At 44.9% G+C, this 69931-nt stretch overlaps 17 protein-coding genes and 1 pseudogene across 18 annotated transcripts; 8 read left to right on the top strand and 10 right to left on the bottom strand.

The window, feature by feature from the left end:
- Positions 1-5833: 5833 nt before the first annotated feature.
- F5J12DRAFT_707689 (uncharacterized protein) lies at positions 5834-6211 on the bottom strand (the record flags this gene model as incomplete). The annotated part of the gene is made up of 1 exon (XM_051740586.1): positions 5834-6211. A coding segment is annotated over one exon (378 nt), but the record flags the coding sequence as incomplete, so codon positions are not given.
- Positions 6212-8854: 2643 nt separating this feature from the next.
- On the bottom strand, positions 8855-9112 carry F5J12DRAFT_707014 (uncharacterized protein; the record flags this gene model as incomplete). The annotated part of the gene is made up of 1 exon (XM_051740580.1): positions 8855-9112. A coding segment is annotated over one exon (258 nt), but the record flags the coding sequence as incomplete, so codon positions are not given.
- Positions 9113-9244: 132 nt separating this feature from the next.
- Positions 9245-10192, bottom strand: F5J12DRAFT_898198 (uncharacterized protein; the record flags this gene model as incomplete). Its single annotated transcript, XM_051748099.1, has 1 exon — positions 9245-10192. The coding sequence occupies one exon, from the start codon at positions 10190-10192 to the stop codon at positions 9245-9247; it is 948 nt and encodes a 315-aa protein (XP_051594822.1).
- Positions 10193-17572: 7380 nt separating this feature from the next.
- On the top strand, positions 17573-18774 carry F5J12DRAFT_786865 (uncharacterized protein; the record flags this gene model as incomplete). Its single annotated transcript, XM_051743540.1, has 6 exons — positions 17573-17624; positions 17658-18066; positions 18094-18323; positions 18432-18511; positions 18569-18715; positions 18769-18774. The coding sequence occupies 6 exons, from the start codon at positions 17573-17575 to the stop codon at positions 18772-18774; spliced, it is 924 nt and encodes a 307-aa protein (XP_051594821.1).
- A 3938-nt stretch (positions 18775-22712) lies between these two features.
- F5J12DRAFT_898196 (uncharacterized protein) lies at positions 22713-23823 on the bottom strand (the record flags this gene model as incomplete). Its single annotated transcript, XM_051748098.1, has 7 exons — positions 22713-22835; positions 22882-23067; positions 23121-23161; positions 23217-23246; positions 23305-23481; positions 23555-23629; positions 23685-23823. 7 exons carry the CDS (start codon positions 23821-23823, stop codon positions 22713-22715), a joined length of 771 nt encoding a protein of 256 aa, XP_051594820.1.
- Positions 23824-33356: 9533 nt separating this feature from the next.
- F5J12DRAFT_702651 (uncharacterized protein) lies at positions 33357-33659 on the bottom strand (the record flags this gene model as incomplete). Its single annotated transcript, XM_051740524.1, has 1 exon — positions 33357-33659. A coding segment is annotated over one exon (303 nt), but the record flags the coding sequence as incomplete, so codon positions are not given.
- A 1255-nt stretch (positions 33660-34914) lies between these two features.
- F5J12DRAFT_706673 (uncharacterized protein) lies at positions 34915-35160 on the bottom strand (the record flags this gene model as incomplete). Its single annotated transcript, XM_051740573.1, has 1 exon — positions 34915-35160. A coding segment is annotated over one exon (246 nt), but the record flags the coding sequence as incomplete, so codon positions are not given.
- Positions 35161-37058: 1898 nt separating this feature from the next.
- Positions 37059-37385, top strand: F5J12DRAFT_786861 (uncharacterized protein; the record flags this gene model as incomplete). The annotated part of the gene is made up of 1 exon (XM_051743539.1): positions 37059-37385. The coding sequence occupies one exon, from the start codon at positions 37059-37061 to the stop codon at positions 37383-37385; it is 327 nt and encodes a 108-aa protein (XP_051594817.1).
- A 138-nt stretch (positions 37386-37523) lies between these two features.
- F5J12DRAFT_786860 (uncharacterized protein) lies at positions 37524-39176 on the bottom strand (the record flags this gene model as incomplete). The annotated part of the gene is made up of 7 exons (XM_051743538.1): positions 37524-37625; positions 37674-37706; positions 37815-37961; positions 38374-38490; positions 38575-38664; positions 39023-39040; positions 39084-39176. 7 exons carry the CDS (start codon positions 39174-39176, stop codon positions 37524-37526), a joined length of 600 nt encoding a protein of 199 aa, XP_051594816.1.
- Positions 39177-40100: 924 nt separating this feature from the next.
- F5J12DRAFT_t198 lies at positions 40101-40173 on the top strand (annotated as a pseudogene). Its single transcript has one exon. The product of its transcript is annotated as a tRNA-OTHER (tRNA).
- A 3928-nt stretch (positions 40174-44101) lies between these two features.
- F5J12DRAFT_786859 (uncharacterized protein) lies at positions 44102-46375 on the bottom strand (the record flags this gene model as incomplete). Its single annotated transcript, XM_051743537.1, has 7 exons — positions 44102-44259; positions 44307-44591; positions 44641-44819; positions 44869-45050; positions 45097-45245; positions 45351-45818; positions 46087-46375. The coding sequence occupies 7 exons, from the start codon at positions 46373-46375 to the stop codon at positions 44102-44104; spliced, it is 1710 nt and encodes a 569-aa protein (XP_051594815.1).
- Positions 46376-51444: 5069 nt separating this feature from the next.
- F5J12DRAFT_898193 (uncharacterized protein) lies at positions 51445-52348 on the top strand (the record flags this gene model as incomplete). The annotated part of the gene is made up of 2 exons (XM_051748097.1): positions 51445-51978; positions 52031-52348. 2 exons carry the CDS (start codon positions 51445-51447, stop codon positions 52346-52348), a joined length of 852 nt encoding a protein of 283 aa, XP_051594814.1.
- An 838-nt stretch (positions 52349-53186) lies between these two features.
- On the top strand, positions 53187-53525 carry F5J12DRAFT_703033 (uncharacterized protein; the record flags this gene model as incomplete). The annotated part of the gene is made up of 2 exons (XM_051740529.1): positions 53187-53244; positions 53299-53525. Coding segments are annotated over 2 exons (285 nt in total), but the record flags the coding sequence as incomplete, so codon positions are not given.
- An 814-nt stretch (positions 53526-54339) lies between these two features.
- Positions 54340-54702, top strand: F5J12DRAFT_907689 (uncharacterized protein; the record flags this gene model as incomplete). The annotated part of the gene is made up of 2 exons (XM_051748971.1): positions 54340-54535; positions 54584-54702. 2 exons carry the CDS (start codon positions 54340-54342, stop codon positions 54700-54702), a joined length of 315 nt encoding a protein of 104 aa, XP_051594812.1.
- A 913-nt stretch (positions 54703-55615) lies between these two features.
- On the top strand, positions 55616-56298 carry F5J12DRAFT_898192 (uncharacterized protein; the record flags this gene model as incomplete). Its single annotated transcript, XM_051748096.1, has 2 exons — positions 55616-55850; positions 55898-56298. 2 exons carry the CDS (start codon positions 55616-55618, stop codon positions 56296-56298), a joined length of 636 nt encoding a protein of 211 aa, XP_051594811.1.
- A 5102-nt stretch (positions 56299-61400) lies between these two features.
- Positions 61401-63066, bottom strand: F5J12DRAFT_898191 (uncharacterized protein; the record flags this gene model as incomplete). The annotated part of the gene is made up of 6 exons (XM_051748095.1): positions 61401-61535; positions 61610-61709; positions 61759-62066; positions 62125-62184; positions 62225-62256; positions 62298-63066. The coding sequence occupies 6 exons, from the start codon at positions 63064-63066 to the stop codon at positions 61401-61403; spliced, it is 1404 nt and encodes a 467-aa protein (XP_051594810.1).
- A 552-nt stretch (positions 63067-63618) lies between these two features.
- Positions 63619-64155, top strand: F5J12DRAFT_898190 (uncharacterized protein; the record flags this gene model as incomplete). Its single annotated transcript, XM_051748094.1, has 3 exons — positions 63619-63768; positions 63820-63911; positions 63957-64155. 3 exons carry the CDS (start codon positions 63619-63621, stop codon positions 64153-64155), a joined length of 441 nt encoding a protein of 146 aa, XP_051594809.1.
- Positions 64156-64375: 220 nt separating this feature from the next.
- F5J12DRAFT_786855 (uncharacterized protein) lies at positions 64376-65392 on the bottom strand (the record flags this gene model as incomplete). The annotated part of the gene is made up of 4 exons (XM_051743536.1): positions 64376-64480; positions 64544-64754; positions 64805-64830; positions 64952-65392. 4 exons carry the CDS (start codon positions 65390-65392, stop codon positions 64376-64378), a joined length of 783 nt encoding a protein of 260 aa, XP_051594808.1.
- Positions 65393-69931: the final 4539 nt, after the last annotated feature.

The following is a 69931-nucleotide window of genomic DNA, read 5'->3' as shown; positions in this document are numbered from 1 at the left end:
TAGATGGTCATCCTCTGCTAAAAGTTCAGGAGAATGTGCCACTTAGCATGTCATTGTTGGAACATAAAGTGCCCCTGTGGTACTTGACCACTGTGCGATGTTTTGGCTGCTTACATAAGCTGAAATAGCGCACCTACTTGTAGTATTTTCTACTGGTATTCCCTCAGTAGTTTGTTCACTACTGAGGGTAAGTCCATTCATATTACAAGTATTCTACTATACTGACATCCTGTAGTAGCCTACAGGTATATCTAATATATCAGTAGTTTGTTCACTACTGAGGTAGCCTACAGATCTTTCTACAGTCATAGACTGTTGTCAACCAACATAAAGTACTTGGGAAGTGCCACCTCTGTTGGCACTAACCTTGCTTGCACTTGCATCTTACCTGTGTCTTTCAATGATAGAAATGCATGGCAGTGGGAGATAAGTTTCATAGTAGCATCCCCATAGTGTGTAGTCTATGGCACACTCTACCAATAGTATCCATCATCCCTTGTGCAAAGTCAGTGTCCTAGTCTGATGAGTACTAATGCCATTGTAAGTACTTTACCCTAAAGTCTGTGTGATGATGTGTGTGATGAAGCATTGACAGTACCCTATGATCACTGCATATGCATTTACAGACTACTGAGTGCAGGGCCAGACAATTCCCTGTGTGCTTTTTGATATTGCAATACCCCCATGGGCAGTCTGAATTTGTTCAACCTATACATTGCACTGTTGAGAAGTTCTGGGTGTGGCATGATCAGATTGCTACAGGATTTTGACAAGACAACAGTTTATGATGTGCTAAGTCCATCCATTTATTCCAAAAAATTTCTATGTGGCTGTGCCCACAGCCACTGCAAATGCGCTGACTAAGTGGAAGGCATGCATGTGAGAAAGTCAGGGTTGGGTGACTTGTGGCCTGCACACAACCCTTTCCCATCCATTGGTACTCAATTCAACTCTACTGAAAGACACTTTATGTAGGCCATGTAGTTATGCACGAAACAAATGGCTATTCTGCGAAGAGACCTGCCCAAATTTGCTAGATGAGTGGTGTTCAGGGGCAGGAAGCAGTCACATGATCACACCTTGCATGTGGCACTTGCACTTGGAGCTTGGCTGTGCATGTGTGAATGTGTGCTTGCAAAAAAATTGGCACAGGCCACCCTCCTGCCAGGGAAAATTTGCTTATCTGGCTGCAAATTTCCCAGTGATGGTCATCAGGGGGCTGATCTTTGCTAGCTCAGCTTTGAGTGTTTTGTTGAACTTCTTCCAGTCAACATCCCTGAAGTTGAAGGATGGGGGGGTTGATGATGGAGTGAGGGACATGTCTAGCAGTGTACATATTGGGAGATGGTCAGTGTTGGGACTGTGGTCCTCCAGGCTAGTGTCACACTTAATTAGGTCCACTAGCATTGATTCCATGCAAAAGATGCTGTCTGGATGCATACATTTCCCTGAAGAGGAGGACTGGACTTGGGCATTGCCTGGACCATACTGTAGTCTGCTACCAGCTCCAACAGCTTTTGTGCTGATGCGATTTCTGAGGCCATGAAGAGGTGACGGTTGTGTTCTTCATCCCACATCAGGTGATGTCTGTTATGCCCATGTCAGGGGTCTTTCCTTTTTCAACTTCTTGTGGTCATGTGCATCATGTGCCTTGTCACATCTCTCATAATCGTCACCATCCTAGGGGCTCATATGCTGCAAGGCTCCTTCAGATCTCCTGTTGTCAGGGTATTTCCAATACCTGTTGAGACCACACCTCCTGGTTGATGTGGTGTCCCACCACCCTTGCTGATGGATGACTTGTTTACTTCTTGTTCTGGTGACTTGTCTTTGACTCATTTATATTGCTCACATGTTGTACAACAGTTCCAGTGTCTGGCTCTTTGCTGCACATTGATTGCACAGCCAGTATAGCCTTTGTCCCCTTGTCTACCCCCATCATATGACACCATATGACTCTTTCTCATTTATGTATTTGTCTGATTGTCTTGTTGATCACTGCAGATACACATCATGATGCATCGCATCATGACTGGTATGGTACTCATACTTAGGGGTATATAAACTCACATACTTTACCTTGTATCCTCAGTTTTTCGGGATTTTCCAGGTGACAGGTGGAGGAGACTGTTCCTGTGCATTCTGCAAGTCTGCCAGAAAATCAGCCTGCATAGTAAAAGCTTGCAACTCAGCTAACTTCCTTCTCTTTTGCCCTCATTCCCTTCTCTGTGTGATCTCAAAAGAACTCACCAGAAGGAGCAAACCTCTGTCAGGCCTCAGAGATAACTGAGCCATAGGGGTTACAACATGTTCGGCCCATAGACTCCCCCTCATGCAGTTTGTGCCTATTCCATTTGAAGAAGTCACTGTGCTTGGGCATAACAAAATTGAATAACTCTATGCAGCTTTTGGGACTCGTCGACCTCTTCACAACAGTCTACTCATCCCTGGTTACTGAACTTCAACAACCCAATCCTCTCACATGCACAAGGCTCATTGGTCTCCCTCAGAGTAAAGACTAACTTGCTTTCCTCTGCTTCCTTGTGTACCAAGATTGAGAAGCACCCCTCTACCCTCAATCAAATCTACCACTCTACAGGCAGCCATCAGGCTTTAATAGATTGCCTCCCTAGAGTCAGTGCTTGTGTCTCCCCATGCATAAAGTCACTCACGCAAACCTATCTACCACACTGACAGGTGTCTTTCGAGAAATAAATCCTCCCTCAGCCTTTGTTGTCACTATTCATAAAAGTGTCTAACCTGCAGAAATCAAAGCCTCCAGTCCCTCCTCATCCTAATCCACTTGGGCTCAGAAGAAATCCTCCTCTACTGCCCATCCCACTATGAAGACTCAGTCCTTTGGTGACCACAACAAATCCCCAGTTATCTTATCTATCCCAGTTTAGGGACCTGCCTGGGAAAATTTGCTTGTCTGGTTGCAAATTTCCCAGTGCTAAGTGACTTGACACACTTTACAATGGATTTTGCACTTTACAACCTGTTCCCAATGCAAATTTCCCACTTTTCATTAGCTAAGAGCATAGACAAATATGCAGGACATGAACAGAGTTCCTTGGCACTGTCCAAATAAACAAAGTGAGTCAGGATGTATCATAGTCCATCAGAGATGGGGGCAGAACACCTGTGTCATAGCAACCTGCACTGCCAGCAATCCAAGCTGTCCACAGAGAGTGGTCATGCCAAGAACAATGACAAGTATGAGCAATGCAATGAGGCATGTGACACACATGACTAAGTAAAGACAAAAAAGGAAAGACCCCTGACAAGGTCATAACATCACCCTTCCCCCCTCTATGGTCCTCAGACCCTTGAGGATGAAGCACAGGTGTTAAAAGTGGCAGAGGAAAGGGGTTGATGAGTAGTATAAACCTGGAAACAGGTGTGTGAGGAGACCAGAGGCAATGGAGACAGCAGTTCCTCGAGGGATGGTGTATATTTGGAACTGCATCCATTCCAGCATGACCAATGCCCCAGGTAGTGGCATTGAAATCAAGTGTGGGGGTGCAGGACAGGGGTCTGTCCCCCAAGGCAGAAGCAAAGTTGATCTTCAGGGATGGGGAGGAAGGGAGCTGAAGGGAGAGGTGCAGTGGTGTGGATGGCATTATGATAGTCATTGTTGATACCACCCCATGTAGTGTCCTGTAAAAGTACCTCCCAGGCAGAGGTGGAACTCCCATTCCTGGCTGGAGACCAACCTGTTTAAACAGGGTCAGGTTGTCAACCTACTCTACTGGGGCAGTCCACTCCACTTCCACTTTCTTCTCAACTTCCTTCTTGATGATGGGTTCTTCAGGCTTCTTTTTGATGCAATCTAGGATATGAGAAGCTGGGGGAGCTAGGAATTCTCCAATCTGTCAATCAAGAAGGTGGTGATGAGCACCACCCATTACCACTTCTAAAACCTCCAAATAGCCCCTTTCCAACATATTGATCATGATCACCTCTGAGAGAGGTGTGGTTCCTTGCAGCTTTCTGGTGCAAATTTTGGAGATACACTGTCTGATCACATCTGATGCTCTGTAGATTTCAGACAGCACCCCAAAATACTCAACCTGTTCTGATGAGCACCCATCAATGTTGTCCCCTTTGTTGAAGATGTCAAGTGCCCTAGCAATGTCCAGGTAGTCACTTTCTGCAATTGGTAATCATGGCTTGTCATCCTGGGCAGCTGTGATGGTGGCAAGGAGGTTGAGAGTGGCATACTGTCCACCAGCAGAGTAGGTTGAGGAGGCAGTACAAGGCTCATTGGGGGCATCAGACAAGGTTCCTCAATGATTGGCATCATGGTCAGGCTTCTCTTCATCCTTTCCCTTTCCCTTCAACTTACTGGCTCCACTTGGGGAGCCTCTGGGCCTTGGGGCTGGTACTCAATGAACTGAGAAGCCCTGGTGTGGATGTGGTCAGAGAGGGTGGGTGACAGGGGGCAAGGGTATGTCCCACTGTGACATGAGGGATGTGGTGTCTGACTCAGGAAGGTGGGTGTCAGACAATGGGAGAGGGGATGAACTATAGATGGTGATGGGGGGCACAAGTAACTCAGGCCAGTCTGCTGCAGGGTCATAAAGGGATTCATTTGGGAGGTCAGCATAGTCATTTTTGGTGTTGACAGAGTGGGAAGAGTCCATGGAATGGGTGTCTTTAATTTTGAAGGTGTCAAGCAAGCTTGTACTGGTCAAGGGCTTCAGAGGCATGGTCTTTTATGTGCTTTTTGGGTTCCCATGCATCCTAGGGTGTTGAATAGTGCATGTCACATGTGGTTGTATGATGGGCATTCATATAAGTAGTGATGTACCATTTCTCTGCTGTTGTAGTTGCATTGTAGACATTTGGGAGTGACACTTTTCTTGATGTGGTGGAGGTGTTGATTCAGTGGCATGTGGCCCAACCTCAGCTGGGTGAGGACACCTGTGTGTTTTTTCGTCAGATGTCCTACTAAGTTCATGAACAATGGGGAAGGGAGATTGCTATCTATTCTACTGAGGTGAGGGTGTCTTGGGGACTTGCACCAGTTGGATTTCCAGATGTTTGTGAGCTTCTTGTTGTTGTGTTGTGTCAGGGTGGATAGGCTTGCTGGTAGTGTACAATGCAACGAGAGTGGGAGGTGCTTGGTAGTAGTTGATTTTGACTGATCTTGTGTGGCAATTTTTGCCTCAGCATCTGTGAGTTCATTACCCAGTATACCTGCATGACCCACTATCCAGTGTAGGGTGATGTCCCCTCTTCCTAGGTGTTCATCCTTTGCTAGTCATCTGAACATTTTTCTGAAACACAAGGCAAGATGATGTCCTGGTTTAGATAGCATGTTCTCACCCACTCTGATGATGGCCTGATTATCAACAAAGATGGAAGCTGGGAAAATGACATCTCTTGTTGTGTGGAGTAGGTGGGCCACAAGCATTATGGCTACTACTTCAGCTTTGTACATGGTGTGTGTCCTTGCTGGGCTGAGATGGTATTGCATTGTAGTGATGTGGCACAACTTGATGTATATGGCAGCAGCCACACCTACCTTGCCATTGATAAGCGAGCCATCAGTGTAAACTTTTGTTGGGTTGCAATTCCCAAGGTGTAATGTGATAGCTTCCTCTTTGTTTGATGCAATGGATGTGTGGAATGGGGGGGTTGCACTGGGGTGATACATGCATGGGTAGATGGTTTTGACTTCTGATGGGGTGATGTGGAATGTGTGGGAGAGATGGTGCAGAGCCAAGTGGTGTTGTCAAACATAGTATTTGGCTGTGTGGAAGATGTGGGGGTGTAGTGGGTGATTCTCTGGCAGGGCAGACATATGCGAGTATGCCATGTAGAGCACTTTCTGTATAGCGAGTGCTGCTGGTAGGAAGTGGGTGTGGACATCTAGCAAGTCTGTAGGTGACCTCCTCATAGCTCCTGGGATGGCTATTGCCACTGCATGTAGTGTCTGGGCCAGCTTCCTGGCCACTCCTTTCAAACCTGGTATGGGTGAGTCAGTGGAGGAGTCATACATTGGGCGCAGCCAGACACTGGCTGCATATAGTGTTTTGGGTGGTGTGACTGCTTGGTAGAGTTGGCATGTCATCTTGGCTGGCATTCCCCAGGATGTGGCCATTAGGCATTGAAGCAGTACTGAGTATGCTGCACCCCTGGCCACAGTCTTTATGGTCTGTTCCTTCCAGTGAAGTTCCTGGTCCACTACTACCACAAGGAACCTGTGCAAGGCAGACAGGTGGATCGTGTGTCCTCTGATGATGAGGGGAGGACATTCCTTGTTTTTGTTTCTTGAGAAATTGATGAGGGCAAACTTCAACATCTCGAATCTGGAGTTGTGACTGTGTGACCAGTTGAAGCCTCCATTTTGTCTTTGCATCATGTTGTTCAGTGTCGCATGAGTCTCATGGAAGTCTTTCCAAGTAGCAAGGAAGCTGGTGTCATCAATGAAGGCTAGCATGAGTTCCTTCTTGGAGGTTGCTACCTCAATGAGGTCAGCATTGTATATGATGTATAACACCATTGATAGTGGGTCACCCTGTCCAATGCCATTAGTGATGTCATGCCAGTCAGAGACATGGTCATTGAAGCATAACCATGTTTTCCTGCCTGTGAGTAGGTGCTGGGTGAACTTGACGATGGCAGTGGGTAGTCTTCTTTTCCTCATGTTGTGGATGAGGTGGTTGGATACCATGTTGGGGAATGCCCCTTCTATGTCAAGGAAAAGTGCCAAGACAACTTCCTTCCTCCTCCAAGCATTCTTGATCATTGATTCTAGGAGGTGTAAAGAGTCAGTTGTGGATCTTCCTGGGTGGCCTCCAAAGTGTGTTTTTGGGAGGAGATTGTGTTGCTTGAGTGTGTATGACATGCATTCTGCTATGATGGCAGTGAGCAGTGTTGCCATTGTGTTGAGGAGTGCAATGGGTCTGTAGGCCTTGGGGGTGGAGTAGTCTGTTTTCCCTGGTTTGCAGAGTATAACTGTAGTTGATTCCCTCCAAGGGTCATAGTATGTTTGCAGGGTGAACACAGCATTGTATAGCAGGAGGAGATAGTCAGCAAGGATGGGTGATCTCTGAAAGATGACATTAGTGATCTTGTCCAGGCCAGGTGCTTTGTAGGGGCTTAGTCTCTTTATTGCTTTATGCAGCTCCTCCATTGCTATGGGGGGCCAGCCCTCGACCAGGGCTGGGTAGTCATTGTCTTCTGGTGTGACGGAGTAGGGGTGAGGGGGTGGGAATAGGGCTTGGGTGAGCATGTTGCTGTGTCTGTCTTTTGTAGTTAGTGTAGGCACATGGGCTTTACCTCCATCCCTGGTGGGATTGGTGATGTACTTGTTCGCAACCCAAATGTCACTGTTGGTGGCATTGTCCAGCCACTTGGTCCAGTGATCCTTTTTAGCTTGGATTATGGCATTTGCATAGCAATTTCTGAGGTTCTTGCTGTTCAGATGGCAGGGGTGATCCAGCAGCACTCTGAACCTGTGCGATAGGCGGTCTAGCCTGTTGACCTGTTGGCATAGGAGGGTCAGTTCTCATGCTCACCATCTTTTCTTGTGAGGGTGGGGTCATGTTCTCAGTACATAGTCCTGTACTGTGTTCACCATTGCTCTTTCCAATTGCCATGCTGCTCTCTGGAACTCCTCCTTGGTGGCTAACACTCTGGGGTCAGGGATCATGGATAGCTCATATGCCAGCCTTGTCTTGAAGGCTTCCCAGTCGATGTCTTTGTAGTTGCAGGACAGGATTTCTGTGGCCTTTGATGTGGACAACTCTATCTGTGTCTGTATGGGGAGGTGGTCAGTCTTGGGACCATGGTTTGCTGGGTCTTTTTTGCATCCCAGGACCAAGTCTGCCATGTGGGCTGCACAGAAGATGTTGTCTGGCCTTGTCCAGTTACCAGAGCTGGCTGACTGGAGGGTGGGCATGTCCTTGGGAAGGCTCTGTACTAACTCGAAGTCAGCCAGGAGGTCAAGCAGAGTCTGTGCAGATTTCAGGGCTGCATTGGTGGAGAGGTGGCTGTTGTGGTGGTCTTTGTCCCAGAGGGGGTGGTGCCTGTTGAAGTCTCCAAGGAGGATTATGTGATCAACAGCCAATGGGCAGATGGTTCATATGTTTTGCTCCAGGAATGTGCAGAGCACTTCAATTGTCCTGTCATGAGTACAGTCGTTGTATACATTGATTAAGGTGCAGCTGCTGTGATTGCCACTCAGCTTTGTTACTACCACATCTGAGGATGGGAAGGGTATCTGTCTCCATCCATTAGTGTTGGTCCTCATGTTGATCAGAGTTACCACTTGTGACCTTTCACCCTTTTCAAATTTGTGAGTTGGGTAGACCACCCTCCATTTTGTGGTTGCTTTTGTGTTTCTGAGCCAGTCTATTGTGGGCTCCTGGATTGCTAGAATGTCCCAAGTGTTAGCGATGAAGTCATTAAGTAAAGAGAATTGGGCTGTTAGTGATGTGTTAAGGTTTTGCTGCCATATGTTTAGTCTGATGTCATTGGTTACTTGTTGTTCAGTCATGGGGGAACATGATTTTGGGGGGTGTGTTCTCTGTCACTGCATTTGGGTCTGGGGGAGGGAGGAGGTTGGAGGCTGGGAACATGGGAATGGGAGTGTGCTGAGATGACTCCTGGCATCCTGTATTTGGGGTGCCTCTTCCCCTGCCCCTGTGACGAGTTCCTCAAGATGGCAGGGCATGGGTTCTGGTATTGCTGTATGCTGTCATTTCCATGAGAGTGAGTTGACAGGTGGGCTGTGAAGGGGGGTGACTTTTGCCAGGCTGGGTAGTTGTGGGAGGGGGTGATGATAGGATGATGGGGCAATTGGGCTTCGGTGGTAGAAGGACCTGGGTAGTTCCAAGGTGGGGAAGTATGGCATAGCATTATCAGGGGTCCTGCTGTCGAGGTCTGCACATTTCCTGACAAATTCTGGGCATTCCTGGTCAGAGCTGGCATGGTCTGGAGTGTCGCAAGCCACACAGTAGTACATCTTGCAGGACTTGCATTTCGATGTTCTGTGTTTGGCTCCACATGTTCCACAGGTGTTGTGGTTGGCCTTGCAGTCCTTGGCAAAGTGGCTGAATTTCTGGCATTTGAGGCAATGGATGGGCTCTCTCTTGTCCTTGCATGGTCTGAGTCAGTCATGATCAACATATAGGCCTTCTCGCAGAATCTGGTTTGCTGATTCTGGGGAGTTGAGCCTGAAAAGGGTGTGAGCATAGCACTGTCATGTGTCTCTGTGGTGAGGAGGCTTGATCTACTTTGCTTCTTTGATACTTCCTACTGGTATGTCACTTTCTTTTTCTATTTCAGCGAGGGCCTCCCTGGAATCCAGCTGCTTGGTTATGGGGACAAAAGGGATCATGACATTGTATGATCTTTCCCAGATGGTGGTGTCTTCCATGGTCTCAAGGAAGGTGGTCTTCCCCTGGGGGTCCAGGAGCCATTTGGCTGCTTCAGTTGAGTTGAGTTCTAGCACTAGGCTGCTGTTGCACAGCCAGGATTGTGACTTGAGTTTGACTGGTGGGCTCTCATCCATTCCTAGCATGTTGAGTGCTTCCTTGATCATGGTGATCAGAGTGTCTTTGGTTGAGTTCTGCTGAGTGTGGGGGTTGTTTGCATTGAGATCAATGAGGATCTTTCTTTCTTTGAGGGCCAAGTGTGTGCAAGCTAGGTCTGATGGGAGAGGATTAGCATGTTTTTCTGGCAGGGGGTTGGTGCTTAGCAGAGCGCCCTTGTATGAGCTGGTTGGAGGTGGGGATGCAGTCAGTGTGGTGGCAGTCATCGCAAGGGTTTCTGAGGCCTCTGGGACCTTGGCCACTTGCAGGGCTATGGCTGATATCACAGAGGATACTAGCATCTTGCTGACTTCTTGGATTATTTTGTTCAATTGCTCTGACATATGATGCTCCCAAAGGAGGAAGGCTGTGGCAGTGATGCCATTTGTTTGTAACATGTGGAACACCATGTTTGATAGGTGTTTTGGGGTCATTGGCTGACCTACCCCCATGAGGAGAAGGCTGTCTAAGTATTCTCTTGCAGAGGTGGTGTCAACTATTTTTTCATTCAGGAATGACATGATTTCCAAGGGAGTGAGGGTCTGTTGAGACACCCTGGTGGTGGGGGAGGGTGGTGAGGATGGTGAGTGCCTTGTGGGCTGTGACAGTGCTATAGCTCTAGTAGCTAGGCAGTCATTTTGGGCCATTTTTGTATGGAATTGTCTAGTGCTTCTATTTTACATCATCTAGGCCTATGACAGGCTCTGTGTACCACTGAGGACTATGAACTTTGATGAACCTGAGCTGCTTTTTGCAGATTTTTTCAGGGTCCTTTTCAGGGTGCCAGGTGGAGCAGAGTCAAGAAGCATCCTTTCCCTTCCATATGTTGCCAACTCTGTAATCTATCATAGAGGGGCCCCTCTTTATGTTTTGACCCTATAAAGCATATGATGAATGGCCCCATCCATATATTGTGACCCTCTTCATGATATGTACAATAGGCAGGCCCATCCATGTCTTATAGTAGCTCAGCATACTTACTTGGTCATGGGCCTGTCTATATGTTGCAGCATCCTTACCCTCCACAGGCCCTCCCATATGTTATGGCATTGCACTTATGGGCCTGTACATATGTTGCTCTCACTATAGCCCCTCAGGCCTGGCCATGTGTCATGGCTAATCTATTTAGATGTGCCCATCTTGGGGTCTATATAAGTGTTGGCATTTTGGTGGGCAGGCTACCTATATGTTGTGACTAAATGGGCTACATGGGGTCAACTGACAACTTGAGAATCACTTTGACTTCAACAAAGTCACCATCACAGATTTTGGTAGATACTTGGCAGGGATGATGAGAATGCCTTGTCTGTCATGCATGCCTGGTGTAGCAACCTTTGCATCAATGAGTCCACTATATGTTTTCAAAAGACCTGCATAGCAACTATGAGGATCAGGCAAGTTGCAGATCCTTGTCATGACCATACATTGGAATAAGCCTCTAACACCTACTCTGCCCTCTTCAGACATGTTCCTGCACTTCTCTGCCCTCTTCTGATACATTCCCATGCTCCTCTGACCCTTCTGACACATCTCCACACCTCTCTGAGGTCTGCTGTCCATGCTCCAACCAACTCTGCTCAACTCTGCCCTCAGGCTGGTCATGTGGAGGAGGTACTGCTTACTTCACCAGAATGTTTCCAGTTTTTTGTGCATTTTCGATGACTGTTTTCCACTGTGTACAGGTATCATTGCAATGTAGTGGAGGGTTTGTCTGTCAATTGTAGATGCAGCAATTCCAGTATAGGCTGCTTTGACTGACAAATTCTGCACACCTCAAGACCGAAAATTTTGCATGATTGTCTGAATTGTCTTTGATTTGCCAATGCCTGCTTCACCAGGAATGATCATTCGCAATTGTGGTGGATTGAGGCCTGAGAGGTATTGTTATAAATGCCAGTCAACAATGTCATATGCATGCTGTTGATTGTCCAACAGCTCAGTGACTGGTACAGATTTGAGAACATTGATGTTCCCTGTCAACCCTGTGAGTAAGCTCACATCTCCATGGTCGCCTTCCATGAGAGCTCTACTGAGGTTGCTAATGCTATTCTTGACATTCATCATATCATCGACAGTCTGTGGCATTTGTGCATCTGGCATGGCTGTCAACACTATGGCCATGGTGTGCATTGACTTCAACCACCTCAAGAGTTGAGGGTCTTCCCCCTGTGTGATAGGATAGCTGCTTGCACTCCTGACAGTGTAAAGAGACCATGTGTCAGACCTATGGTAATTGCCTCATCAGCATGCCTCTCTTCATTTTGTGATAGTTGATTGCATTTGAATTCTATAAGGTCAGCATGTGTTAACAGAATAAGCATTTCTTCCATAGGCTCATTGCTGCCATCATCTAATGGAAGTTTGTCTGTAGGCACCCAGGCAATGTGGCTGGCAGACATTGATGCCTCCATTGAGGTTGTGTTGCACACCAATCTTGATTTATAATAGAACTGAATGCCTGACAAAATTTGCCTATGGGAAGGGTGCATCTGCACCATGAAAGACTGAAACTCCTGACTCCAGGTTGCAGCATCACCCTTCAGATCCTGTCCCTTTTGCCACAGTTTCAACAGTGCCAGCATAGATGTGCAGTAGAAGTTGTCTCCAGTGTTGGTTCATGGAAACCAAGGTCCTGCAATTTGAGGTAAGGTGTTGTGACCCTTAGCATGAAAAACATGTTGATGGCTGTCTGCTCTAGGATGTCCATCCATGTAATGTGATTGCACATGAATGGGGCAGCCTTGTTTAGTTGTTGATCCCTCTGTCTGTTCATGAGCAGGTTGCATTGTATAAGTTTCATCCCATGTGTCAATCACAAAAGCCAAAAGACCACATTTATCCATTTCTGGTCCATGAAAGACATAGTCCTCAAGTTGTGAACATGTATAAATGTCACCCCTTTTATTGGCATGAAGTGTGACCATCTTGCTCTCATCCTTCATAAATTCATTAACAATATTGAGGACTTGAACAGAAAGTGTACTTACAGTGGCTCAAAAAACTGTCCACATGTTTGTATGTTTTACATTAGTTATGACCAAATGCAATAACCCCTAACCATAGCCCTAAACCATGAGTGTATGAAATAAGGTACTTACTCCTGGCTTTCTATTGGTCCATGAATCAAGTGATTTGGATAGGAATTGATAAAATAGCAGCCATTTGAAAATGTCATGTCATGTGGACAGTTTTTTGACTTAAAGTTTTGATTACATAGTTTTGAGTTTAACAAAGTTTAAAATGCTGTGAGGTGCTTACTGATGCTTACATGGTATATCACATGGTCTATTTAATGATTTGTCATCATACAAACAATGCCAAACAATGAATTGGGTCCATCAAGGCTCCCTCTTCTACCCCAACTCATGAAACCATCCTCCCAGTCCATCTGGGCCATTTTCTCAGAGTAATCCCCATAAATATTGGTGCCCACTACAGTAATGTCATCAGGGTATATGTCCAATACAATCAAACCCTTAAAAAATCTGCTTTCAGTCATCCCTGTGCTGTTTCCCCCACCCACACCTGACATGTTCTGCAACTAATCAGTACTGAGAATGCTGGAAATGCCATGGAGGTCAATCCAGCACATCAGGAAATGATGAACAAACAAAACACCTTTTAACCAGTGCATCTTCACCACAGTGCAACTAGTTTCAATGCTGGGGTGAGACAAAACATTCCTGTGCACTTCAGGTGGCATGGGAAGCATGGCTAGACTGTGCTCTCAGCTGACTGTGGATGACTGAGAATGGGTGATTTGGTTATATAAGACCATAGGTAATACTCAGGGCTAGATGGAGTGATGGAATCTCCCTCCTAATAGTTCAGTGGACTATCCCCCCCAGGGCACCTGGACTGTAATGAAGAGTTTTAGTCCACCCTAGCCCTCAACCCAGCACCCCTGAGGTGGAAACCCACCAGATAAGATGTGATTGGATTGTTGGTCATGTTTTACAGTGCCAGATTAACCATCATGGCTTTTTCAGCATTCTCAGTACTGATTAGTTGCAGCACATGTCAGGTATGGGTGGGGGAAACAGCACAGGGATGACTGAAAGCAGATTTTTTAAGGGTTTGATTGTATTGGACATATACCCTGATGACATTACTGTAGTGGGCACCAATATTTATGGGGATTACTCTGAGAAAATGGCCCAGATGGACTGGGAGGATGGTTTCATGAGTTGGGGTAGAAGAGGGAGCCTTGATGGACCCAATTCATTGGTTGGCATTGTTTGTATGATGACAAATCATTAAATAGACCATGTGATATACCATGTAAGCATCAGTAAGCACCTCACAGCATTTTAAACTTTGTTAAACTCAAAACTATGTAATCAAAGCTTTAAGTCAAAAAACTGTCCAAATGACATGACATTTTCAAATGGCTGCTATTTTATCAATTCCTATCCAAATCACTTGATTCATGGACCAATAGAAAGCCAGGAGTAAGTACCTTATTTCATACACTCATGGTTTAGGGCTATGGTTAGGGGTTATTGCATTTGGTCATAACTAATGTAAAACATACAAACATGTGGACAGTTTTTTGAGCCACTGTGCATCTCTCTCAGTGCAACTGTTGGAGTGTTGGACATTCTCACCACTGTGGACATTCTTGCCATCATCTGCACCCCCCATCGCATTTCTGTTCAGATCCTGATGAACAATGTTGCACAAGATCAAAGATCACATTGAACTGACCTGTGAGCTGTTGTTGTTGAAAGCCCTGGAAATATTTGCCTAATCACAGTGAACAATGTGCTTGTGTACAGTGGTGCATAGCAGTGAGACCAAAATGTATCCCCATACCCCATGATGTAAGACATGACTTGCAGTCCAGACAATACCACTTTGTGGTTGATGATGTTGATGCAACAGTAGAGTAGGAGTCAGTTTCACTTGCAAATGTCCTCATACCATGGGTCATTTTCATGGTATGCCAATGCAGAGGCCATTAGTGCAGAGAGGTTGTGTGACTTCTTTGTTTCTTCATTGCATATGCAGTAACATAAAAAGTCACATCTTTCATATCTTTGCCATTGGTGTTAATTTTGATGTTGTTGTTGCATCACATATTCATCAGTATCAATGGACAGTAGTCATTGATATACCCTAGAGTCCTCTTTGGTTCCAGTTTCCCCTTTCATTGACATAAGCATCTTTGCTGAGGGGCCATGGTGCACAATGCTTGCATAAAAGCTGGCCATTTTGAATGTGAAGACATGTTGTGCAAGAGCATGTGTGAACCCATTGGGATCACAACAGCTGTTGCTCAAGTAAATGGGTTTGTTTATCCCAATCATCCTGTCTGGGATTGGGTGGCCATGAATATGCTATTTGAGTGTTTTGCAGCATTGTCTTCAAGTCTTGCTCTGTGACATCATCTAGATGGGCACATATGTTGACCTGAATGTACTCCTGGATTTTCTCACAGAATGTGGGTGTTTGCAGTAACCATTGCATTTTGGACATGTCCAGTGTACCTGCCAACCACAGTAGCATATGCACATGTAAGGTTCCTCTGCCCTGCACCTCTACCACACCAAAATAAGTGGACAATCACCCCAGGATACCCATGTTGCTACAACATCAGGACAGCTGCTTGGTGATACCCAACAAAGTCTCCAACATGGTCTCTATCAAGAAATTGAAGAATTTCACAGCTGCAGAAGGATTGCTTGTGATATTGGTCACACACTGATGGCTGTCAGGTCCTGCAAGAGCATCAAATCTGTTGAGGTCAATAATCTCTCCAGCCAACACTTGAGCAATTGGATCATGCATATCAGCAGGGATGATCATCATCCATTTCATAGGTCCTCCCAGAAAAAGACATGATCCCCATATCATACCATGATACTGAGTGTGAGCATTGTCACACCATTTGACCTTGCTGTTGGCTGTGACAACATGTTTGTGCAATGCTTGTACCTGTGGATTGCTAATGATGGTTTTCCTTGCTTCTTCTTCCTTGGCTTTCTTCAACTCCTTGATGGTCAAACATGACAATGCTAGAGCATCTTGATTGAAGTCTTTCCTTTGCATTTGCAGATGAGCCAAGCACATTGCATTGTACTTTTGGATCATGGCAAAAATCACAAATGGGAATGTATGATGGGTGACAAACCAGCAGTCATAGTACTGCATTGCCCACCTCACATGTTTGCAAAGGCTGTCATTTGTTGAGTGGTCAGCCTCTATACCTCCACATCCATAGGGAAAGAGGCATGGGAACACAGTGGCAAGTGGATTGGGGGACCCTCTTTCCATTGGATCCTTGCTGAAGTCTCCTATGGGCTTCAGACCATGCTGCACCACATAACTGCCTTCCTGTGTCATGTCCATCAGGTTGGCAAGGGCATATGTCATAAGTTCCAAGGATGAAACATGACTGAGATCACTGTCAGTGACACTGAGTGCATGCCATGGTATGACATCAGCTTCTAGGTTGTTTTCATTCAGTTGCTTCCAAAGTGTATACACAGTGTGCAGATCATCTAACCTTTGTCATTTATTATGTTGTCTGTATCACTGCAGGGCATTTCATCATTTGTGGCTTCCATTTTGTCATTGGGGTCATCTTCAACATTAAACACTGAGCATGTCAACAATGGTAGGTGTTCTTCAGTCATTGAATAACCCACTTACAAATTTCATCCTCTATGGCATCCTGCACATACCCATTCCTTTCTTGTAAAGTGATCATGCCATCATCTTTGCATCAAATGACAGGCTCTATTTCTTGCAGAATTTCATCATGCAGTAGAGTCATCAGATGCTGTTGTGAGATGGTAATATCATGGTAAAGGGGATTGTTCTCTTTCAGCCATTGTAATGCCTTGTGAATGGCCTCCCACCACATGCAAAAGGTGCATGACAACCAATTCTTTGGCAGCATGCATGTTCCTATGAATGTTATCACCAATATGCTGCTAAGTGTTGTCACATCCTGTAGCATCAGACATCCTTCCAGCATGCTGGCTATCACCATGGTATTGACCTCATACAATGTCACATTGCCAGCCATGCCTTGCTGAAGGTGAGCTGGATTGTACCCACACAATCCATCTTTTGGGTATAACTTGAACACATAGCAGTGCAGATAATGCTGGGTGACCAAAAGCATTTCTGCAAACATCAATCTGCAAAGTTCCAACAGTGGGTCTCCCAACCACATATTATTGTTCAATGCAAGCTTTGGCATGTCGTTGGCCCTCAGTGCCTGGTAACATTCCCAGCATACCCATCCCTTCCCAGTGTCACCCACATTGTGCTTTAACAGCAAAAGGCCCTGCCATAGATCGTGTGCTGGATGGATCAGTTCTGGTTTGAGGTGGATTTGAATATTGGTTATGTTTTCTATAAGCTCTTCTTTACCTGTGAAAAGTGATGAATAACATCAGGATCATGAATGTGCCAGCTAACCTTTGTTGATCATCTGTTCATGTGCACAGACCACACATACACCCCATCATAATGTGGTGCTCCCCATCACCTGGATGAAAGCTGTGACTTGCATGCATACATCTTTCTCTGATGGCAGTCTCAGGTACTCATCCTCACACAAGCCAAGTCTGAATGGACTGGGGGGATGGTCTTCACTTTCCTGCTGCTTGGATTGCTTGATCCACATCAATGCTTGCCATTTTGCTTGATATTGCCTGTCAACCTCATGCTTTTTCTCTTTCTTACTTTGCTCCTTGGCAGTGGTGATGACAAGTATATGTTGTTGCACCTCAGGCAACAGTTGACTTATTGCTGGCCTGAGCTGTGCCCATGTTTGAAGTCCATCAGGGAGCAATCCAGGTGGAATGCAATCATAAACTTGTTGCTGGGTGAGATGGCCCCATATATCTGTCATGGTCTGCACTTGATGAGGTGTGCTGGTGCATGTTTTCCAGGACTTTGACATGTTACCATATTCACTCTGCAGGGCCCTCCTAATCTGTCCCCTTTTCTGCTGAGTATAAAATGGCATGCTTGTTAAGGGACCCCATTCCAACCCTTCTGCTCAAACCACCATGGCACCATGCACAGCTAAGGAAAAACAGAGGATGTTGTTACCTACTACTGGTTAGTCCTTTCATCTACTTTGTAGGTCATCAGTGACATGGCCAACTGACAGTCATGCTACAGAGGTGGAGAATGCAGAGGGTCAATCAGCTGAGAATAACCAATTGTACACTGTCAAGGGTGGGCCTGCCATGATATCAACAGCAGCAGCAGAACCTACCACATCTTCCTCCACATCCAAGGAAAGAACTCAGGATGACTCCAATGAAATTGATGAGCTCATAAGCATGTTGAAGACCAACACCCTCGCATTCTATGGCACCAGAGTGCAACTCACCTCTCATGTGGAATTCTTCCAAGGTGGTTTTTCTGGCAACATCACAGTCATGAAAGACAGTGGCAATGAAATGATGGAACTGCTTATCAGTGGGATCTTTCAGGTCGACTGTCAAAACTTTTTCATGGGCCCCAAGGGAGCATACATGCCCTCAGGGGCTTTCAAGTGAAAGTTTTCTGAGACCAAACTTAGCTGTCAACTTATTGCTGTTCAGAAAGATGCTGCCTTTAAGACTGCCTGCACAGATTTCCCTGCAATAGTAGGAAATGTCAGGGCTCTGGAAAAACTCATCCCATCCAAGAAGGGGACAACATTGGCTTCTTGCATCTGTGAGGCCAACAGTGTCACCTCTATCCAGGTCAGCCACTCCTTGTTCATGAAGAAAGACAAGAATGTGGATCCAGACACAGCTAGTGTTGAGGGTTTGTGCTTCAACATCATCAGCCTTTAATTCAACTGACATATGACAGATGCTCGAACAGTGGATTAGCCACTTCAGGAATGGACAAGGATGGCATTGGATCATGCAGCAATGACACACATGGTTTGCCTCTTGCCAGCAGTCGATCAAAATCATGCAGCCATTGCACCCAGTGACTACCTACGAAAGGTTTGCAGTGCAGTTGTCATTGTGCACTTCACCCTAATACACTACTATTTCAAACAGGATAAAAAGTCTGTGTTCAGCGGCATGCTGTGTGAGATGGTGGTGCTATGTGAACCTCCCCCCCCACCTATGAACCCTCTGAAAAGATCTGTGTATGGTGGTGGTCCATCATTTTCCCACATGCCAACCACGAAGAAATTATGCCAAGTATGCATTGCATGTGCTTTGTGTTTACTGTCAATGACTTATACATCTTTCAGACTTAATGAGGGGTAAGGTGTCTGCATAAAGTGAATGTCACAGTCACTGTCTTTCGCTGTTTCTTGATTGTCAATTAAAGGCATTGTCAGTGTGTTAAAAGTTGTGGGAGGTGATAGATTCTGTGCAAGTCCATATGTATGTAGAAATATTGCAAGCTCTTGGACCAAACAGTCAAACACAGTAAAACTTTCACATTCCATATTACAATCTATGCTGCATGGCATGGTCTGCACTCCCTGCTCATTTGCTTGGAAATTGCATGACACAAGAGAGCCCTGTGCACCACAGGAGCTTACATGTCAATGGACAAAAAATCTGCCATGTATCACCTCAGCAACCTGCTGATCAAGGGGTGCAAGCCCTTTTGCAGATCAACTCACTAATGTGCCTCTGTCAAAAGGGTCACCACATGTTGGGGGTTTCAGCAATGAATGTCACTTTTCCCCTGCTGGGGCTCCTTTCAAGTCAAACAATGGAGGTACCCTTAACTTTATGGGCAGCAGCATACTGATGATAGGGAGCCTTCCCCCTTGGTGACCAACCCATTATCAAACCCCATGTAGTCCATTTAGTCACAACATATAGGTAGCCTGCATGCCAAAATGCCAACACTTATATAGATCCCACAATGGGCCCATCTAAATAGATTAGCCATGACACATGGACAGGCCTGAGGGCCTATAGTGAGAGCAACATATGTACAGGCCTGTAAGTGCAATTCCACAACATATGGGAGGGCCTGTGGAGGGTAAGGATGCTGCAACATATAGATGGGCCTGTGACCAAGTAAGTATGCTGAGCTACTGTAAGACATGGACAGGCCCATCCATGGTAGGGTGCGCCCCAGTCACAATATCAGGATGGGCCCACCTATTGTATCATGAAGAAGGTTGCAACATCTGGATGGGCCCATCTGTCATATGCTTTATAGGGTCACAACATAAAGAGGGGCCCCTCTATGATAGATTACAGAGTTGGCAACATATAGAAGGGCCCATCTTTAGGATAATATACCCCTGTCACAACATATAGATAGGCCCATCCATAGCAAGATGTACACCTGTCACAACATAAGGATGGGCCTGTCAGTAATATCATTGACAGCATCACAACACATAGATGGGCCCATCTAGTAAGATGCATCCCTGCCACAACATAGAGACAGGCCCATCAGTGATGTCATTTATAGCATCACAAAATATGGATGTGCCCTTCCATAATACCATTTATACCATCACAACACATGGGCAGGCCCATCCATAGTAAGATGTACCTGTCACAACATAAAGACAGGCCCTTCAATATATATCATCTACAGGGTCACAACACATGGATGGGCCCATCTAGTAAGATGCACCCATGTCACAACATAAAGACAGGCCTTTCAGCAATATCAATTACACAGTCACAACAGATTGGATGGGCCTGTCTAGTAAGATATGCCCCTGTTGCAACATAAGGATGGGCCAATCAATAGCAACATGTATGCCTGTCACAACATAAAGATGGGCCCATCAGTAATATCATTTACAGCATCACAACACATAGATGGGCCTGTCCAGTAAGATGCACCCATGTCACAACATAAAGACAGGCCCTTCAATATATATCATTTACAGGGTCACAACACATGGATGGGCCCATCTAGTAAGATGCACCCATGTCACAACATAAAGATGGGCCAGTCAGTATTATCAATTACATTGTCACAACAGATGGACAGGCCCATCTAGTAAGATATGCCCCTGTCACAACATAAGATGGGCCCATCAGTAATATCAATTACACAGTCACAACACATGGATGGGCCCATCAATAGCAACATGTATGCCTGTTGCAACATAAAGATGGGCCCATCAGTAATATCATTTACAGTGTCACAACACATAGATGGGCCCATCTAGTAAGATGCACCCCTGTTACAACATAAAGACAGGCCCATCAGTAATATCATTTATAGCATCACAGCGTATGGAAGGGCCCTTCAGCAGTATCATTTATGTGGTCACAACATAAGGACAGGCCCTTCAGCAGTATTATTTATATGGTCATAATGTATGGATGGGCCCTTCAGTAATATCTTTTATATTGCCATAAAACAAGGACAGGTCCATCTAGTAAGATCCACCCCTGTCACAACATAAGATGGGCCCAACACCAATAGCACATATAGCATCACAACATATTGATTGGATCACAGCAAAATATTGAGGCAAGCATCCCAACATGCTGTAATTTTCCAACAGGCTGCAAGTGGCTCACCCACTATACAACTCCAACCTCATCCACCCCAAGCATGAATACTATGCAAGACATGTCTAAAACCCCCCACAGATGGCAAATGGAACTAATAGACTGCATTTTGTCATACATGAGAGCCAGATTTCAAGAGGAGGTATTCAGCAGACCTCATGCCCTTCCAGATATATTGATTCTGTTTCTGGTGTTATGTGAAGCAGATCACATATCATCAGTAATCTCACAGGCCTATCATTGCTGAAGTAAGTCCATCATAATGGTGCAATGGAAGTTTTCATCTTTCCACAGTCAACATTGGGAAAAATTGGGGTGGAAAAACCTGCAATGCAAAAGCTGCTGAGAGATATGCAGAAGTGGCTGAGCCATCCATTCTGGTGACTGGCTTACACACCATCTGCATTTGGTATTTGCCAGATGCTCTCACCCCAAAAAGATGGGTAAGGGAATGCAGAATCTCATATTCTACTGACTTAATGCAATGGCAGGCCAACATATGGAACCACCTTCATCTTCTGAGGGAACCACTGTGGGAGAGCATAAAGGCTTCCCCACAGGCATGGTGGATGGACAAGTCATATTTCTGCAATAATGCTGAGTTGAAAGGTGCTATCAACCTGTCACCCACATGGTTTCAACAGGGCCATGGGGTGGGTGATCATTTCTTTCCTTGTGAATAAAGCACTCATATGTCTTTAAGCCCTAAAATGGCTTCCCAGAAGCCTCATGGCTGCTCAAATCCAGGATGGAAAACACTTCTACAAGGGAATGGGTCAACCAAATGTCTGACACCAATGCCCTGTTATCTGTGATCCTGCATGTCATCCATCTGTGAATGTATGCAGATGGCAGGGAAGCATTGATCTACCTTTGCAAACAGGCAGAACAGTGGGTGGATTCAGATATGAGCGCCATACTGCTGATATGGAGCTCCACATATAGCAGCATGTCCATGATGGTGAATCAGGCAACTTGTTACCACAGGGATATCAATGGACAGGATCCATGGTATGGCATGCTGGTAACTGTGGGTGACTACCCACCCTTGGACTTTGTCATTCCAACATTAAATCTGCAGCTGCACTACAACCCAGGGATGATCATTGCATTTTCAGGTTCAGCATTGGAGCATGGGGTGGGAGCTGTAGACAGTGACAGAGCATGCCTGGTGTACTACATGCATGCCAATGTACATCAGTCAGTGCATGTTCCAGTGTGTCAATCACCATGGATGGACAACCTACTACCTAGACCAGTTGCAACTGGAGAACTGTTGATTTGAAGCTGCAAAATTTAATGTAAGATTTAGTAGGCAATGCAGATCTTGTATTTTATTAGGATATGCTGGCTCTTGAACTTCAGATGGGTGGTGTTGCCAAGATTTTGCAAATGGGTGGGTGCTTTGACACCATAGATTGGGCAGGTACACAGAGCTAAAGGGTGTGCATCATAAACTGCAAAAAAAGTAAACCTACTCAGGCCATCATGCAGATGGGTGGATTGTCAGACATTGTGTGGATGGGCAGGGGTTCAGACATCATGCAAATGGGCAGTATCTCATAAATGATTGACATTCACAGCAATGTATGTTCAACCAACTCCACAGTCAAAAACATGTAAACTATCGAAGTGGCATGCCCAACAACCCACACAATGCCCACCACCTAGCATAGAAATGGTCAATTTGTCAACCCTGACCATTGACAACATCAGCATATTTCTGAATATTTTTGATGCAGTAGTTTACCTGCTCCTTGATATGGCTATTGAGATGGTCTGCAATTGGCACCTCAGGCAATGGCCATAAGCCCTGGGCCATCATCAACTATTTGCAGTGAAGAGAATAAGTGGTATACCTTGAAAAAATCCCAGGTCATGAAAAACAATCCCTTGCCTTGCAATCTTTGGGAATCTGCTGCATATTCCTCAGAATGATATAGCCACCAAGGGAATGCAAAGCCAGAATTGGGATCAGCTGTGTGTGGGGTCCAATGTGGGACAATGTGCAACACTGTCACCAGAATCAAGCTATTAAGCTGATTCTGAAGGAATTATGTATCAGTCCCACATTGTGAAAAGTTGATGTAAAACCTACCAAGTCCATTGCTAGGTTTGCAAACCAATGCACAGGCCATCCTGTGATATCAGCAGTCTACTTCAGATGTACAGAGGCCACCTTGATCTGGCACACCAAGTAGAGGATACCCATCTCTACCACAGACTGGTGAGATGGGTGTGATTGGTTGGGACAATTTTCAAAGAACATGGATAATGAACACCTTCCATCAAATTGAGCATATTGATGAGTTGAAGGCCCTGGGAGGCTGCACCATACTGGTCCCTTGCAGCTGTGCCCAATTCTCTCACAATGGCATTTGCAGCCTGCACAAGGTGCCTATTGAGGGTGGGATCAAATGGCGTGTCGCTGGGAGTAGTGTTTCCATGATAGCAAGATACTGCGGCATGTAAGGCACACAGGACTAAAATTATCAATGTCAAAGGTGTATCAGATTAAGCTCATGCACATACCTTGATCGCAATGCAGAACAGGTGCCAATCCCCATTGTTCCATTTGAAGAGATTGCTGTGCAGATGGAAGTTCACCTACAGAATTGATGGATATCAATGACCACATGAATAGAACCAAATACATGCTCACCGGTGCATATTTCCTCAAAAAGATCCCTCATCTCTGATCGTTTGGGCATGCCAAAAGTCAAACAGTTTGTGCCATTGTCCTCATCTGCTGCCAAGTCAAAAGTTTCGATGGGTACATTTGAAATGAATAGGGGAGGCATTGGTTCCCTCATATCCTTTGGGCAAGCAGGTTAGTTGGAGAATCAGGTCAAGGAGATCGGTCCCTCAGATTTGATGATTTGCAGGTGATGGGCAGAGGAGATGGTTCCTGCACATTCTGCAAGTCTGCCAGAAAATTGACCTGCATAGTAACATCTTGTGCAGGTGTTGAAGACCCATCCATCCTGTTTAATTTCTCATGCATGACTGGCAGTGCCAACAGTTCCCATGCATTCAGCAATCACTTGAGTAGATCCACATTCATCCCATCCACTGGGGGAGCAGTTGGTTCCTGTTCATTCAGGAACCAATTCATCAAGTTGTTGTGTGGATCTATTACCAGAAAATTAGTTTGTTTGTTAGCTTGAAGGGCAATTGTGCCAACTCACTGGCTGTGATTCTGCCCTCTGCCAGAGCAGTTGGCTCCCTTTCCTGCAGGAACTGATCCAGCAAGCTTTTGCATGAATCTATAGCAAAAGAATGTTTGTTGTTTAGCTTGGAGAGAAATCATGTTCACTCACCAGCTGCAATATCCATGTTCAACCCCAATTGTCTCAAGTGGAAGGGCAGATATGGCAGGGTCGAACATGGATATTGCAGCTGGTGAGTGAACATGATTTCTCTCCAAGCTAAACAACAAGACAGACAATGAGATATGTGGATGTTGCATTTTTTATCCCACCTATGAATGATTCCCATGGCATGACAGCAATACCAGTACAAGTCAATAATCCTGAGTGCATATATGAAGCAGAGGCTCAGATAAAAATATGATGTGTTGTTGTGGAATAGCATTGCTGTTTGTTTTGCATGTTTCCCATCTGCTCCAATGGCAGAGCCTGGCTCACAGCTGCATAGACCAGCACCTGAGATTCCAACTCAATAGGCAAATCATCCAATGTGAAACACAATTTATAGTGGGAAATTCAGATACTCTATAGTGTGAGAGGTTCCACTTTCTTCATTTCTTGTCTTCCTGGGCCTGTCTTATATTGTGACAGGGGGATATCCCAATTATGGATAGGCCCATCCATTTGTGGTGAGCTATCTATGATATGATGGATTAGCCTGTCTTATGCAGTGCCAGGGGTTTGTAATCCTGCGATGGATGGATCGGCCCATCTTATGTTGTAACACTGGTTTTTGTTTTCCCTTATCTGCTGCCTGAGAATACCATGGATGGGCCTGTCCTTATGTAGATCCCTTTGATCTCCCTTTCTGCTGCCTGAGAATGCCTTACATGGACCATCCTTATGTAGATAGCTTGGATCTCCCTTTCTGCTGCCTAAGAATACCATACACAAACTCATCCTTATGTTGCAACAGGGGTGCATCTTGCTAGATGGGCCCATCCATTTGTTGTGATGATATACATGATACTACTGAAGGGCCTGTCCTTATGTTGTGACACTATTAGATGATATTACTGATGGGCCCATCCATATGTTGTGATGCTATGCATGAGATTACTGATGGGCCCATCCATATGTTGTGACTCTATTAAATGATACTAGTGATGGGCCCCCTGTTGCAACATCAAGGTGGGCCTGCCTATCATAACATGGAGAGGGTCACAACATAAGGACGGGCCCATCTATGATTAGAATACAAAGTTGGCAACATATGGACAGGCCTGGGAGTAATATCATGTATGGTGTCACAACATCTAGACAGGCCCATGCATAATAAGCTGTACCCCTGTTGCAACATAAAGACAGGCCTGTCAGTAATGTCATTTCATAATGTCACAACATATAGATGGGCCTGTTGACAGTAAGATGTATTGCTGTTGAAACATAAAGACAGGCCTGTCACTAGTATCATTTAATAGAGTCACAACATAAGGTCAGGCCCATCAGTAGTATTATGCAACATATGGACAGGCCCATCCACAGTAAGATGTACCTCTGACAAGACATAAAGACAGGCCCATCAGTAATCTCATCTATAGCATCACAACATATGGGCAGGCCCAGCCCCAGTAAGATGTGCCCTGTCGAAACATAAAGACAGGCCCATCACTAATATCATTTAATAGAGTTGCAACATATGGACAGGCCCTTCAGTAGTATTATTTATATCATCACAACATATGGGTGGGCCCAGCCCCAGTAAGATGTACCCTGTCAAAGCATAAAGATGGGGTAACCTACCAGGATGGGCCTGTCCATGTCTTACAGCAACTCAGTATACTTAATTGGTCATGGGCCCATCTAAATGTTTCAACATCCTTACCCACCATGGGCCCTCCCATATGTTGTGGTAATGCACTTACAGGCCTGTACATATGTTGCTCTCACTTTAGTCCCTTGGGCCTGTCCATGTGTACTGGCTAATCTATTTAGGTGGGCCCATCTTGGGGTCTATATAAGTGTTGGTGTTTTGGCACACAGGCTGCCCATGTGTTGTGACTAAATGTGACTACACTATGTGATCATCCAAGACATCTCTTATGGTTTTTGCTTTCCACAGATGATGAATAACAAACAGCACTCAGAGATCAGCACAAATGACAGTACTCTTTACACTGTATGGGGTATTCTTTTTGGCAGAACCTCTGGGCCATGTACACTGAGCACCCATGTCAACAACAATGGCATGATGACCATTAGTCATACTCAATACCTCTTTCCACATGTTGCCTCTATCACTCTGGCATGAGTGCAAGTTTGCCACAGGCTATACATTGTCATCTTTGACTAGGAGCATCACCAAACCTGTTGTGAAACTGCAGCCTATGTTTTTGTCAGGGTGCTCCCTGGTCATCAACATCCCTTGGACATTTGTGCAGAGGACAATCTCCAGGACATCATGAATGCAATCCTCATGTTTGTTTCTATTATGTTCCCTTCTGTGCAGTGCACTAACTATATGATAGCTTGGCTAGATGCTTTCCAACTATGGGGTGTGCTTCTGCACTGACAGATCAATCCTAACTGATGTCGGAATAACTGTGTTGGTGGATGGCTGATTTATGATACATGGTGTATGGGGCCTCTACAAAGATAACATGCATTTTCACAGTTTAATGAAAAAGGCTATAAATTCCATTGTATACATTCATAACTGGAGGCCAGTGAACTCCACCAAAGCATACATAGGAAATAGGAGAATGAATGGAATTTCAAATGTGTGGCTGTGGCTGTACTATTACCCACCTCATCTTGTGTTTTCTGCATTGTCTTCGGTATGCTGGGCATGGCATCTGCTATCACCAATCACTGTATGTATTACCTCCCTCCCTATACTTTGCATTTTCCATTTCTAACCTCTGTGGCCACCCCTTGAACCCCTTAACCATATGGTCCTATAAAGGACGATGATGGGGCAACAAGAACCCTCTCTACCTTCTTCCAGGTATGTTTCATTTACTGCCAGAACTGCATCACCACATCCTAGGCTACTGTAACATTCATGATATTGCCAAATTTGCAAGATCTTCAGCTACAGCTGCCATCCTTGCATACTGTTGCCTTGGATACCACCTCAGGATGAGGACAGCAGGGTTTTTCTCCAGCAGTGCCATCCTGCTAGGTATCCTGTGTGTCTGCAACACCATCATCTCTGGATCCTTGGCACTTCACATGGTCTTGCCTGCCAACAGCTGTGCTTGAACACCCTCAGACCTAGATATTTACATGCCCTTGTGCCACATGTGTTACTTGTCCATGAAGCTAGAATGCCAAGGTACATTTTTCTCATTTCCATCATGCATTAACATTCTCTGAGTGCCATCTTCCAGGTTACAATGTCATCCCCAAGAGTCATGTTGATGCCAGTCCTTACAACATGTCTGCCATTCGCAGTATTTTCATGTATGCCACTGGCACTCATTACATCGATGTCATTGTCTCCAAGACATTGACTGCTATCTCCCTGCAGTTTCAATTCCACAGCATGGCAGTGATGATTTTCATCAGTGCCAACATCATCTTTTGCATGTATCCCAACCTGAGGTTCCAATGCTGTGTGCTGCTCTATCAGCTTCAAAACCATGGTGGCCCTGCAGAAATATGGCACACATGGTTTTGAGTTTGGCAGCTGTGAAGAGTATCATCATTTGCCTTACAGTTGCAGGTGTATGCCCCACAATTTGACCAACAGCAGCTGTCTATGGCTTCAGATGTCTGATCTCCATCATGATGTTGTGAAGCCCACTGACATCCTCAGGTGCTTGATGGTCATCAATGTCATGTGGTTACTGGGTGGGTACATATGTGGTGCATATCCTGCCTTTCTGGATGGCTATTCATTCCTGTTCAACAATGACATGTGAGTACCTGATACTGACATTGCTGTGCATGCACTCATTATCTGAAGGGATCTTCTCTCTGATCAATGCTTCATCAGAAGTGAGGAAACCTAGAAGATGGCCACCTAAGGCTCTGAAGAATAATATCACATTGTTGATGATTTGTTTGCATATAATGGGGGGATGGAGTCGAGGTGAGGACAGCAGACAGGGTGTGTTTAGAGCATGGGTGGTGATGCCAACATGGTGTGAAAGGGGCATGACCTCCAACAGCACTGCAATGGAAATGTTAGACCAGTACAAATATTGATTGCTAGCCATAAATTATGGGATTCAATGACATGTCTGTAAACAAGGTGCCTGCCATCCCTGATGGCCCTATCATCTAGTGTTCAATTGAATGTAAAATATGCCACATACTGCCAATTTCTGCATGTGCAACTTTCAGGGCAGGCATACTGTTCACATGAGGCAGATTCATAAACAATGCATCTGTGGTCACTATCACTGTGTAGTGGCAGTGAATTTGATGACTGAACCAGGGATGGAGTTCATGGCCAATCAATGTCAGGTGTCTGAGGACAGGATGGCAAGGTGCCAGAAGAGGGTGCATGGGAGGGAGAGGGAGGAGGAGTGGAAGGCACATACATATCAAAGTAAATGGAGCACAGTTGGGCACAGTTATGCTGGGGATGGGTGGGGTGGAGATGGAGGACAACAGAGCAGATTATATACATGTTGAGGGAATGTGTGAGAAAAAATCTACATTGAGTAGAAGTCATTCAGTTTCTTGTGCCAACAATCCATTAAGCCATGAATGACAGTTGTCACAAAATCCATGGGCTCAATGCAATCTGGCACAAGCATCACTTAGTACTAAATCCATTTGAATGATGTAGTCTGCCACAAGAGTGACTTACCTGCAAATGTGCACACTCAGTCTAGTATGCATTATGGAAGAGTTACAACAATTCAAAAGCATAGAAGTTAGCTGTAATAGGGTACAAAGTGGAGCATGTGGCAGTCATACCATTTGAGTTAGTACAATGTCTCAAAGTTGGGGAAGTTCCCCATCTTCAGGAATGTATATGTAAATATGTGACATCCTGTCATTAAATTTAGACAATGTACAGAGTGTAGCTTCACCTGAGTTCTGAACTGGCACCATGTATGGTTTCCAATCATTGATGCAGCCATCATAATTCTAGATCTTTCCATCCACTGAGACTCTGATGCAAAATTGATAATCACCCAAGTACAGTTTTGCAACAAGGTTGTAACACACACTTCCATGTCTATGAACTGTGGGAATAGTGATGAGTTTATTAGGTGTAATGGGGAACAATGGGACATACTCAAAGAACAGGATAGGTGGGACAGTGTTCATGCACACACACTCAGATATTGTGCCATTACAGGATGAAGATAGGTGTATATCAGACTTGGCAGATGTGTGATGAATTCCATAATTATGTGCCCACTGATCCAACCAATCCTGCAACATGATCTTTTGATGTTGAGAGTCTTGTTTACCATTCCAGTTCAATGATGAGCATATCATGGGCAATTCAGCATACTGATCATCATTTTGGGGAGATTCCTGTCTGCACTTGATCAAGAATGCTGAATTGATATTAGTTGGGTGGATGAAGGAAAAATTCTGTCAAGAATAGACATAACACTGGTTGCAATCTGTCCTCTCCAAGGGAAAGTCCATGGGTCTTGGTCACTGAGTCTATCACAAAATTCATCACAACAACCATCAAATATTTCTGGAGAGCCCAAGTTGGTATCATCAGCAAGTATACACTTGAAGAGGTCAAAGAGTAACCTTGCATCTTCACTGCAAAACTTCCAGTGGTCTTTGTGTGGGTAAGCTTTCCCCTGATACAGGTAGAAAGGAGCTATAAACACAGAGTCATATGTGCATGACCAATCAGTAGAAGACCATGTACATCCAACAGTGGGTGCCAAAATTGTTCCTTCAAAATCAATGAGCCTCAAATTTCTGAGAATGTCCAAGAACTGTTTACTTCCCCAGAGTCTGGCATGTTTTTTTGGGCAGAAAACATTTGTGTCTTCAATGATCAGAATCTCCTCAGCATGTTGTGGAGATTGTGGTTCAAGAATTACTTTTCTCTTCATACTGATCAGATGATGCAAGTGGCTGGAGAGTTTGCATTCTCCTTCAGGTTTCATTTTCAACTTTTGAAGGTACCTGTGTTCAGCCTCTGGATCTGGGACAGTTATTTCAGTACCACAACATAAACCATGTTGGACATATGTGTAGTGTTCTAATGCATTAAACCAGCAAACTTTGATGTACAAATCAGCCAGAATAGGTTTTTTGAGTTGCTCAAGAGTGACTGGCTTCATTAAAAAGAGTCCACCACAAGTTCTGGATCTGGAAGCAGCAACATAAGGAGCAAAGCCACCTTCAGATAGATCCACCAATACCTTTGGCAACATTTTTCCCTGTGTGGAATGTCCAGTGATTGGAAATGCTGGTTGGATAGGAAGCTGGAATCATGTGATACAGAGTTTCTCTTTGGATCCATCCTGCAGCTTCAAAGAGGTGGTGAAGGACCACTTGACAGGTGTAACAATGATGTAGGAAGGTGGAAGGCCTGTCAGTTCAATTTTGCTATGTGGAAGTTCAACATAAACACTCACAGTGTCAGAGTCACACAACACCCCTGACCTCCTCTTAGGGTGGAGTAGGAGTGGGTTGGGCTGCAGAGTACAGTTGTCAAAGTCCAAAGTGAATCTGACCACTGGGTGGCAAGATATTGATATTCAATGAACAGTGAGTGGAGGGGTATGGAGGAAAGTTTCAGAGGCAGAGGTTGGAGTCAGAGGTCAGATGAGAGGGTGTTGGGTTCAGCTAGTGTGCTGCCCCCTTGTGTGAGCTCAGCCCTCATATTTCAGAGGTGGAGCAGACTCAGAGGGAGTGGAGATGAAACCCTGGAGGGAACTGAGAGGGAGTCAAAGGTGGGGACTTTATTCAATATTTGTACCAATTACATCAGAGTACTACATGGCCTTATATATGACATAGGTCAAGGGCAGTGCAGTGTAAAATGCAAACCAATAAGCATATAACAGGTTAGCAGTCCCTCTGACACAAGGGATAGAGGGTAGGCATGACAGGGACCTTAAATGAGACAAGGAAACTACTACAACAAGGGAGAGAGGGTAAATACCAAAGGAGTGGAAGAATGGAGAAAAAACCAACACAAGGGCAGAACCCTATCTGGGATACAGGGCTGCAAGTCCAACAGCCCACTGGGCTGACCAAGGCCTCAGAGGAGGTACAGACAAAGGTCTGGCCTCCATGTGACCAGCCTGAGGGCAGAATTGAGCAGAGTTGGTCGGAACATGGACAGGGGACTTTGGAGAGGTATTGGGAGGGTTGGAGGAGTGCAGGAATGTGTTGGAAGAGGGCAGAGACATGTGGGAACATGTCAGAAGAGGGCAGAGTAGGTGTTAGGGACTTATGTTGGTGTCATGGTCATGACACACAGCATAGCTGAGACCAAGTGGACATTTGTCATATCCATGACTCTCACAAATCCCAGTCCAGTTCAGACCCTTGGCCCCTATCTCCAGTCAAGTCTGGTCCTGGTCTGGCCTAAAAAACCCAACTCTGGCCCTAAGAAACCCAACACCAGCCTAGATATCTCAAGTCCAGTATTTTACCCCTATCTCCAGTCCACTCCAGCCTCCCAGGCATGTGCTGCTCCACACAAGTCCTCCCAGGTCCATGTCTGGGTCACCCAGACATAACTCTGGTCTGTTTTCCATTGTTTGTACTATATTTAGTCTAGTCCTTTCATCTGACTTTTGCTTAGTGTACAAACCTGTGTCCAACTCTGGTTATGCCAGTCACCCAGACTTTAACTATTAGTCTTGGCACAGCTTCTGTGGCTATCCACACCTAATAGCTTATTAACAAGTCCAGCTCTATGTTCATTACCCCAGACTGGCCTCATGTATTTAATCTCTGTACATACTTCATAGCACCTCAGTCAGAATATCAACTTAGTATTACCCTCAAGTCTGTAATACCCCTTGAGTCTACTCTATAGCTAAGGCCAAGCCTTAAGCTATCCCTGGCCCCTGCCCTGGACCTCTCCCCAGCTTGCATAAGGGTACAGCACATAAGCTGAGACCAAGGGAGGTAGATCCAACCCTGGACTGGCTTCCCCTGTGCATGCTCCAAGACCAGCCAGTTTCCCACACTACCAGCCTTATTCCTGCACTCCCAGTCTTAAGTCTGGTCCTACAGACTTAACCCCTGACCTCCAGCCTTAACTCCAGTCCAACCAGACCTGGCCCCTGTCTCCTGGCCTTGACTCTGGCCACCTGGACTTAGCTCCTGTCACCCAGTCTTGAAGCCCAGTCACCTGAGGGTAAACCCATACTTAACAACATTCCTCATTGAATATATCCCACACAATCCCTTGTGAGCCATTGGTGATACCAAGATCCATTGATAGATTGCAGAGATGGAGAATGACAAGCATGCCAATGTAAAGAAGAATACACAAAGGCAATCAATTTTGGATTGAAGTCACATTGAGCAAGTGCAGTTGACAATGCTCCTCCAATGTTAGAGGCTTTTGGGTACACTTGTCCAATGATAGACATTCCACCAATTTGTTTGTGCCTGTCAACTGAGCCTTTTCATTATTAAGGAATTCTTGCACGTGGTTCATTGCAACAATTACTGAAGCATCAAGGTTTCCAGATCCAGCCATATCAATTCCATCAGGGTTCAAATGAGATTTTACCACACAAGAGTTGAATAAATCCATGTCTTCAAGTGTGCAATCATGAGTGCAGATGGCAGGCAGCCTCTCCATATTCAGGATCTGCTTTCATTGATTGCTGTTTGGTGAGGTTAACAACAGTGTTTACAGTCTTCCATGCCAAATGACCAAGATGCATTTGGATTTCCTTATTAGATGTACCAGCATATGGTGAGATCGGGGTATACAGTGGTGATCCACCCACTGGTGGATATTGAAAGAAATCACCAGAAAAAATAAGAGATACACCACTGAACCATACATCAGGCTTTTCTTTTGCAAAGCATAGGCCATGGTCAATGTCAGCAAGCAGTTCAAGGCTGAGTAAGGATGTCTCATCTAGCAAAATGTATTTGACATTTTTCCACTCCTCATGGAGTCGCAATCACTCTTTGATCGTGGTAAGGACAGTGTAATCCTCTGTACCCTCACCATGCAGTCTATTTCCTTTGCCCTTGCATGTCAATTTGATTCTTATACCCAGTGCTTTGTGGACAGTCATTCCATCTATCAGTGAAGCTGCAGAGCCTGTTGGAGCTAAGAAACAAATCAAGTGACCACAGCAGTAGTAATCCATGACATGCTGAACAGCTTTCACAACATGCATTTTACCTGTCCCTCCTGGCCCTGTCATCTGCATGGACAATTGCTGTTGGGACTTTAACTGCTTAACATGTGCTTGGATAAAATGATCTGCAATTATTTGGAAGGAAAGCCACTGTTTTTTGTTCAACTGAAACTGTTTTGCTATCTTCTCCAACAGATCACTTGGCTCAAGAAAAGGGGCAGAACTCTGACATATTTCATGCAGTGGATGAACTGCTGTCAGGGCCTCTATTGGCTTTATGGGCTGTTCTATTGATTGAGCACATGTGATTCAACTTGTGCTTTGGGGTTGAGCACATTCTGTTGTGCCATTGCTATGGGATGCTCCCACATTTCCACTTCCAATTTCCATATATCATGCTGGTTCTTTGTGAAAGTTGGCCAGGACTGCTCATGTTCACTACAAATTGAAGCTGTTGATGATGTAGTGTACTGGGATTTATCATGGCGCTGGGGCAGCCATTGAGCCTCTGCATATAATAGTATCATTTGAACAAGATGAAAGTCATTCATTTTTTTCTTGCCATCTTTTGATATAACATCCAGATCATCCATGTCTTCTGCCACAGGAATGGATCCATCCTTGTAAAGCTCATCAATTTTACTTGGAGTCATGTGCTGTGTTTGTTTGTGTAAGCATTTGGCACCATGTTTGTCTTCACATTCATGAACTGCATCCCAGTTGTCCATGATGGCATGACTTGTTTCTGAATAGACAAATGCTTCATGAACTGCCTCATGCATCTCATTTTGCAACAAGAGAGGGACATCACAGCTGAATGGTTTGAAGTGCATCAACATGAATAATGCCCATGCTTTCAGATTCAAGGAGCAAGGAATTGACATTCCAACAGCACATGGCACCAGCTCATGGGAAAGATTTCTGTGTGACTCATTGGTATGCTCTAGAAGCTCAAGAGTAGAATGTAAGGGATGTTTGGGTTTCAAGTCATGCTGATTAAGGACACCCAATTGTGTCTCACATGAGTTCTTTGTCCATTTACTTCTCAATTTTGTTTGCAGCTCAATGCACTGACTGAACTCAAGTGAGAAAGGGTGTCAGGACGATATAGATAATGATGGATTTGGTTCACTTCAACCAACTGCCCTTTGTTATTTGTTGAAATTTGGATCTGCTGGTGCCTGATTTCATCACCAATGCCCATTTCTGATGCCAAGTTATTTGAGACATGTTGTGGAAGCCAGTGATCTTTGATGCATCCAATTGCAAGGGAGGACATGAGTGGCACAGTTTTACAAGATGAAATGCTGTCATCAAATCCACATAGGTAACAAGCTGCTTGTTGAGTGTGAATCTGTTGCTGGTGACTGAACTGTGATAAACATTTGTGCAAAAGCACTCTCATGCCCTCTACCACAGTCTGGTTTTGTGAATTAGGTGGGATATGAGCGACTGCTTGGGATAGAAGAGAGAGAATTTCATAAGTTTTTGCCCCCATTTTAGTAATGTAATTTGCAATGTAGAACATTGCAGCCTTTGCACTCTTACCTGAAAGAATGCATTTTGGATCATGATTGTGGCAACAAAATACAAGAATGTAAGGATTGAAGTAGTTGACATTGCCATCTCTGCACCTGAGAACAACAGAGTTCATGTCTGGGTTGAAGTGAGAGGCACCAACTATCTCATGTGGAAATAGAAAATGACATCATCCTCTGTTTCTATACTTATGGCAGACAGGTTGACATTGATGTCACTGAAGAACCTCACCACATTTTTTGATTTCAGTGACAAAGACAGACTGCCATTCATTGAACACACCAATTGCATCACATGTAGCAGGTGGTTGATGTGGGTGCTCAATACAAGGTTCAAACTTCTGATCAATTGGAATTTCAATATCTGGGTAGGTGATGGCAGATGATATCATCGAAAAATGCGAAGAATTTCTTCTGGAAAACATGGTCATGGAGCTGCCAATGAATAACAGAAGGATTGGCACCACCTTGAAGCCAAAGGAGAAAGTGTCCATGGAGAGAACCACACTCTGTGTACCCACAAGTGCCATAGAATGCATGCAGACATCTGAACAAACCACCTGCTGGAGAGGAACACTTCTTCTTGTAATCCCAGCCAAGCAGGTATTCAAAACAGCAACATACTGAGAGCTCAAATGTTACCACCTTGTCAGGGGTCTTTCCTTTTTCATCTTTCCTTAGTCACATGGGTCACATGCCTCATCATGTCACTCATACTTGTCATCATTCTCAGTATGGCCACTCTCCATGGACAGCTCAGATCACTGGCAATGCAGGTATGTCCAACTGCAGATGATGCTGTGCAGGTTGCTATGACACAGGTGTCCTGCCCCCATCTCTGATGGACTATGATACATCCCCAGTTTTTCAATACTTTGCAACTCAGCTTATTCTTTGGCCTCTTCCTTGTTCCTTCCCTGTCACAATTCCACAAGACCTCACCAATGGAAGCAACCTCTGTTGGAATTCACCACCACAGGTTGAGCCATAGGGGTTACAACAAGTTCACCCCATAATGTCCCCTTGTGCCATTCAAGACTAGTCCATTTGGTGAAGTCACTACTGGAGTTGCTGGCACTCCATTAAAGCACATATTGCTGTTGGCAGTTGAACAAACCTGAACATAAAATCAGAAGAGTGCTTGCCTTGAGTGATGAAAACTTTACCTGAGGTGATGTGGTGTTGTCAGAATCCAAAAGACTATGAATAGTGCAGGTAGCCATGTGGACCATTCCCATGACTGACATAGGCAGAATCAATCCAGAATTGCTTGCCATGGAATAGTGTTTGTGATGCCAAATTGATCTGGGTCCTGGTTGTGGTCAGCTAGCCTAGTGGAATGCTGTCTCTCTGGCAGTTCTTGGAGGCAACTTGTATGAGGTGGGGGATCAGGCACCTGCAGACATTGACATACAAAAATTCATACAGAAAATAAAATGCACCACATGTGCCACTTCCAAGCCAGCATCCTTATTGGCATTCAGGGACTTAGGAAGGTGATACCCACTTGTCCATTGCTTTTGGGGGCCACACTTTGTCCTTACAGGCACTGGTTCTTTGACTACTTCACATTCAGATCCAGGTGATACATCTTGCTGATGCCCCCCCACTGGTTCTGGGACTCTGTGCTGATCCAGCTAATGAGGATTTATCTGGAGGCTCTTCAGCACCTGGTGTCTGACCCCATGCAGAGTGAGTAAATGTTCATGGTAGTGCAATTGAAAACATACCATGCCCACATATTCATGTGGTTCTTGTTCCATGGAAGTAGCATGGAACAGAGCTGCTCAGTGAGCAGAATAAATACCCAAATTCACATCCTGGGTCCAGTGGTCTCAACAGCCTCATGCCCTAAGAAACAAAGGCGATTCAAATGATCTAAACATTAGCTACCTTACTGACTTACTACTGTAGTCTCCTTCCTAGGTTAGCTGTGAATATAGACTTCTTCTAACTGAAGCCTGAGTCTCCTTCCTAGGTCCCTTGTCTCAGCCTACCTTCAAGAAGCTGGCCCAGGACATCACAGATCACTTGTAACAGCAGGCATCCCATATCACTGCATTCTTCCATGCCCTCACTGTCTGTCATATGGTGCTCACTGATAAGCCTGACCCTACAACAAAGCTGCACTACTTGGAATACAAGGTGGAGTCCCTGGATTAGTATGAGGAAGCAGATGAGTGTCATCATTCATGCTCCCGATGGCAGGATCATTCTGTACTGCAAGGGTGCTGACACCATCATCTACAAGCAGCTTTTGCCTGATGTCAATCCAGTGTTGAAGGAGAAAACAACCAAAGATGGGGACATGTTTGCAAATGGTGGTCTGAGGACAATGCAGAAGACGGTACTGGGTCGCTCAGAGGGATTATTATACTTATCATTACAATTATAACTACATTTTGACAAGAACTGACCCTAAAGTAAACTGAAGAGTCAAATGTACAAAGGTGGGAGGGTGCATGCATCTCAATCAAAGTTCCTGTGTTTAATTCCTAGATAGGCCATGCCAGAAAGGGTCAGTACCTAGTTTTCACCACCTTGCTGAGGATGTATTCTTCAGGAAAATAATGGAAAAATCTGCAGCAGGCCATGCATCTTGATACTGCTTCAATGAGGGGAAATTGTGCTGAACCTGAAGATATGTGGGTAGGCAGTATGCTGATACACAAGTGGCACATACCATAGTTTTGATTAACATGCATATGTCTTCAGGCTGCTCATGATATGGTTTTGACAGGTCACAGGATTCTCAACATATCTTTTGGACATCTTTTTTATTGGCACTTCAGTGAATTTCAGGGTGGAGTGCATGACAACTTACTTGGGCTGTGTGATACAAAGACTGGTCCCACTTTAAAACTTCTCTCAAAGAATAACCCCCAGCCCCAGGCTTTGAAAGCTGGTCATGTGGGCCAGGCATAAGTAACTGTGGTGATTTTGGCCCCACCTCAGCAACACCTGAGAGAGCCTGTAAGACTAGCACAATGGATATAGAAAATTCTCACCAAGTCTGTTGCCAGAATGTTTGGTAATAGAAATTGAGCTTGCACATTCTCTGGCAAGGGAAGTCCTTGGATGGGGGGAAGTAGGCTGGTTGGTGTTGTCATTCCCCTTTCTTTCATGCATGCAACAATTCATTGCATCAGTCAGGTCAGGACTCAGATGGCATTCAGGCATAAATCACACATGATTTGTAATTTGGGGGAAGTGGCAAGAGTAGTGAATGGTGACCAGAAGAGTCCCATGCACAGATGGCAGCAACAAAAGTGTCAAGGGATGACCACAGCAAATCATTTATATCGATACAAGCCAAGACAAAGCAGACACAGAAAGTAGAATCCCAATCACCATCCCAAGAAAGAAGTGATCAACACACTCACTGGGCCATTGGAATAGAGCTCAAAGCATGCCCTGTTTATGTAGTCACCATTAGATACCCATACTTTGATCACTGGATGCTCATCAGTTGGCTCAGAGGATGCACTAGCCAGTAGGCACTGTCATTCATTCATGGATGAATACATCTGGAAGGATATCCATGGTGCCAGTGAGATGCATCAATGTACCAGGATGAAACATACTGCAACCCCTTCAGGTAACCATTTTTCATAAGCATTTACACTGAATAGTTTCTCCAAACCATCCAGCCCAATAGCCTCCCAGACCAAGGTCTGCCCAGGGACATCTGGTCATGTCCCAGGGTTATGCAGATTTTTAGGCCCTGGGACAGATGGGATTTCCCACATAGCCATCCATTCAAATGCAATTATTTGGGATGTCCCAAGACTGCCTTGGGTGACTGGGGTCCCTACTCCAGAATGTGCAGCTTATATTAGCATTGAAATAGCTGCAGAAATCCTAGCCCCCTTGCTCCTCTGACAGATTTAATCCACAAAGTATCCTTTGACCTATACATCCCCTCCCATCCCACCATGCATAGTAGTATACAATAGTACTTTTCATGTACATCTTTGCAATGTGATTCTGCTGTATTGGGACATCTCACTTGTTGCCAGGGAGATGACCCACCTGGGCCTCCACATTTGCCTTGAAAATTGCAATAATAAATTCAATTAATTTGTGTCTATACCTCATGCAATTTGTACTGTATGAAGGAAGAAGTGAATGGTTTTTGAACACCTGTGTGACAAGCCAATATCTCAAAGTCCCCCACATAGAACATGGTGTTGGTCACCTTTGCAACACCATCTGCAGAGGGCAGAATGTCCCAGATGAGCCTCTGAGGTTGTCATGGGGCATTGTGCTGGTCTGCAAAGGTAACTTAGGAGGATGTGCCATCATAGCCCTCTGAGGCTGGGATGGGACATCCCACTGACTTTCATAAGGGGACTTTGGATGTCCCACAGCAGCCTCCAAGGCTACCTTGGGACATCCCACCCTCCCCCTTGCCAACCAGTGGGATGTCCCACAACAGCCTCTAAGGCTATGTTGGGATGTCCCACCCTCCCCTTTGCCAACCAGTGGGATGTCCCCCAACAGCCTCTAAGCCTACATTGGGACATCCCACCCTCCCCTTTGCCAACCAGTGGGATGTCCCACAACAACCTCTAAGGCTATATTGGGACATCCCACCATCCCCTCTGGCAACCAGAGGGATGTCCCAACACAACCTCTAAGGTGTTGAAGTAGTAATCTGCACTAATCCTACAAGCACCATAGAGAATCCAATGCAAGGTAGCTCCATGGTCAGAGCAGCTGCTTGACACTGAGAGGGTCCTGGCTCAATGCCAGCTCTGGTCACATTTTCATCAGGTTATGAGCTGCAGCTGGAACCCATGCATGCTCAGTACAATGGGTCATGCAGCATCCTTAGTAAGTCCAGATCATGTGAGTTACATGGACACAAGGTGGCTGATAGTAAGGCCTCCTGGAAACACAGCAGTAAATCCTGATCCATCACATGACACAAGGTCAAAAGGCAATCAGACCATTTGCATGACCCTAGGGGGTGTGCACTGTTTTTACACTCCAAAAGTGGCCAGATGAAGGGACCACATTGGAGATGGTGCATTCTGTGCATTAACTTCATGGAGATATGTTCCCACAGTGCTAGTCTAAGCCCCCAAGCTACTGACACTAGTACCCAGGCCATATGGCTCAGTGGTTGCAGCATCTGGTAAACACCTAGGAGGTCACTGGTTCAATCTTAGGACTGGTCACATTGTCCTCATAAGGCTACTTTGTGACATCCCTCCCCCCCTCTGGCAAGTAGTGGGATGTCCGATGACAGCCTCTAAGGCTACATTGGGACATCCCTCCCCCCCCTCTGGCAACCAGGGGGATGTCCCACAATAGCCTCTAAGGCTACATTGGGATGTCCCACAACAGCCTCTGAGGCTACATTGGGGCATCCCACCCTCCCCTTTTCCAACCAGTGGGATGTCCCACAACAGCCCCCACACCTACATTGGGACATCCCTCCCCACCATCTGGCCAGCAGTGGGATGTCCCACAGCAGCCTCTAAGGCTAAGTTGGGACATCCCACCCCCCTGTCTGGCTAGATGTCCCACACCACTCTCCACATAACACAAGGCCAAAATGCTATCAGACCATTTGCATGATCATAGGAGGCATGCACCCTTGTTGCACTCCAAAAATTCCCAGATTGAAGGACCATGTTGGAAATGGTGTATTCTGTGCATTGCACTCCACATAGCTTTGTTCCCACATCACTGGCCCATGCCCCATGCTACTGATGCTATCACCTAGACAATATACACAGCTGAGCAGTCAGAGCACCTGGTTAACACCTAAGAGGTTGCTTCAATCCCAGCTCTGGTCACATTTCCATCATAAGGCTACATTGGGACATCCCACCCCCCCCCCCTCCAGCAGCCAGTGGGATGTCCCACAACAGCCTCTCAGGCTATGTTGGGACATCCCATCCACCTTCCAGAAACCAGTGGGATGTCCCACAACAGCCTTTCAGCCTACATTGGGACATCCCAACCCCCATTCCAGAAACCAGTGGGATGTCCCACAGCAGCCTTTCAGGCTATGTTGGGACATCCCATCCCCCCTTCCAGAAACCAGTGGGATGTCCCACAGCAGCCTTTCAGGCTATGTTGGGACATCCCATCTCCCCCTCTGGATACCAGTGAGATGTTATACAAATGCCACAGAGGCAAATGTTGGACATCCTACCCTGTATCTCTGACATCCACATTGCCCTCTGCCCACAATTGGGATATATATTGTCACATTGTAATAGGCTCAATCAATGGTACCAATCAGTTCAAGTCAGATAACCATGATTTTTGGAGATTCAGAATCAGGGCAATAAGACACAGGTCTGCCTTGCAGATGTCTATTACACATATAACCAAGATTTTGAGCCCATTATTGCATAATTCTTCACACAAGATTCATATCCTTTGAGCCCTGTGTAATTTCTAGAGAACAGTACCAAAAAGATATGTGCAGAGATGAAAAGTCAGTGACCAGATGAGCAGTGAGCAGTGAATAACTGCATTTGAGTCAGTGTAGCCATATGCATGAGTAGTTGCCAACATAATCAGGTTCACTCAATGCTGTGCTCCAAATGTCCCATACATATCATTGCTTGAAATAGTCATGGCACCCAAAGAATGCTATTCAAATTGTATCCAGCAATCATACTCCACAGGTCTCAAGTGTTGTATTATTTCTCAGTCTCATGTCCTTCTACTATGATTTTATTTGAAGCAAGTCTTGAGATGTGAAGAAAGGGGACACAGGTAGGGGGTAGCACATGATTGGTAAGTAGCCACCAAGTGTAGATAAGACAATACTAGGTGTAGAACTTCAGATCACAACAACACACTGCATAATTGCATATATTTTTGGTACTGTTCTCTAGATGATACACAGGCATCCAAGGATATGAATCTTGTGTGAAGAAATATGCAATAATAGGCTTCCAATCTTACTTATATGTGCAATGAACATCTGGAAGCAGAGGGCTCTCTACTGCCCAAAAAAACATTGAATGCCTGCTGGACAATTGATGTATAGAAGACCACTATTGGTTTGCTAAGGTGTACAGATGCCTAGATCACTTGCAATTTTGATGGTATATGTGAAATCAGCCTATGCTTTTTCAGACTTATATAGTGCTAGAACTAGTCTAATTTTTACACCAGGACCTACATCTAATTTCCCTGATTCTGAATCTGCAAAAATTGCGGTGATCTGACTTGAATTGATTGAGATATCAAAGTTATAACATTTAGCTACTACATGTGTGTGATTTTGTTTATTTGGCCTTGCTCTCAGTTTTGATAATAGCTGTAACATGAGGAGCAACAAGGCACAAACACAGTAGCTAGGACTGCAGGAATTGTATATACAGATTGAGGCATCATGTACAGTGCCTAACAGCAATGGACATGTGATGGACATTAGTACCATATGTGATTTGTCCCTGGACTGCCCCTAACAAAGAGTTGATAAGTGGCTGGTACTGAAATGTAACAGTAATGGCTGGGGTGACTGACATGAAACTATGGGATGTGGTAGAGGACTCCCAGGAAATCAGGGAGAAAGAGGGAAAATGCTGATTGGATCACCCAATCCTGAGGTATATGCTAAACCACCTCGAAACCCTTCAAACACAAAAGCAGGAATATCTCAACAATGAGCAAGCAGAATTGGGTAAACAAGGGCACCCTGGACATGGGTCAGTGAGAGGGATTTGTGGCTCGAAATGTGAGAGAAGCAGTGTGGATATGCATGAGGTATGATGAGAGGACCTCAAGGGGTGGGCCTTGCCACAAAAACATGAACATCTCTGTAACTACTGCACCAATCACAATGATCTAGACATCTCCAGGGAGTTGTCGTCTAGTAGTGCGAGTCTGCAAAAAAGTGAGAGATGTGTCAGAGAAACCACTGAGATACAGCCCCAAGATGATAGGGGTAACTCAGGGCAAGTGAACAAGCAGGTGATGACCTCAGGACAACAGCTGGGGTGATCAACACAGGCCTCAGGACGGTGGTCAGGTACTCATAGATAAACATGGAAAAAAAGGAGCCACCATGATTGGACCATTGGATCCTGAGCTATGCATGAAACTGTCTCACTGCCCTCTGAACACAACAATGGTGATATCTCAATAGTGGCTCATGGAATTAGACAAAAGAGGCCCCCCCAGAGAGGTCTCAGCAAGGGGAACAAGTGGTGTGAAAAGAAATAGGAAAGGCACAGGACTGAGTGGAGAGCCACAGACTTGTCCCCCAAATCTGATGGTAACATCATCACTGACACCAGCAACATCAATATACAAGTGGTGCATGACAAATATGTTGTAGGGGAAGCAAAAACTACACTAGTAGTAATCTTCATTTATATACTCCTCAGCAAAGTCATCCTCATATTGTGCAGCATTACCCCTATTAACCCAATGAGGTTCACCCAACTGGGTTGGAGGGTAGTAGTCATCAGTATATGGACTGTTGTAGTAAGGATGGTTAGTTCAAGATGGAATGTGATGGAATCCTTGGCAAGACAGAGGAAATTGATTGCAGTGGCCAGAAGGTAACACCTAGAGAGAATGCAAGTTGATGGTGAAACCTCTGCAAAATTGAATTACTCCCATGATATGGGATATTAGATGGGCCAGGATCACAATAGTTCATACAGTCACCCCAAGAATCCTACATAATTTTTCCTTAGTCTTGTTACCAAAGGTCAGAGACCTGGATACTCACTTGTCATCTGGGAGAAGACTGCTGGGCTGGGCTGGCCTCTTGCATGTGAGGACAGCTTAGAAGATTATCCTGATGTAGATCCTATACAACACTTCATTAGTCTTGTTATCAGACCATAGGAACCACACCCTACCCCATATCACAGAGCCAGTGCAGGAGGCTTGGATGGGCCAGGTTCTCAAGTATGCACATTGCTTGGAATTGTGGACAGGTCATGACACAAATCTTGTGCAATGGGGCACACATCCTGGTGTTGATCACATGGCACAATTCAATGGTCAGACTGTAAAGCCTTGCAAACATCAGCAGATACTGGATATTGAGTAAAGAGCAGAACTTACCTGGGGTTGCTTCCAAGAGGGAAAAGGGAGTTGTTGCTGTGGTCAGGGTTGTGGCTGTCAAAGGACCTCTGTGCCTTGCTGCTGGTGATCTGTTTCCTTGAGGGGCTTCTGCCACTCTGGATCATCTGAGATCTGCCAAAAACCAGTACCATTGGTAGCTTTGACAAGTGCAATATTGCCCTTCAAAGGGTCAGTGTCCAAAAGATTGATGACCTCTACACAGAACTTCAGCATCCAACTGGATGAATAAAATAGGGAATACCTTCATTCCAGCACTTAATCTCAATTTCCAGCACATCATCCAGACTATCTTGTTCTTCCTCATCATTGGTTTGCATGTCATACAAAAGACCCAGTTTTCTCTGAAGGTTAGTTACTACATGTTGACAAAGAGGGCCAGCCTTAGGTTTCTTGTACTCAAAACCAGGGCATGGTGGAGATACATCATGGGGCCAGTTGACAATAGTGAGGTGGCTCTTCCACAAAAACCTGAGAAGCCATTGCCAGGAAACTTTCTGGGGATCACTGACTTCAATGCCACATGTGACTGAGCAAAGGATCAAGATAAATGTACATACAGCACAAGAATAACTTACTGCGCAGATCTCTCAATGCAGCCAACATCTTCTCCTTCATCATGCTTCTGAATACTCTGCAGTTGCAGTCTCTTGGAGTCTCCTTTGTACAGCAACATAGTTCCAGCACAGAACCCACATCTCCAATGGAACTGGTGCCAGCCACCCTAGCATCTGCACTGTCACCATTCCTGAGACACCTACAACAATCCAATGAGGTCAAATGAAACATGCAAGAAATAAACTTACTTGAAAATCATGGTATACTTATCCATGAGTGACTGGACATCAATGCCATTTTCTTTGATGAAGTTTCTTATTGTCTCAGAGCCTCCAAATATGCTAGAAGTTTGATGTCCTGCAGGATCCTGTCCAACATACATTACCACTCCAACTATCTCAATATCCTCAAGATTGGACCATGCCTCTGCCTGTGGAATGATCAGAATTGATGGCTGCACAGTTGCAACCACATACCAATCCAGAAAATTGTGTCTTTGCACTGTCCACTCTGGCTGCAATAGATTTGACAGATTGGTTAGTCAGTATGGCAGAGGAGCTCTCACTCCACTCATAGACAGCTTTTAACTTTTCCCTCCTTGCTGCAAAGTCATCCTTGGGGATGCCTATCATGAGGGTGTTGTACTCCTTCATAATCAAATTGTTGATTGAATTTTAATTGGCTGGTCAGGATGTTAGAATGGTAGATGTGAGAGGGAGGAAAGCCATACCACCATCTGGTTTGGGCTGCATGGCCCAATACCACAAGTGGAAGAAGTTGGCCTCATTAATTTTGGTATGAGAAGCCTTAACACTAAATGCTGCAGTGGCGAGTATGTCGCATGTAGACTGCCCATGCTGTTGGCCAAGTTCTTCTGCCATCATCTTGATGTCCTTTGCAAATGCACATATTTTGTCTAATGCTGCTGTGGACAGATTCCCTGGCTGCTTGAGGTTCAGGAGTTGTGTGTCACAGTCACTGTGGTTTGCAGCATCAATGTCCTTGGCATCTATAGCCCTACCTTTTCCCTTCATCTGAAGTCTAGTATAGATTGGGCCACCTTCTTGGTGAGGATGGACAATGTCCCCTACAGGATGGGTGGAGTCATCAGACTTGTATGTGGGTGGCAAGGATGGGAGAAGTGGGGACTGGGCACAAGAAATGGTCTGAGCATTGCAAGTGTGTGCATCATCATCATCTAGGAGTCAACATGTCAACATGAGGCAGATGCATATATAGATGGTAACAGAACAGGATCACAACAATTTTTTATCTATATAACAACCAAGGGAATGATGGGCAGCAGGAAACAGTCATGAGTATCCAAAGCACCAAGCTTTGAAACACAAGTGGGCACCAAGCCCACCATCACATGACCAGAGAGGCACCAAACCCCAAAATCAAAAGATGTGAGAATTATCTGAAAAAAATGTGAGAGAACAAGGATACAAAATGGAAAAACATACCATGGGAGTCACTCAAGGTCTCTGTCTCCTTGTCATCATTCTCATTCTCATTGTAATTGGAACCCTTGTTGTCATCATTGCTACTGGGCAGCCAGTCATCCTCTTTCTCACTACCAGATGGCAGGTCATCCTCATTCTTGCTACTGGAGAGCTGATCATCCTCATTCTTGTTACTGGAAGGCTGGTCATCCTTGTGTTTGTTGTTGTTGGGATTCTCCTCCACCTCCTCCATTGCAGAGTCCTCATCATGGATTTGGTCATCCAGGCACAGGGAAGGGGAAGGGAGCATTGGGGTGTTTGTGATGGAAGGACAAGGTATCAAGGAGCATCTTCTATCTCTCAGGCCAAACATGTGCTCTTCTCAGCCTTTGGGAGGCTGGACTGTGTGCCACAGTTTTGGTTTGCCAATCATATCTTTCAGAGTAGATTGCCATGAGCAGAAAGTGATGTTAGAGTAATGGATGAGAAATATACTACAAGGCATACCTCTGAGTGTTGCACTCCATTGTTAGAGACAACAGCACCACCTTTTTTTACTCATTTGGAAACCAGGGCATTTTGTGAGGACAGAATCCTTTTGTTGTGAAGAACATGAGTGTTCATGTCAGCAATGGAGTCCCTTGAAGGCTCCAGGATATCAGCAGAGTGGGGCATGGTTGTATGGGGGTGTTGAGAAATGGTGGGAGGCAAGGCGAGTATTTAAGGTCAGAGCACATCAAGCCAAGATGAACCACATGGGAAAAAAAATCTGTCTAGAACATGTTGTCTCAGCATGCAAAGTTCTGGATATAGCATCAGCAAGGACATATGAAACCACAAAAAGAGGACACAATGTAAGGGGGATGAAGGAAAAGCATGCAGGAGAGAAGTGGTTGTAATGTGTAGTGAGGATGACACACCTATTAAAATGGAAACATATGGGTGGAATTCCAATCGAAATCCAGAACAGCAGTATTCTGTCTGCGCAACCCAGAAAGTGGGTTTCCTCAGGACTGAAAAACCACAAGAGTTCATCAGTATCCAGTAATAGAGAAAGGAATGGGCTTACTAGACAGAAAATGAATCATTCAAGCCCCTAAGGGTGGTCACTGACAAGAGCAGGGTCAATGCAGTCTGATAGACACAGTCCCTTTCACACAATCAATAGCCAAATTGACCAAATAATGTAGACCAAACATTGGAGGTATGACAACCTTTGGGCAAAGTTGTTGCTGAAATGAATCTCCAGTACTGAGTGACAATGGTCATTGTCATCTGTGCAATTGATCACCAGATTGACACCAAGACCACCCTTGAAGGCTCCAAGCCTTCAGGGGCTGTCAAGGGCACCAAGCCCATGACATTTAGCAGAGAGACACTCCAAGCATTCTGCTGCTAAATGGTAGAGCTTGAATGGTAGAAATTTACAAAGGATGGAAAGTGCCAAGTTGTGACTTGCCTCACAGTCAGGCTGCCATACACAATATGTGGCCTGAGGATTTATACTTCATAGTAATTAATTGGAGACCACCATGAGAAATACTTGCCAACAGATAATACAATAGCTGTTAGTCTTTACATGGATATGGTAAAAGAAATTCTGGTTGGAGTATGCATGCAGTCATCCACTAGATATGGAACCCTTGCTTCATGATCTGGGTGGCTGCAGACAAGAATAGTGGAGGGATCAGTCAAGGTAGGTGGCATTAGATGTATTGATACTGGTGGTGCAGGAAATTCCGCATAAATGGGGATCAAAGGGGATAAGGTGGCAGGTGTACACTCTTCACAGGACAACCATCCTGAAACCCCCAGACTCAATGGGCATAATGCCACCATGGGGTATGTGGGTTGTGAGCCAGATGACCCTGTGAAGGCTGCAATATGATCAGTCCAGAAGTGTCACTTAAGAACATACTCACCTTCAGTGTGAGATCTTAGTAACAAAGCACTTGCTAGCATTTCAGTGTCTGCTGCATTCAATTCGAGGTTTCCAATCAGAGTAATTAGAGCACCTGTGCCAAAATGCATTAGTTGTCAGGAGTTAGTCAGAAAAACATGTACTAAGGTTGCTAGAGCTTATATCCAATCCAGTACTGGGCGAAGGTATTTTGGACATGGTGGGTCAGGGAATGGGAAGGAAAGGCTGGAGAGTGAATGCCAGAGAATTGTAAGTATGATGGTGGATCTCCAGCAGAAGGCTACCTCATTCCCTTTCCCCATTTGTCAGAAGCCATTGTGGGAAAACCAGAAGTTTGACCATGACAAATTGTTCACTTAGATGTGATGTAACTCTTCGTAATACCCTGGAGGAAGTAGCAGAAATTGATGGATAAGATACACTGAAAAGCTAACCATGTACCCATGTTAGAACTTTGCATGGTTGATCATGAGGCAACCTGGAGAAAATTTGTAGTAGAAAGGAGAACTTGAGATCAACAATCAGAATTACTGCCCTTGAAGGTAACATTGCACCAAGTCTCCAATACCATAGAGGAACATGCCATGTATTCAATCAGCAGGGATAGATATGAATGGATGTGTTGCTAACTTGAATCTTTGGGACTAAAAGGCAAGGGGAGAACTGCACTATTGTCTATGTGATCAATCACTGAATCTGTACCAAGGGTAGATGAGTGGGGAGACAAGGGCATTGCTATAGATGGCATGTACTGGCCAGGCAGAATGATGGAGTGCAGCTGGAGGTGGGGAGAATGATGGACCTAGTACATGTAGTATGTGCTGGTAAATGGGTCAGTAGACTGTGAAGCATGATGATGCATAACTTAAGTCAAAAGCACTGACCTGCAAAACCTTCATTAATGATGCTGAAAGATGAGGGTCAGTCTTGACTGTCATCATGCAATTGACCATTGGATCCACTGGACACCAAGACTGCCCTTGAAGGCTCCAGGCCTTCAAGGCTGTCAAGGGCACCAAACCCCTGACATATGGTAGAGGAACAAACCAAGTGTTCCCCCAATACCATGCAGACAGTGTACAGAAGATGAGAGTGTCACTAAGTACTAGCTGTGGGTGGTGCAAATGTTTGTTTTGGCTGTGATGATGTAACAATTGTGCAATTGTGAAATGACATGTTAAAATTCTGTCATTCATCAAAACTTTAGTCACATCAGTAAAAGTAGCCAAATCTATTAACAAAGTAGCAACAGTGCACTAGTACTTGTAACTAGGACTTGCTATAAGTAGCTTATCAACATGTCATTACTGTAATGCACGAACATGTCTCCTGTGAATATTACAGTAGGCAGTCCAGAACATTGAGGAATGAAATACAGAACACAAAACTTATATCTAATCACCTGATTATTTGACAATTTAGAGCCTAGACTCAATTTCTTCCTCGAGCATGCTGTAAGTCAGGCATCACATTCATTTGTGGTGCAGGTCATGTGCACAGCAGTACCTGTAATATTTCTCACTACTACTAGTAAGTGCTACCTACTACTTCAAGTCACCAACACCCCTCCATATAAACCAATTCAGTGCAAGGTAAGTTTCCCTCTATCTTTTCCATCTTACTTTTCCAGACAGCCTGGTCACTCTTTCCATGAACATTTGGAGCATTTGTCTGTCAGGTCTTGGGGGCTTGGTGCCCATGAGTTCTTGATAGGCTTTGGGCCTATCAAGAGTTTTCCTCATGGGATCTGGGGCATTTCTTCATTGAAATTCAGGTGTTAACATAGTCTATATGCATGCAGAGTCAATACACTAATCATTGTCACTTCTTTGTCAAGAAGATGTTTTTTGAAAGTAAGTTTGTATTCTCTTTCATTCATACTTTTCTTTCAAACATCTGGTCAACTTATGCTGTACTCAGAGCCAAACATTTGGAGCATTTGTCTGCCAAGTGCTCTGGGGTTTGGTGCCTTGCAAGTTCTCAATAGGCTTGGGGCATATTGAGGGCAACATTCTCATTTCATTTCAGTTACACTGGCCTTAATGCTACATGATTCATTTTTTTCTCCCCTTGTCATCATCTCCATCAATTTAAGTAAGTACTGACTGACTTCTTTTGTTTCCAAGATGAATGTAGCTAGCATTCGCCCTTATGAATTATCATTGCACAACCACCCTGGCAATGGTGCATTCTTGCTGTCCCTAACTCAGCTCAAATTGATTATCATTATTTTCAGGGAGATAGGGTGCATTTGATGTGTGCATCCTAGTGAAGTGTGATGACCACTGGATCACATTGCTGAATGCTGACTATGTTCCCCAACCCTTCATCCTCAATGGAGAAACAATCATGCCCCTATGCAATGGATGGTTCAGCCATATAGACTGTTTTCAATGGACACAGTTGTTTGCAGAACACTACACATGGAGTCCATGTGTCCCTTGGAAAGTGGCCTATGGAGATGACCCAACATGGAAGTGGCTGTGGTGGAATGTTACCCAGTCAGCAGAGGATTTTGTGCTGGAAAGAGGGTCTGCCTTCAAAGTTGGCAGGATTCATGCTTACAAGTGGAAGTCAATGGAGACCATTTATAATTGACTATATGAACATTTTCAAGATTGGCTAAAGAAGCACCCCCACTACAAAGGTCCTCTGAGACCTGATTCATGGCTGGGGTCATGTCAGTGATGTCTCCTGTGTCTGAAGGTATGATTTTTTCTGGTTCAGATTTCATTAATTAAAAATTTCTCTAGCAACTCCCATTTATGTTTTGAGACACAGTCATATCAGTCACTTTTTGTCAACACCTCCTAGACATCTTTGGCATGCTAGAATATCTGGACACAGACCTTGGCCCTGTTATGGGCACTTTTGTCAATTCATTTGACTGCTGGATTGGGGCATTCATGACAGACCCCAACATTTTCCAGTGCCTTTTTGAAATATGCATGCCTGTCTGGATGGTCTGGACACCTGATCATGTACCCCCAGACATGCAAGTGTTGAAGACCATTGAGATTACATGCCCTCATGACATAGTCACAGATCCTGAGGTTTTTGAGGTTGGGCAGATGCTGAAATGGCACAGCACCTGGCACCACCCTGGTGAATCATGCCACAGGGACACTCGACAAGGCCCAGAAATTGGGCTTGAGCAATTTGCAGCTCCCTGGCTGGAACCACCATGCACCAGCAGTGGTGTGGCCTCAACTCCCACAAGCATGGGTCCCACAGCTTCCAATGCTGCAAGTTCCAGCAGTGCAAGTTCAAGTACAGGAGCTGTTAGGGTGGGCAGGGCTTGACAATGTAATCAGCCATGTATGTATCCTATTCATTTTGTCTCAGTGTGTTTAACATTTTGCTCAGATCCCCCTGCAGGCTCGAGAGGAGCCAAGCCATCAGTCATTCTGAATCCCAAACTATGGGAAGACCTCTGCGATCTAGCTATTCCCCCTGCTATGACCACATGGCATGCTGCCCTGAAGGATGTGAATAAGGATGCAAAAAGGGTTGGTCCCAATGTACCCAAGGTAGCTTACTTCTTTCCCAGCCCAAGTCTGTTTATGAGGGGTGAGTCCTCCAATTGCCAGCAGTTGTACCTGAGGAATTGGTTAGCGTCTCAAGCAGGTTGGATCACTAGTCTTTCTGCCTCAGATGTGTCTCCTGTTATCCCTTGGTCCTGGTGGGATTTCCTGAACACAACTCCCACACAGATTTCATCCACATTTTCTGGTGACCAACTATGTGAATCTGCTGCCCTCTTCAGTCCCAAGCTCATCAACCTCCAACATGACATACCTAGCCATGTACAATTCCAGGATATTTCAATTTCCCTTGCAGACCTTGCTACCATTGATCAGATGACAAAAAGCAAGATTTTATGGGATTTATATGAACACAACTTCTGCTTCAAGTTGGTCGCTCTTGACCATGCAATGATGCCTAGCTTGTTGTCGAATCAGGATTCAGAGCAGCTTGATCATGTCCAGCAGGTACATACAATTTTACCTCACCAGGAATGCACTGTGTCTGAACTCTATGCAGATTTTCCCTGGTGATTCAGAATTCATCATGTGTGCTGAGCCTTTCCCTCAGCAAAATCAAGGCCTTGGCTCATCCAACTTTCAATTGAAACAGGAGTACATAGAGAAGCTCTGGGCATTACTTGCTGTATGGCCAGGATGCCCCTCAGACTTGGCAGAGCCAATTATGCCATTAGCATCATTGTTGCATGTCTGGGCAATGGAAAAGAAGTTGGCTATATTTTATGTACAGCCATTCTTTGATACTTTTGGTTGTCTGCCCCTTCTTCCCCACCTTATTCCAACTGCACCACATGGTTATGGTTCAAATAGTTGGTAACCTCCTTCATCATTCCCCAATACCATTTTTACTCTGTACATTTCCTGAATGATATTCATAGCATGCTGCAATTGCAACCTCATTTTGTTCATTGCACACTTGCTCTGTCTCCTTCCCCATTGCCCTCACTAGTCATGTGCAAAGGTCAGTTTGCTTTTCTACACTGGAGGCTAACTATCAGAGATGTGCTGGTGGCATCTTGGGGTTTCCTTCCAGCAACCAGGATTCAGTGTCTTGGTCACAGTGCTGCAACTTGGTGTTGCAGGATCATCATCTACCACTAACTCACCTAGACAGTTTATGCATCTGACTGAATTTCATAGATGTCGTTTCATTGACTGAAACAGCTTACTAGGCATGGTCCCTCTGTACGAGTTACTGCCCCAATGAACCAGATTCCTCACTTGCTCTGTGTGGATGATCTTGCAGTCCTTGTTGACCATCAGACTGCTGAACCTTCTCACCATGTTCCTGGAACTGTGGGGCTTTACCTTCCTGTTGAGCACTTGCTCACCTTACCTGGCCATTGCACTTTCACACAACACCCCAGTGATTCCTCTGGCCCATGCATCCAACACTGCTCTGCTTCAAGTGCTGCTCACCCTTTAGAGCCTTCTGTGGGTAGTGAATGTGACCTCTCCCATGATGCTGCTTTCAACTGCTTAACTGATGGGCTACATATTAGCCAAGACCTGCTCTTGTCACTGTCTAGGAATGGCCAAAAAAAATGAAGCAGTGGCAGTGGTGGTCACACACTGTCATCCCTTACCTCCTTCAGCCATAACTTGCATATTGATGACTATCCAACCACTTCCAGAATCCTGTTGACTATGAACTGCTGACATGTGGTTGTCACCAGACTCGAAAACTGAGAGTCATTTGCATTGATTTCAATGGTGAGATTTCTGTGTTCTTTGTCATTTTCCTCTGCATAGATGCATTCATAGCAGCTCTGCAATCAGTTGATCTGGCTGTCTGTCCTTGTGCACCTGCAGCCCTCCAACTCCTTTGGATGGGCTACTTCCCCTGTGCCCCACTGGGGCCAACACTTGCTGTTAGCCTACAGCTTCTTGGCTTTGTCCAACAACTCTTCATGTGCATACCTCCAATCACTTCAGCATGGTGTGAGTCCCTTGAGGCATACCTTGCAGCTATGGGTTATAAGGTGGACACAAAGGTATGGAATTGTCATGTTTTGTATCATTACCCCATTTTTTCCACTTCATAAAACATACATTACTGCCATGGTGACTGTAGTACAAGATGACTCTGCTATGTAGGTAGTATATCTTAATCTGATGCATGACTATTTCATGGTTATAAGTGCATGCATGTGTGACATGTTCTGTTTCTTGGGACTGCTGTAGTGTTAGATTGATAGGGTAGGATGTTTGTTGGTATTGTTTGTGGTGATGTTGCTATATTATTAATGCATACTTTGGTTGTTCTTCTCAGTCATGGATCATTGCTGATGATACTTGCAGGAGGGTATACACCAGAGGTTCAGTAATGCATATCACTGGTATTGTATTCTGGAAACATCCCTTGATGAATATGTCCAACAACAACTGCAAGAATCTGCTAGTCCACCATCAAACATCCCCTCTGCAATCCCATTGCCAAGTTCCCCAGACAATGAGGTCCTCAGTTCAAATATGAGGCCATCAGAATACCTACAACAGCATTGTCCTATATGCTTTGGTGGCCAGAGCTGGTAAAGCAATAATAGTGAACATGGGTATGTCACTTGGTGGATATAGTTTTGTCAACTGCTAAAATTTCCTTTGTTCTAGTTTTCTGATGTTGATGCAATTGTTTGCATTGATGCTTGTTTTACTCAGAAGTGCAGAGGTGGGCATCCAGATGATCCAGTAAACCCTACAGCTACAGTCTTTCTTCTGATGGCAGTATAGGCAAGTACCCAGTTCTTTTCAGATACTGGTGTCATGGCCCTACTCTGTCATCATGATCATGTCATTTACCTTGCAAATATGACTTCAGCTGGGGAGAGGCAACATTATGCACTTGCCCTCATCAAATCTCTTTTTGGCCATCTCCCAGATAATTTTTGTATTGGGCTGTTATATGACATAGGTTGTCAACTGGAACAGAGCTGCAGGAAGTGGGGTTTTCTCAAGTCATTTCTGCCATGTATTTTTTTTTCCATCTCAGTATTTCATGCCTTTGGTCATCAATGGGCATGTCAGCTTATCTATCACCCCTGAAAATGTGAAGGATTTGGGCTATCTGATGGAGAGGGATGTGAGCATTTTTGGAGTTCAATCAAAGGGCTGATACCATCTCTTTGTGTTCCTGGGGTATGTGTGCAGTATGCCACATCAGTTTCAAGCTAACATATTATTCAGTATCATCAATGCCTCTTTGTTATTGACTTCCAGGTGTGCCACCTGGACATGAAGAATCTCACTGGTTTGGGCCAGTGGCTTTTGCATCACTGGAATCATTTCCAAGAAAAGAAGGCTGCTGAAAACAGAGGCCTAAGGAGATGTGGAGTTGATATCCCAACTCTTCAAGCTGAATGGGTTGCTCAAGTCTCTGCACAGACAAAGCCAGCTCCTTGTAAGCTGCTGATATAAATAATGACTCCTGCTCACCATCAAATTAGGTCACAGCTCTAAAGCTGCTGAGAATATGATATTGCAAATCATGGCAACTCAGAAATCATTGGCAAATTATGAGGCCAAGCTAGAAGTGCTGGAGCAAGATCTTCTCCATGGGGTTTCTGACATGACAAGCTTGAATATCCAAATTGCAGAGTGTCATCAAAAGGTTAAGTGTTTTAAAGAAGCTTTGCAGAACCAGAGGGAAACCCTAGGCATAAATGGGCATTCAAATCTTGCTAGTATCCAAAAGAGTGCTTATCTTCAAGTTAGTGGAGATGTATTTTCTACATGGTTTCATCTAATTGAGACCATGTTCCATAGCTTCACATGCATGCATTAGCAATCAAGAAACATATCAGAGATTGTCTGTGCCAATGAAAGTTTGAGTTGGAAAGACTGGAATGCTCATATCAGCAGACTCTCAGTGGTAAGAGGTCATCATTCATGAATACCCTTGTATTTGACTTGCCTTGAAGAACAATGACTTCAAAACCACACAGAAGCATCTGTGAAGTGATGAGAACCAGGAATAGCCAAGCTTGCCAGTAGCTACAATAATCTGTGTCTGCAAATTGTAGGCCTCATACACAAGGGAAAAGCTCCTCAGGGGTCAATAGCCCCACTCCTGATCCCAAGGGACTCTATGTTCAAACTGGATGTGGATGATGAGATTTGGCAGGATATTGGCCTTGGGGATGATTCAGATAGGTTACTACCCCCATGGTTAGCTGATGAAAAAGTGCACTCAGGGATCAGATCACTCCTTGAGCTGAGGTGTTGTGAAGAAGAGGAAAGGTGCCTGTTGCAGGAAAGAAGAGCTTTGACAGAGTGGTTTTCTGAAGAGTGGGGTCATGTGCAGAAAACCAGACAGAATGCTGGTAAGAGACATGTGTCATTGCATTACCATGACTAACACACATTGCAGATGTTGATCTTGCATATGAACTTGACTGCAGAGCATTGAGACTAGCAGGTCTATGCATCTTGTGGAAGAGGCAACTTAGAGGCTATCCTGGAACACCTAACGAGAACTGGGGTGCAAGTGATGAAGAACTGCACAGCATGGTGCAGGGTGGCCATGTTATATATATTGATGGTGATAATGAGCAGAGGGTTGATGGATTGGAGTCAGAGGGTGAAGAGGATGAGGATGAAGTGATGGATGATGAGTTGCTATGTGTTGCTGAAGAATTTGCCCTGGCAGATGAATATCACCAACAAAGTGATATGCCATTGGAAGAATTCTGTTGGGGAGAAGGATGGGAGAATGACCTACTGGATATGGATCCACCATCATCTCCAAGTAAAAGAGTTCAATACAGATAAGGGTGATAAAGACATATTATAATCTATTTGGTGTGTTTAAATAGAATTTTTTTTGAGCATCATGTTTGCAAGACATATGCATGGGTAAAATGTAGAATATCCCACTGGTTGGCAGAGGGGTAGGTGAGATATCCCAATGTAGCCTTAGAGGCTGTTGTGGGACATCCCACTGCTTGACAGAGGGGGGGTGGGATGTCCCAATGTAGCCTTAGAGGCTGCTGTTGGACATCCCACTGATTTCCAGAAGGGGGGAGGGATGTCCCAATGTAGCCTTAGAGGCTGCTGTGGGGCATCCCACTGCTTTCCAGAAGGGGGGTGGGATGTCCCAATGTAGCCTTAGAGGGTATTGTGGGACATCCGACTGGGTGACAAAGGGGAGGGTGGGATGCCCCACACCAGCCTCAGAAGGGGGACAGTGGGATGTCCAAACTTAGCCTAAGAGGCTGTTGTGGGATATCCCACTGGCTGCTGGAGAGTGGGGTGGGATGTCCCAATATATCCCAAGAGGGTGTTCTGGGACATAGCCTCAGCTAGTGTTGCTGTGGCTCAGCTCCAAAGGCTGACCTGCTCAACAACAAGCAGCTTAGTCACTATGACAACTATTACCAAATGTAGCCTTGTGTTGCCACATACCAAATCCACAATAATTATTTCAATACTCAATAATATAGATGTGGTATGGCCCTTGGCTTAGGACCACTCCCTGAGCCACAGCAACACTACCCCCAGCTGCCAGAGGGGGAAGTGGGATGTCCCAATGTAGCCTTGTGATGCAAATGTGACCAGAGCTGGGATTGAAGCAACCTCTTAGGTGATAACCAGTGCTCTAACAGTTGAGCAAATATATATTGTCCAGGTACTAATATCAGCAGCATGGGGGTAAACCAGTGACATGGGAACAAGACTATGTGAAGAGCAATGCACCATTCCCCACTTGCTCAGAGGCTGCTGTGGGACATCCCACTGGTTGCCAGAGGGGGGGAGGGATGTCCCAAAGAGCAGGCAATGGCCCTCCAGAATAAGCTGCAGCAAATGTTCCAAACCAAGGTGTGGCATGGCAGACACTGTAGAGCAAATTGCAAAGCAAACTGTGGCACATGTGCCAGAGCATACCATAGCATTTCAGAGCACTCAGGAGCATGCAATGGCCCTCCAGGGTAAGCTTTTGGCATGTTCTGAAGCAAACTGTGGCATGCCAGCCACTCTGGAGCAAATATTACCAGCATACCCTGCACACTTACCCCTTGCAGATACTACCAGAAGCACTGTGTATTCAGAAGCAGTAGCAGCTGGCAGATATGGCATTCTGCATTATGGCACATTGCAGCATGCATGAATTATGGCACATTGCAGCATGCATGAGAAATCATTTACCCAGGGACAAATGGTGACACATGGTGGAACACAGAGCAACTACTGAAACAGGTCAAGCATGCAATTCAGATCTTTGAGGCTGCACACCTGCACTGCATTGCTTTGTATATTTTTTGACCAGTCATCTGCTCATGCTTTGCTGCCACCAAATGCCTTGAAGGCCTTCAAAATGAACAAGTCTAATGGGGGAAAACAATGGAAGCAATGTGATACAGTAATTCCAGATACCAATCCCACTGTTAAACTCTGTGGAAAGCCTCAAAAAATGTGCTTGCCAAATGGACAGCCCAAAGGTCTCCAGCAAGTTCTTGAAGCACATGGCTTTAATGTTTGGAAACTGTGAGTAAAGTGCAGTCCCATTTGTCCATGGGAGAATGAAGACTGTTGCATGGCTCACCTCCTAAGCAAGCAGGATGACTTCACTGATCAGCCATCAATGCTTGAGGCTCTCACCAAGGATGCAGGTCATGAGTGTATCTTTCTTCCAAAATCTCATTGTGAATTAAATCCTATTGAAATGGCAAGTATATTCTATAAGTTTGTGTTTCTATTACTATTACTAAACATGCAATATAGTACTGGGGTTGGTGCAAGTACCATTATTGTGAAATAAAGAAGAGTACATTTGAGGAAGCAAAGTGATGTGCAGTGCAGCAACTGGATGCATGTCCAATGGAAGTTATCCACAGGTTTATCAATCACTCTTGGTGGTTCATGTCTGCATATAGGATGGGACATACTGGGAAGGCTGCAGAGTGGGCTGTGAAGAAGCAGAAGGGGCATCATCAAGTGTCACACAGTGCTATGATGTCCATTGAGGCTGTTCTTGATGTGGCATCATAGGTAACTTTCATGTTTTGTCCAGTCAAAAATTTGGTGGTCCCAAAAAGGCATGGGAACAACTTAGAAACACTGCCTTTCGATGTATTCTGGCTCATAGATTCTAAATCTGAAGTCAGTTTTCTCTAAAAATGTTGTGGCACAGCTGTAGCAAAATTGTTGTGTTTGTTTGTCTGCAACTGTAGATGAGTGCTGTTCAGGTGTGGGAAGCAGTCATGTGACTGCAGCCCTTGTGTGGCACTTGTGCTTGGAGCTTGGCTGTGTGCATGCAAACATGCACTCACAAAAAAATTGGCATGGGCTACCACAATATTTCCTGACTCATCATGGTGCACCAATTGACCATCTTCCACATTAATAAATCCAGACACATGGATAATGTGCCCTCTTCCTTTTCACTGCAAGATTTGTTGACCAGGTAATAAACTGAAGCATTTGAGTACAAGGTCTATCATGGCTGTTGCCACTCACTATGCATGTGTCCTATAATCATTTCCATGGAAGCAACATTCATCATGAATGATTGCAATGACCTTCTGTTTGCCAGGTGCAAGCTGCGGATCAACATGAAGCAATCCTGATCCTTCAAAGTGTACCATGTGGCACTCAAATGCAGCCATTGCAGGTAAAAAACTTCCTGCCTATACTTCTTGACATCATCACACTCATGCCATCCATGTAGACACCCTTTTGAAGTCTTGTCTGCTGCCAGCCCAATTTTAGCAGCCAGTGCTATGTCATCTGTTCACAGAGTGGTCTCACAAGCACAATGCCAAGTGAGGGAATAATCATTTCATTAAGTGTGTGCTGAAATTGCTGTGGAGTGACTTGGCCAACTTCTTGCAACATAAGCCATTGGCAGGCAGCCAGCTGAAGTTGTTCATCTTTAAGGGGGTTCAGATCATTTGCTCATCCTCCACACTTTTCCACAGGAATCTGTTTGAACACTTGGTAATGACAAGCAAGTGCCCTGACTTTTTGTGCAAAATGTTTGCCCTTACCTTCATGCCACTGACAAGCAATTTCCAGACTGGCCTCATTGCATCCAAGACCTTTCAAGTGGAGGGTAGCAAAGCTTTGAATCAGCATAAGCTGATTTACATGAGACAATGGTAGGTTTGTTTTTGTGCCTTTCACAAGATCATCCTTGACTTGCTCCCACAGTTCATCCCATCCCCTAATCTCAACACCATCCCATTCCTGCTCTTCAAGTACATCCTCCCAGGCATCCTCAGCATCCTCTACAAGTCAACCTGCATTCAATGACATCAATACATCATCTGAGTGGCTTCCCAAAGAGTCCCAAGTGTTGGTACATGAGATGGTAATGGAAGGGGGCTCTCAAGTTCTTCAGCTGATGAAGGAGAGGGTGAAAAGATCAATGGTTCCATTGCTTCATCATTAACCATGGCAGGTGCAGCTGAGAAGACAGGGAGTGTGTTTGAAGCTTGGGAGGGCAGCAGAACTTGACTTTGCTGGCTTGAGAAAGTAAATCCAAGGTTGGAAAGTGATTTGTGGTCTGCCAAAAGCTTTTTGTACTGCTGTTTCATACATTCTGACTTGCTTCCCACATCAGGTCCCTTTTTGTACTCTTTGGGGCAACCAACTGACTTCTGGGTTGGAAGTACTTGAAGACAAGGACCATGCTCATTTACTCTGATGGAGGCACTCTCCTTTGTCAGGTTTGGATGTGTTGGGTGATGACACATAACCTGCCACATCAGTACTAACAGAATTCCAATTGTGCAGACCAGTTGTATTCCAGGTGATAACATGTTTTCAAGGGCAGCTGCAAGACATTCTTGTTTGAAGGCAACTGAAAACTTGGCTTGAATCTCAAAATTTCCACTTGCCACAGGTGAGCCATCTCACATTCATACAGCAGCAACATCTTGTACTAACCAAATACTCTTTGTTCTGCATTTTTCAGATTTGTTGTGAATCTTTAGGGGGTCTGCCAAATTTTGGGGGGTCAAGATTTCCAAAACTCAGTATTACAAAATTCTACTCATGCAGATTGTTTCTATGTATCATAAGTATGCCTATTATATAGTTTTTGGACTTTCAGAACATTGTGTTGAGTGTGGATAATTTGATGACTGAAATTGTCATGTTTGTTTGTCCACAACTGTAGCAAATTTGGGCAGGTCTCTCCACAGAATACCCATGTATTTTGTGGTGGCCTGCATAGAGTGGCTTTCAGTAGTATTGGATTGAGTATGGATGAACAGGCAATGGTTATGCACAGCCCACAAGTTGCCCGACCCTCACTTTCTCGCACATGTGCCTTCCATTTAGTCAGCGCATTTGCAGTGGCTGTGAGAACAGCCACCTGCAAATTTTTTGGTAGATGACTTGACAGTGATGAACATCACATGACTCCTGCCACTCAGTCCCAGTGAGAAACCACCATATGCCAGACTAGGTAGTAATCTGTAAATATAGGCAAATAGGAACAAGTAGATTTGCATTGTAAATGTACACTATCATAGTATTATTCACTATTCGTGCATATGCTGATCCATATGTACCTATTAGCATAGTCAACCATATATCTACCTAGCTATCCCTGTGTCCATGACTCCACTATGCATTTATATGCAACAATAGCTCAGGCAATTTGGCTCGAAATCACTATGCCATTATATGCATAGCTAGTGCAAATACAAAACCCACCCACCCGCTCCCTGGTCACTTGACCAGTATGCAGACATATGAGTACATAGTCATTGAAACCCACCCACCCCATCCCCATCCTACTGCTCGCCCTACCACTCGCCCTACTGCTTGCCCTACTGCCTGCCCTACTGCTTGCCCTACTGCTCACCCTACCACTCCTACCACTCTTGCACATACCACTCTCACCCCATCCCAAATCCCATCTACCACTAGTACACGGTACCGCCAGAACACTTCGCAATCGTCTCTGCGGTGCTATTTGTCCAAACACCAGTGCCAACACAAAGTGGTGTGTTGACAGCATGTGATTGTGGTATCGGGAGCGAATTCGACATACGAGTTTCCTGTATTCCTCTTTGTATTTCTAGGTTAAGGCATATTAGTATTGACCAAATGATGAGAGTGACCGATTACTTACCTCCTTTGTCTCTGTAGGAAGTTGATTGTAATATGTATTGAGTTCCTCCTGTGTGCCATTTGGAGAAACCATCTTGAGCCACTGGTGGGCACACAGTGTCCTCATATCAATATTAGTATAACCCATCCCTCTCATGAAATACGACGTACCATGCACTTTTGTTTGACCCAGGGTGCCAAGCCTTCTTCTTGCTTGGTCCGAGTGTCTCGGAAGCTGTTGATGTCAGGTCACTGGTAACTGTGGATGAAGGCTGTGAAGGGGGCGGAACAGTTATGGTGTTAGTGACATTGGCAGCGCCACTGGCCTCTGCAGGGGAAGTCTGTGGAGGGGGGCAAACCGATTCACTCATTGGAGTGACTGTTGGAGTGATAGATACAGACGAGCCAGCACTCATTGGAGTGACCGCTGGAGCGACCATTTGAGATACAGACGAGCCAACATGCTCAGCTGGGGAAGTCTGCAGGGGAAATTGAACAGGCACCATGTTGGGGATGTTGGCAGTAGCTGGCGCTGACAGTGGGAGGCCCAAGTGGTGCAATGGCACAGACAACCCAAGCCAAAGATACCAGTACATCCTGTATGCAAGTGAAGTCTATATTACAGAATGTTTTTCACCTTAATCTTAGGCAAAGGGCGAGCTTCTCGGGCTGTCAATGCGAGTTAGAATGGATGCCTGTATCATCATTACCTTTCGGCTCGAAAAAGCCACTATGGTTTGACTTGGGGTTCGAAGTACTGGTAGATGCCTCAGAAAAATCCGAAGAAACATCAGCCAACGGTGACACAGATAAAGGACTGATTTCTGCATCAAAGGAAATGTCTTCAGGTAAACCTGCATCAACTTTGGTATGCTTGTTGTTGACATCAGTTGTCTCCAACTTCGCATCTGCTTTGTGCTTGCTGGGAATAGACTTCTTGTCCTTATTCGTGAACCAAGTCTGTTTGTACGACGCATAGTACTGCTTGGCTAGGTTATCAGCTTTCCACAAGTCTTCGCAAAGGGCAAGCTCGTTGTGTGCACCAGCAATTTCAGTACGAAATATCTTCTTGATGGATAATGGCATTGATGTCCACATCGTGTTGGCGTCAATCTGGCCTTGGCAGCAGAGGTCATGCCAGATCTCACGCATTGTTGAGAGAATTTTGCTGATGCACTTCTCAGGTAGCTGCTTGCCATCCTCATCTTCTAGGTATGCTGTCTGTGATTTAGACATTATGGCTTGTCCCTCCGCGGTGGCCTTCCAGTCCTTGTACTCCTTTTCTGTCCAAAACCATACCTTCTTGTATGCTGATCTATCATGATGGGGCAGTGGAGCTGAAGGAAGAAATAGATTTGGCAGAAGCAGAATGCCCTGCATGCCAACATTAAGGAATGTGTTAGGGCCTTCCTTGGTGCTTGAAATTGGACGGAGCTGAGAGACAAGTGCAGTATATGCACCCCTGTTCGAACACAACATCGTCAATCAAATAATAAATCAGGTCGATGCAGCTACTCGATTGCAGTCTTCCCAGCTGCAAGTGCTGCATTTTCGCTTTGGAGTTTGTTGATAGTCTCTTTAAGAACTTGAATCTAGGCGATATGCTAGCTGTATGTGTGAAATTGGCCAGTGTAACATAGACGCACCGTATTATTATCTTGAAGTGTGTTAACCTGTGGCCCAAGCTATGTTCATCAAGATCAGATGTTAGCTATATTAGAACATGACAGATATGCCATGTATCTGTGCTTGAGAGTGCAGCCAATGCTGGGTGCTGTTGAAACCATGGAAGATGCTATCACCCGAGGTCCTAAACGAGTCACAGGACAAGCTGTTCTGAAGGTTATTCGAGATATTAGTCTGCCTGTCAAGAAACAGAGGGTATGGGGATGCTTGTCCATCAGAGGAAGGGAGCGACATGGTGGCAGGAGGAAACAGCAGGAGGAAACAGGAGGGTGTCCCGATATGGTCTTTAGAGCCAGACTTGCCTCACACCAAATATGCTTTAACTAATGCATCTTAACCATAACCATGTCCTCTGATGATATCGACACCGCTCTAGTGACCATTCCAGTCAGAACTACCATTGTCAACAATACAGCCATTCTCGACATCCATGCTCTCTCTTCTGACTGGAACATGTATCTTGTTATGCTCACTCCAGAGAATCCAGGACCTATTGTACGTGCATATACCCACTATATGTCAAATCTATCTAACATACCATTTCAGAAACTTGTGCTTCATCTACAAAACCGTTCAGAAGGCCCCAAGAGCCAACCCTGCACACAGGCCGATGTAAAGATATTCAATCCGCCTAAAGTGTGAGTGCATGCACGTTGTCTATGTTTTCTCACTAATAGATCTAGCTATCATCTGCTTGCAGAACCAGTTCTGTGTCTCATAGACCCTGGCTCATCGGAGAACCCAAAGCCGATGATTCTAATGGACAGGCTTGCGGCAACCTCATGCATTAGAGACGCCTCACGCGTGTGGAAGCTCTCGCAAGTCAGCACAGATGAGAATACAACCCAACAGAACATCAAGCGGCGCCATGCAGACATGTAGATTTGTATCGCTTTATTGCATCATCCCCTCATGTTTGTATTACTAGTACCGTCATACAGAGGTTGTGTCCTGTAGTCATACCAGATAATAGAATGTACTCATTGCTGGTTGTGGTCGCAATCTTGGTCCCACTGTGTGCATGGAAACAACCAAATTGTACTCATATTCGCATGATAGTCTATGAAAAGTCTAAGAAAAACAAGCATTTGTATGAAGAGTATTATGCATCCTCATCATCATCATTCTCAGTCCCAACATGCGCAAGCTCCAACCCCATTTTCTCGACCAAAAAATACCTATCCTCCATGGTGCCTAGCAGATTGATCTTGTGAGGAACCATGCTGACAACGGAATGAATGGCAGTTACTTCAATAACATGTAGACTCACATCACCTAGGTTTGTGCTTGACACAACAACTCCGTATGATTCCTCGAGTAAACGTGGGTGTGGCTGGGAGTATAATGTGACCAGAGTGACGTTCACGAAGTGATACTGCGGAGGGGCAGAGTCTCCATACAGGTCATCACCACTGTCATCCTCAATGGCCACTTGCAAAGTATCAAACCTCTGCAATGCGGTCCTCTCCTCCAATGATAGCCTACATGTTCTTGTCAGTATATACAATGAAATATACAGTTGACTCCTTACCATAACATTACAAGCCATGTGCAATTCTTCAAGTGGTTTCTGTGATTCAACAAACTCAGAATGTGCAATTTGACCATTTGGAAGTCGTAAACGTCCCCAGCGGCGAACACTGGGCAGTTCTACTTGCCCCAGATACTCCAAGATTACCTGTGCTTCGTGGCCATGCACCACGATTGCATGTTTATCATGTTTCGGCAAGAGGAGATAGCCATTACCCAAGTCTTCAGATGCACATGGGTTGGCATCTTCACTTGTGGGATCTAGGTTAGGAAGCATTGCCATGAGAGCGTTGATCTGGCACCGATGAATGCCTTGCTGTGCAAGGTTAGAGAATGGGTCGGACGGCTGCTGTATCTCCTGGCCAAGGTTGCCAATAGTGTGCTCCATCGTCCACTGGGAAGAGCAAATGGGCAACCCAACACATACGGCCTCAGAGGCCAGGTGGTTTGATAGGTGGATGCATGGGTATATGAAGTGAATCCGATCAATGTGATGTTGGTAGTGTATCTGCTCGAATTCATATTCCCATTCGGCTAGATAGTTCCGAGCGAGTTTGAGTTGTGCTGGAGTGATACTGTATTGACCCATGATGTGGAAGCCTGCAACAAACTTACAGAAGTTGTGCCAGATATCCTGGGGTAAAACCTGAAATAAAAGTGCTGGACAGAGAGAATAAATCCAAGTGATGTACTCAGTGGCTTTGTACCAGGAGTTTGCATGAAGGCTGGGATCGCAAGGGGTGACATCGAATGAACCTGGGAGGTAGGGCTTGCAAGCACTGACTGCGTGCCCATGTTCTTCCCACCTGCGCTGATCCTTTAGAACAGCCCAACACCATGTCATCTTGTTATCAGTTGGTGCAAATTCAATGGTACCTCTCCACAAGTCAAGCCATAGTGCAGCCATGTTTGCACCACTGAAGTGCATCATTTCTGATGAGAAACATTCAGGGATACTGAGGACGAGGTGTAGCTGCAGGCCAAGAAGGATGCTGGGGCCAACAATCCCAGTCTCGAGGCATCGTCCTTTGTATTCTTTCTGATTCCGAGAGTGAAGGATGGTGCACAGTTGTACAATGTAGTGCGCAGAGGTGCTTGGTCCGACATTATAGATGTTGACATCACCATGGTTACAACCAGTGATGTCATAGTTGTTGGGTTTGAGTAGAACAGGGTAGTACTGAGAAGCACCGGGCTTCCGACGATCTTTGAGAGGACAATGCATGTGACACCCATTTTTACCTTGGTGTCCAACAAAATTGCTCATCGTGAGCAGACCAGGACCATCAGCACATGCAAGGAATAGGAAGAGACGAGAAGTGAAGTTACGATTGCGAGCAAAATCCCATATCTTGAGACCCTCACATTGCAAGGCAGAGAGGTGATGAAAACCCAGCGACAGGAAGGACTCGATGAACTTTGGTTTTTTGGGGCCAGGGATGATTGCGCCAGGGAGGACATGCTTCTTCTTGTAGTGATGATCAGGTGAGAGGTTGAGAATGATCCGGATATATATCCAACAATCCAATTCCTTGGATTCGAAGAGTTGAGCACTGTCGATGGATATCATAAGAAGGGTGTCGTCAGGAGTGATGGTACTGTCACAGATACCATGGATATATGCACTCCCACAGAAGACATCATCATATGCATTGACGAAGCCATCATTGGCAAGAAGCTCGTCAAACACTTGTTGAGTTTTTTCCTCGCAGTAACGCATCTTGTTAGTGGTGTCAGGGTGTCACCAGAGGGCTTGGGTTGGGGACCGATAGGAATGGTGTGGAAGACAGCATGAGGGTGTTTGACCCCTCTGTTCTGTCAAAGCTGGTCATAGTGTGGCTCATCACATTCAGGACAGGTGTCAAGATGGGCATAGGGACTGACAAATGCAGTGCATGAGTTGATACACATGTGGTTGATGATAGATGTGACTCTGGTTAGTATTGCACAGAGGAACGGGAGAAACAAAGAGCAAAAGGCACAAACACTTGCCTTGTTAAGAACGGTAGTAGATTTGATAAACTGGAGTAAGTTTTTGAGGGGCTCAGTTGTCGAGTAGACAAGTGAAGAACGAATGTAGAATTCAATAGGAATTGAGGAAGAAATCCCTGAGTTTATATACATGAGTAGGTACACACGGACCAGTAGCATAAAAGGAAACTACTACTCAGTATAGTAAAGAATAGCATGGAAGGTCATGGAATATGACATATGATATGATGTCAGTATGACATCATTGTGGAGCTGATTGCTAAGGAATGTCATGTGATAAACAACATGTTGAGACATGTGTAAGTCTGGATGACTCTAGACATCGGAACTATTAGAATATTTCCAACACTCCCCCTCACTCTAAAATGGTAAAGTAACAAGACCCATTGACAAGCGATTAGTCTTGAACTTCTGCCATGTTAACGATTTCGTAAGGCCATCTGCTTTCTGCTTGTCAGTTTGAACGTAGTCAATACTGAACAAACTATCTTGAACACATTTGCAAACGAAGTGCCATTGGATGTCGATATGCTTTGACCGACCGTCTGATACAGGATTCTCAGCAATAAAACGAGCTCCCATGTTATCACAGTAAAGAATTGTCTTTTTGGTCTTGAGTTGTAATTCATCAAATAGCATACAAAACCATTTGATTTGTCTGGCAGCGTCACATAAAGCCATATACTCGGCTTCAGTGGAGGAAAGTGTGATTGTCTTCTGTTTGTGAGAATGCCAAGAGATAAGGGAATTGCCAAGATACATGGCATAACCGGTAGTAGAATGACGTGTGTCTTTATTGGCAGCCCAATCAGAATCTGCAAAGCCATAGATTCGAGATTCAAGTCCCAAATAGTATAAAGCCAGTTTAGGAGTTGATGCGATATAGTGACCTATATGCAAGGCTTTATTTCGATGATCTTCGGTAGGATTTGCCATATATTGAGACATGTGAATAACCGCAAAGGCAATATCAGGATGAGTACCAAGAGCCATATAAAGCAATGACCTGATGATTGACTGGTACTGTGACCAAAGAGAAGATGTGGCTTGATAATCTGATGGTGCTTTTTCCGGTTGATATCCCAAGGGTAATGGAGTGCGAACATTTCAAGCAGTCTCCATATTGAACCTTTTGATAACCTTTTTGATGTAAGGTATCTGGTCGATATAGATTTCTTTCTTCGACCTATCTCAATGAATTTGAATGCCAAGGTATTCCTTGACTTCACCAAGATCTCGGGATTCCCATTTCTTCATAAATTGTTCTTTCTTGGCCTTTAGAAGACGTTTGTCTGATCCTAGAAAGAGTCCATCATCGACATAGATGAGAAAAATGACGATTCCAGCTTTGGATATGTGAATGTAAATTCCAGCATCCACTTTTGATCGCATATAGCCCATTGCAAGTAAAGATTGATGAAGGGCTTTATTCCATGCCAACGCAGCTTGCTTCAAGCCATAAAGAGCTCTAAGCAACCAATAAACCTTGTGTTCTTGACCCGAAACTTTGAAACCTTCTGGTTGCTCCATATAAATTTCTTCATCAAGACTGCCATATAAAAAGGCAGTTTTAACATCCAGGGCTTCAGTATCCCAATTTCTTTGGGCAGCGAAAGCAAGTAGAATTCGAACTGTTTTGAATCAAGCCACTGGAGAGAAGGTATCTTCAAAGTCAGTACCAAATTCTTGTGTAAAGCCTTTAGCCACAAGACGAGCTTTATAACAACCATCACTTTTTATTGTGAAAACCCATCGACACTTTACAGGTTTCCGATTCTTGGGAGGATCCACCAAGGTCCATACTTGTCTTTCTTCAATAGACTTTAATTCATCTTTCATAGCGTTGAACCATTTCTTTTGTAAATCGGGAGACAACCTGAGCACATCTTTATAGTGTTCCGGTGATTCTTTGATCTGGGCAGCCAATGCAAACTCGAAAGGATGCATTTCCAACTGTTGATCTGGCATGCCTTTTGGAGAATTAGGAGTATCCGGAAGAGGAGTAAGTGGAGATCCAGGAGATGTGGGAGTAGTTCCTTGTGGATGTTCTGTCCACTGACGAGGAACTTCAGGAGGAATCATTGCAGGAGGTAACCTCGGAGAAGGAGGTCTACGTTCCTCTGCATATCTCCGAATATCTTCTCTGGAATTGCAAGCATGTTGCTCAGCATTATGAATCCACTGTTGTGCTTGATCCCGATTTCTTTGAATGTCTCGTTCAATTTCTACAGGAGACCTATCTCCATAGATATTTTCTGGATCAGAAACTGGAATAAATCGACATTTTGGATGAGGTTCTCTGTCATCAGCAGGTTGAGCTCTGCAAACATTGTGCGAGTCTCCCTGAACAAATTCAGGTTGATAAGGATGCCTAAGATGACGAGGGTTGACTGGTGGTACAGCAGCAGGTGCTCTTCATGGTTGTTGTTGAGCTCTAGGCTGGTCCACAGCTCTCTGCTGTGGGTTTTGTGGTTGTGGTGGAGTTAATGGACAAGGTGGTTGCCGGTGATGAGTCAGTGGTTGGATCTGATCAGGATCCAGTAATGAATGTAGGCTTTCAGAATCAGAGGAAGTTGATTCATGGTCGTCTTTGGTATTGGGGTCAAAGGTTTTGGATTTTGAATGACCAGAGCAGAAAGGAAAAGAGTCTTCTACGAATTTTGCAGTTCAGGAAAGGATAATCTTTTGTCCATTAAGAAACTGATATCCTTTGGTATTAGCTTCATAGCCTAAGAAAACCATTTCAACTGCATGAGGTTCCAATTTGTCTTTGTGTTGTTCCTTGGGAACCCATACAAAAGCTTTGCAGCCAAAGGTGCGGAAATAAGAGATATCCGGGACTTTTCCTAAGAGTTCTACCGGAGTCTTGAAAGTAATCCTCTTGAGAGGAGTTCTGTTGTACACATGAAGTGCACAATCAAAAGCAAAGTTCCAGAAGCATTTAGGAACGCAAGCATGATGTCGAATGGTCCCAGCCTTCTCGGAAATAGTCTGATTAAAGCATTCAGCATGACCATTCTGCTGCGGCTGGTCAGCTATAGACAATTGATGGGTAATTCCACGCAAAGAAAGGAGCGCCTTGAAAGTGATACCCATAAACTCTCCCCCTCGATCTGAACAGAGTGCAAGTAAATGA

This window comes from Pisolithus orientalis, assembly GCF_024613125.1.
Source record: "Pisolithus orientalis strain OTSU chromosome Unknown F5J12scaffold_71, whole genome shotgun sequence".
Classification (NCBI taxonomy): Eukaryota; Fungi; Basidiomycota; class Agaricomycetes; order Boletales; family Pisolithaceae; genus Pisolithus; species Pisolithus orientalis.
Note: the sequence above shows the minus strand (reverse complement) of the source record. Positions and strands in the feature narration are given on the sequence as shown.